The sequence below is a fragment of the Solanum dulcamara genome, chromosome 12 (assembly GCF_947179165.1).
Source record: "Solanum dulcamara chromosome 12, daSolDulc1.2, whole genome shotgun sequence".
Taxonomy (NCBI): Eukaryota; Viridiplantae; Streptophyta; class Magnoliopsida; order Solanales; family Solanaceae; genus Solanum; species Solanum dulcamara.
Genome location: NC_077248.1, coordinates 3,977,357 through 4,048,102, shown reverse-complemented (window position 1 = coordinate 4,048,102; position 70,746 = coordinate 3,977,357). Strand labels below are relative to the sequence as shown.

The following is a 70,746-nucleotide window of genomic DNA, read 5'->3' as shown; positions in this document are numbered from 1 at the left end:
ATCTCAAAGAAAAAGTCTAATAGGAAAGTAAGATTTATTCTAATGGCGGAACATCATTATTAATATCAATAGGTAGATGAAAGATTTAAGTCTCGTAAAAAGTAAGTAAAAAAAAAGCTTTGAATATTTATTTCACATAGTACAATCATAAATTTAAATCGTACTCATACTTTTCATTTATCTTCCCCATAAAAACCTCTAAGGAAAAGTGAAGAAGTGTAAGCTTCGATGCATGATTGTATAATCTACCTAGAGCCCGTTTGGATGGGCTTATAAGTTGGTCAAACCAACTTATAAACCTTTTTTAGCTCATTGTGGTGTTTGTCTAATGCTAACTTTAAGCCATAAAATTCTTAAAGTCAGCCAAAAATGAAAAGTTAGGATTCCTAACTTTTTTTTTCTAAGCACTTAAAGCCATTTTCTTTGACCATGAGAATTACTTTTATATCCCTTATATTTTAACTAAATTCTCAAACTACCCTTTTTATTCTTTTAACCCTAAAATTCACATTATTTTCCTCATTTCTTCGACATAAGCACTTTTATCCAAACACTCAACTGTTTATTTATAAAAATAACTTTCAGCACTTCAAATTTCTAAAAGCATTTCATACATAAAAATTGCTTTTTTAAGCTCATCCAAACGGGCTCCTAATCAAATCAAAATATTAAAGAAAAAACAAATGAAAAAAAGTTTAAATTTATGAGTTTGTAAATTAGGATTTGGGCTTTTAGAATTGGGCTTCCAACCATATGGGTTTACCTATGATTATCAAAGCCCATTTCTTCAAAATCAATTTATTTTGATTATTTACAAAGGTAATTGTTTGATTATAAAAAATAACGTATAGCTTTTAAAATATATTCTCATAATCAATATTAGAGCTGAGGAATCAACGATGAAAATTTTGAATTTGAAGTTTGAAACTTTATAAAAAATAATTGGGACTTGGGACTGACAAACATTACTCAAACATCTGAGTTTGAAATTAGATTTGACAATAAAACTTGTATATGTTATGAACCAAGTCCAACCCAATGTGGATATCAAGGTCACACAAGTAGTAATTGAGCGTAGAACAAGCAACAAGGTCAAGTTAATTTGAGATCCGAGTTGAGTAGTGAGTATGGGAACGGTTCTATCAAAAGGGGTAGTTCTATGTGATTTGGGGATTATGTCTATTGTCAAGTAAAGAATTTGATTCCTCTCATCTCTTTCTTAGAGTTTAAGCTTTTCATCCTCATTCCTATCTCTATCTTTTTAGTTGTAATTTCAATAATTCCATTGTAATTCAACAATTTAAGTATTGTATTCACCATTCTAAAGTTAAAATTATGTTTTCGTTCTTAATAATATAGTGAGGAATTGAGATCTAATACGTTATATATCTACGTATTATTAATGTATGATCTATTTGGTGCGTATATCGAATGTACCCTCATATAGTTTATGTTTTCCCTGAATACATGTGGGGGGGGGGGGGGGGGGGGGGGGAGTAAAGAAGTTAGTATTAAGGGGTTGAATTCAACATTGCCAAAAGTGACCAAGCAAAATGAGTTGAAAGAAAGAAAAATATGAAACTTACTTTTAAAAATTAAATTAGTATCAAAATGGGCCACATTTAATTGATACTAGGAAATATATCTATGAAAAAGTTAAAAACATGAGCTTCTAGTTCACCAGAATTCCAATTCCCTCCACCCCCTCCCCAACCTCCTTACTCCCACCCCCCAAACAAAATATTTTTTTTTTTTAAATAAAAATAATTTGATCAAATGGAACCAAAGGAAACTCAAATAATTAATTTGAATATTGTAATCAAAGTTGCTAGTTTGAATCGCACAAATAAAATCGTCTTTGGTATGTAACACTTAACCTCTCTACATAAATTCAGATTAATTAGGCCCTAAATGAATATTAGATATCGGTTGAAAAATCAAAAAAAAATTATTAACCTAAATATTTGATGATAACTATATACAAAGAAATGAAGGATGAATAATTGAATACCAACACCACAGACATGGTGAGAGTCACATTAAAAATGCTCAAAAATACCAACACCATGCCTATAACTTCAGCACATTCTCAAGTGATCCAACCCCTAGTCCTAGTCCCAACCAAGTGCAAGGACCTGCACCTGTAATTGGCCATATTTCCACTCAGGAAATAGGCAGTTCCTCAGGCCATTCTCAGCCTCATAATCAGCAGATCTTGAGCCAGATTGTACCTTCAGATTTGCAAGAAATATGGCATGATTTGGGAGTTTCTGAAGTTGTCATCTCCAATGAAACTAGGCAGGCTGTAGGTGCTAATTCTGCTGTTCCTTGGAAGGAGAATATGCAGCAAAATATGGCCAATCAGGTTTTAGAAGGTGGTCCAGCTCCTAGATTGAAAGAACAAAATTTTCAGCCTATGGCCCTTACACTTACAACTTTTCAGCACCAAAAACAAAGGGTTGGTCACATTGAGAGGGCTGAAAATGACCCAATTAATGGCTACAGTTTCAGCACAACCTCAAGTGACCATGTGCCTAGTCCTTGTTCCCACCAAGTGCAAGTTTCTATCACCAAACAACAAGACATTTCCAACACTAATGATATAGAATTCTCAACTAGTCCTAGTAACTTTAAAAATCTAAGGAGAAAGAGAGCTAGAAAGAAGAAATTAGAAAAGCAAAACGAAGTTTCAACCTCTACCACTACAAACACTGCTGCTGATAGAGTTGAAAACGATACCATTGGTAAGGTGGTTTCAAACTTTTGCTCTAAGTATGTCCTCCTAGATCAGAACACCCCAATTAGAAGCCCAGATTTTGGTGGTGAAGATCCTCTTAACCTTACCCCTTTGAATATTCAAGCAGCTCCTCTTATGCAACCTGAAAATGCCATCAACATCCTATGCACTTTTAAGGAGGCTCAGATCTCAGCTCCTGATAGTGATGATGAATATGGTGTTATACACTCGGAGGATGAATACGACAAAGACTTTCAAAGTGAGGTTGGGTTAGAGGATGAAGAAGAGACTGTTGAACTATCAAATAGTACAGCTGCACCTTCTAGGATCACGACTAAAATCACGAACGATGAAATGAACCAACTAGCTAGTGAGCAAGGATTATCACCTACAGGGGTTCACCACAATCCTAAAATTACTACTATTCATGCTCCTAGTAACAAACCAAACACTAGGCTCCGTAACCTTAGATCCCATCAATGATTAGCACAATTATATGGAATGCTAGGGGAATCAATACCAAAGGCGTCATAGATAGACTTAAGTCGCTCACACATATCCACCAAACGTCCATAATCTCCATCCTAGAACCTTTCTCTAACAATGTTCATCTCCAAAGCTTTGGAATCAACCTTGGTATGGATAGGTCCGTGTGCAATCCTAATGGTAAGATTTGGATCTTCTGGACACAGGATGTTGATTGTAAAGTTATCGACGTTGACGACCAACAGATAACTTGCGAGATGAAACATGTAGAGCATCAAAGTGCATTTCTCATGACATTTGTTTATGGAAAATGCAAAGATACTCTTAGAAGACCGCTTTGGGATAGGCTTATGCATCACGCTTCCACTAACCTTCCATGGTGCACAGTTGGGGACTTCAATGTCATCACCTCCACGAATGAGAAACTAGGTGGAATCCCTTACAACATGAACAAAAGCTTTGAATTCATTAGCGTTATTGAAGCATGTGGCCTAACAGATTTGGGGTATCATGGCTCAGACTACACTTGGTGTAATCAACGAGATATGCATAAAAGAATATGGAAGCGACTCGATAGAGCTATGGTGTCCGATAACTGGTTAGCCGCTATGCCTCACACTTCAGTCACCCATCTCCCCTCTACTGGTTCTGACCATAACCCTCTACTTATAGAAATGAATGAAAGACAGGATTCCACTATTAAATATTTTAAATTCTTGAACTATTGGGTGGATAACCCTACTTTTCTCAAAACTGTAGAGTCCTGTTGGGACAGACCCATGACAGGGAACCCAATGTGGTCCTTTCACCAAAAAATGAAAAGGCTTTCCTCCACACTTAGCAAATGGTCGCGAGTGGAATTCGGCGACATTTTTGCCAAGGTTAGGGAATATGAAGAACTAGTGAAAATCGCCGAAGAAAATCTGATAGTATCCAATAATGAAGAGAATAGGATGCAATTGCATGCTCTCAACTCCGAATACATCAGATTTCTTAAAATTGAAGAAAACATTCTCAAACAAAAAACTCAGCTACATTGGTTCAAGGATGGAGATGCTAACACTAAGTATTTCCATGCTTTAATCCGTGGTAGGAGAAGGCGACTATTCATTCACAAGGTTACTAACGAAGAAGGGGATTGGATTCAGGGCGACGAGCACATTGCTAGAGCAGCTTGCGATCATTTTCAGCAAATATTCACAGGTGATCAATCTCCGATTCCGGAGAACATCTTGAATTACATTCCTAAAATAATCACAGATGCTCAAAATGAAATCCTTCAAGCCACGCCTACCATTGAAGAATTGAAACATGTGGTCTTCTCCATGAATCCTAACTCTGCAGCTGGTCCAGATGGTATGAATGGAAAATTCTTCCAAACTTGCTGGGAGATTATTTCGGAGGACCTACTAGCAGTCATTACTTCTTTCTTCGGAGGGTATGCTATGCCTAAATTCTTTTCTCATGCTTGTTTGGTCTTGCTCCCTAAGGTAGATCACCCCAACACACTCTCTGACTATAGACCCATTAGTCTCAGTAACTTCACCAATAAGATCATATCAAAACTCATTAGCCTCAGGCTTGCACCGATTCTCCCCGTTCTTATTTCTCCCAATCAATCTGGATTTGTAAAAGGAAGAAGCATCTCCGAAAATATCATGCTAGCACAGGAGATTATCCACGATATCAGAAAGCCCGTTATTGGTGACAACGTGGTTATCAAGTTAGACATGGCCAAAGCATATGATAGAGTCTCCTGGTCTTATACTTGTCTGGTACTGAGAAGGATGGGCTTCGGTGAGACCTTTATTGATATGATTTGGCGAATCATGTCTAACAATTGGTACTCTGTTATTATTAATGGATCTAGACATGGTTTTTTCCATTCCACCAGAGGGCTCAAACAGGGTGATCCTCTTGCTCCCGCTCTATTCATTTTGGGAGCAGAGGTGCTTTCCAGAATGCTGAATAGTCTTCATAATTACCACTTCTATCATGGTTTTTATATGAAGAAAAGAGGCCCACAAATTAACCATTTGAGTTTTGCGGATGATGTTATCATCTTTTCCTCCGGAAGGAGGGAAATTCTTCAAATTATCATGAAGACCTTGACTCTGTATGAAAAGACATCGGGGCAGCTTATAAACAAAAATAAGAGCCACTTCATGATGCATCCCAATGCACTCCAAGACAATGTGGAAACGGTGAAACAGGTTATGGGTTTCACTCAGAAGCATAGTCCCATCACCTACTTAGGTTGTCCTCTGTACATTGGCAGGCAAAGAGTCATGTACTACACGAACATGGTCTCTAAGGTTGTCAACAGAATTAGAGGGTGGCACTCCAAAATCCTCAGCTACGGTGGTAGAGCTACACTCGTGAAATACGTACTTCAGTCGCTCCCCATTCACCTTCTTTCGGCCATTACTCCCCCCCGTACTACTCTCAAACAGATTGAGAGAGTCACCGCTGATTTTTTCTGGGGGTGGAAGGATAACAAGAAAAATTACCATTGGGCTTCATGGAAAAAACTTTGTTATCTATATGACGAAGGAGGTATTGGGTTGAGGAGAACTACAGATGTGTGTAAATCTCTCCAGCTCAAGCAATGGTGGATCTTTAGAGCTAAACCAACGTTGTGGGGTGAGTTCCTTAGAGCCAAATACTGTCAGAGAGCCAACCCCATCAGAAAAAAATTCCATTCTGGCCAGTCGCTTGTATGGAAACACATGATGCACAACAAACACATTGCTGAACCTCACATTCAATGGAGGCTTCACTCGGGTTCGTGTTATTTTTGGTGGGACGATTGACTAGGTATTGGCCCCTTAACCAACTATAGGCAGGAATTGGGAAACGCAAGCAACGCGAGGGTGGCTGATTTTCTTATAAATGGGCAATGGAACATCGATATGCTAAATCAGTTGGCACCAGTGCAACTCGTCCCTCTCATTACTTCTTCCACATTTCAGATGCAAGGAAACACACCCGATCAGGCCATTTGGAAGCCTAACACCAATGGGAACTTCACATGTTCCTCGGCATGGCAGGTTGTCAGGGAACACCGGACCAAGACATTTTCCGACTATTACACTTGGCACAAAAACATCCCCTTTAAATGCTCTTTTTTGTTGTGGAGGGCTTTTAGAGGCAAGCTGCCAACGGAGGAAAAGCTAACTGCATTCGGCTATGATTCCACTCCATGTTGTTGCTGCCATATTCCAGGTCCGGATACCATAGAGCACATTTTCAGCACTGGCCAATTCGCTAGGAATATTTGGCGCTATTTCTCAGATTCCCTAGGCATAAGGCATGAAGCCACACCCCTCAAACCTCTTGTTATGAGTTGGTGGCTTCGCAATTACCGCACAGAAGCCCACAAACTTATCCTTCACTCCACCCCAATATTTATATGTTGGAATTTGTGGAAGAATAGGTGCGCGAGCAAATACGGGGGGAAGAGTTCTAGTTTGGCGAGAGTGAAATTTGCAATTTTCAAGGACATCTCAAATCTCCTTAGAGTCGCGTACCCCTATATCCATTGGCCCTCGAACTGGATCCACACCATCTCCTGTATAGATAAGTGTACTCATGAGATTAAGATCACCCAAGTCTCGTGGATTAAGCCACAACTAGGTTTCGTCAAGCTGAACACTGACGGCAGTGCGTTGGGTAATCCGGGGCCAACTGGGGGGGGGGGGTGGAATCTTAAGAGATCACATGGGTAAATTCATCTTCGCCTATGCCATACCGTTAGGGGAGGGAACCAACAATCAAGCCGAACTAGAGGCGGCAGTTTATGGGCTTAAATGGTGCATTCAAAAAGGCTTTCAGCACGTTATCCTAGAAGTTGACTCGGAGTTGCTCACTAAATGGATCAATCATCAAACGAAACCTCCGTGGAGCCTTCACCAGGTAACTCATGACCTTGTTGTTATTTCCAAATTATTTGCTTTCTTTTCTTGCAGGCATGTATACAGGGAGGCAAACTTCACTGCGGATGCTCTTTCCAAGCACAGTCACATTCTTACCACTCCAGGCCACTACACCACCCTCCAGCAGCTACCTCCTGGTACTCGAGGATACTACATGCTAGATAGAGTCGGCCTGCCCAGCTTCAGACGGAGGAAGACCAAACGGATTAAAAAGCCTCCATGATTTACTATTTCATTTTGCACTCTTGAATTGAGCACCCAATTACAGTGTTCCCCCCTTATTTATGCTTTCCTAGTTTCTTTGTGTCGAGAGGAGTCCTCTCCTTTAGGTGCATAGTTTCTAGGTTTTCTTTTCATGTGCATGTATCGGGAATGAGTTGGCTGACCTTAGTAGGATGGCCGGCTTATGAACCACCATAGGATTGGAGGTTAGGTTTATGCCCCCTCTTTGTATTTTTTCTGTTTTATGTATAATACAGCTTGGGGGTGAGCGGCTTAACCCCTGGCCGCGCACGAGAGGTGGGAGCCTCGTGTAGGGTCTATTCCCCCCCAAAAAAAAAAAATAAAAAAAATAATTGAATACTTTTAAAATTTTCTCAAAAAATTAAAATGAAACAGTATAGTGAAGTCATAGTCAAATAGGAATAGTGTTAAAATAAAATGAATTTGTTGCCTTATTGGTCCATCAATAATTATAGAATATAGTTGTTGAAGAAAAAGAATATCTGACAAAGATATTCAACAAGAAAATCCACATTCCTTTGAAAAAATCTACCCAGTAAGATAATGGATCAGTTTCAACTTTCATGATGTATACTTTTTTTTTGAAAGAAAAGGAAAACGCAGAAAAGATTACTAGATGAGAAATTAAATTTCATCGATAAAATAAAAATTCAGATAGTCAACCAACATAATTACTAAGATTCCTCAATGATAATACTGTATACTTTAATTTCATTTTAATCATATTAAACTTGATATTCTATATAATCGTTTAGTATGGACATGAGATAAACAAAGTTATCATATGGATAAGAATATTTCATCATAAATGGTGGATAAATAATTCTAAACTAACTAATACAGAATAAACTAATCTTATAATTTATCCCTTAATTATATCCCTAATCCCCGTACCAACCAAATCACCCCTATAAGTCAGAAACAAGTAGTCAGAAAACTGGTCTCCACATATTTCCAGCCCTTGTCCATCGTAGTGTCATTTCCAAGTGCTTTTGTATGTACATCTATCTGATTAATGAGTTGAATGAACACTGGTTGATTAAAGATATTTGAAAACAGATTAACAGATCAATTAGAGTCATTAATGGATGTGTTCAATGGTGGAATTAGAATTCTGAGATTCATCATTTACTATATATTAAATATAAAAAACAATAATTTAGTGTATATAGTTAAAGACTAATCTAAGATTTAAAATATATAAATTTTCTATAATTACTAATATATGATTAATAATAATTAATAGATTATTTTAATACATATATGAAGTTTTAAAAAAATTTACGAGGTTCACATGAACGGCAGGGCGATACTCTAGATTCATCCCAATGTGATTTTTCATCAACGGAAATTCATTCGAACTCCATTACGCCCCTTTAGCTCTGTCCCGTGGTAAGATGGTCGAAATTTTTGCATTTTTAATTAAAAGTACATATTAAGTTCGAAATTTCTTGACAAAAAACACGTCTATTTCTTGGTGAATTTAAATTCAACGTGAATTTAAATTAATCGAATCAATATATTTCACAATCGGAGAAAAAGAAATTTTGTTGTGTAGTATAGGGGTAGAGTTTTATTTTTTGAATTCCCATCCGGTAGTCTATATCCACATCAAAATCCGACTAAATTCATATTCGCATCAAAAAATTTCACATTAAAAAATAAAACGCTTCCTAATGCTCAAGAAAACTCAAATTCAAACCCTCTTAATTAAGAATAAATAAGTACTTATTCCTCGATTGCAATCCTCCTTGCTTATGGGGTAGAGTTGGTGATGTCCAATCTCAACCTTTTTTTTTTAAAGTTGGAATGGGGTGGTGGGAGGTAAAAAGACAAGGGACCACATATATATGGATTCAAAAATCTCAGTAAAAGTTAAATAGATTCTGAAACTCACCTGGAGTATCAACATGTGCAAGTATTGATAGAGACTGATGAATACCAAATAATTTACACCAATAACAAACAGCAGGCTTGGACCCTCAAATACAATTATTGTACTTTTTTTTAGTGGAAAAGAACAGTATCTTTACCATCATAGGTTTACTAGATTTAATTATATTTTATCATTTCTCATTTTTCTAATGAAAAGGATAGGTTTAAAGCAGCAGAGTTCTTTTGGAGTTTTCTTTAATTGGGGGGACATGGACCATTTAGTATAAGACATGTAGAAGCATGACTCTCATCAAAAGCATTTTGCCATAGGATTTAGGATTGCAATTTTAAATTTTAAATCAATATTTATTTATTTTATTTGTACAAAATTTTAACATGCTCAACATGAATATATTATTTGTATCATGTTTTAAGATTATATTAAACAATGACTAATTGCTACTAGTATGTGGTAGTGGTGGTGAATGTCGATTGGGGATGATATTTGGCTAAGGATGGGCATGAATAGTAATTAGTGGTGATGATGATTGGCAGTTGAGATTGATGATAGTTAATGGTGGATGATATTAATAGTTAATGATAGTGGTGAATAAAAAAAGTGATTGACGATATATAATATAGTGATTGGTGGTGGTGATTTATGATTACTGTGTTAATGATTATTGGTGGTGATAATTGTAAATAATGGCTAGTGATAGTGACCGATGATTATATCAAGAGATTGACAATGATGATGGTTTGTGGCTGAAGATGACAATTGTTGTTGGCACGTATAATGGTGGACGACAATTACAGTAGTTGATAGTAGTGAACGAAGCAGATAACGATAAATGAATGAAATTGATAAACTATCATTTTTATAGAAACTTTTAAACAAATATTTTAATGATATTAAAACTTTGTTGCATATCTTAATCATTCAATTCAAAGTTATTAAGTGGCTAAAACATTAAAAAAAATTAAGATTTTAATGTGATTAAAATTCAGACCTAAAAACAAACAAACTTACTGATTGAGATTTAGATGATTAAGATTAAAAACTTCATTAAATAAAACCTTAACTCTATTATTATAGACATCCACAAAACTTATGATGAAATTTTGAATTTTAAATCATAAAATATGCCAGTGTTTCTAATCTTTAATCTTTTTCTCATACATAAACGGAAAATGTAGGACAATTTTGTTTATTTCTTTTTTATGATTCAGATGTATAAAGAATTTTTTTAAATCAAATTTAAGGAGCAAGTTATATATTTATACATCTTAACTTTAAAACTTTATGGTGAGTAAGAAATTACCAGTAAAATTAAGGTTGTAAAATAAAAAAGTGGACAAATTTAGGAGGCAACTTATGTATTTTATTCATCTTTTATGTTAGTAGCAAAGTGTTGCTTTTGTACTCAGAGTCATGATTACACATTTACTACCACACCAAACATGTATATTTTTTTAAAAAGAAAAAACTACAAAAGGAGTGTGATGGAATGATTTAACTCTCTTCAGTCTTAATTAGGTCCTGTTTAACCATAAATATAATTTATGTACTTTAAAATTATTATTTTTTATTTAAAAATTAATGCTTTTTTGTCTTGAAAATTTCAAATTTAATTTAAAGGAAATAAAATATTTCAAAAAGGAGTATTTTTTTAAGTCGAGGTTTTTCATAAATAGTTTCGTTATTTCACGTAAAGTAAGAGTAAGGTCAGTGTACAACCACCCTTCTCAAACTCTACTTATGAAATAAGGAACATTTTTTTTTAAAGAATTTAAGTCGAATCAGAAATTTTAAATACTATATAATTTAACAAAAAAAAAAATGTTTTTCTCCTTTAATCCAAAGTGTAATTGTAAGTGGAATCATTCCACTTCAAATTGTCTTAAATTTATGAGATATTTTTCAAGAAAATTTGAGTTCAAAAGAAACAAATCCTCAAACAGAAATGATGTTTATTAAAACAATATCATTGGTTATAATTAAAACATCTTAATCAGACTTGATCAGCATCTAAAATCTCTGACAACAAGAACCTGTTCCCCTAGAATCATTTTATCCTTTCACTGTATTTCAATAGTAATAATTCTATTGAGATTTAAATTTTATGAATTCAGGAGTTAGTTTGATTTGAATAAAAGTTATGATGAAATTAATTATGACGGTATAAGTTATAATGAGATTAGTTATGATGGAATAAATTGTGATGATTTTTTTTTGAGTGTTTAGTTTGTTGCATTCAAAATAATATGCATTATATAAATTTTAAAAATAAATTATTTGTTTACAAAAATATTATATAAAAAAGGTTTAAAGGGATATTTTTATCATTTACCTATTTTATTTCGAAATTACTATACCCCTCAATAGAAAAAATAAATTATCCCAATCATAATTATTAATCTAAACATATGGGGTATTGATGACACAAGTTGACGTCATTTTCATCTTCTTCAGTTTATCGATCACCAATCATTTGTTTAGGATTTCAAACTTAATGAAAGCAAACTAAACACAAGGATTATGTTTATACTTTACATATAACACGTGCTTGTGTTTTCGAATGCACTTCTCTTCTTCAAGAGGATTCACAACTACTCGAGAGTACAAATCCGTCTGGCCATGAGAATTATTTGAAAATCATCTTTTGATCGTAAAAAATCCATATACAATTTGAAGTTGTATTCGAAATTTGAAAAATATCCAAAAATTTATTTTCACTTTTATAAATTTTTCTTTTCCAAATTGACCCTAAATATTTTATTTTTAATAAAATAACCCCATATAAATTATATTTTATGTTAAAATCATATGTTATATTATTTTTCTTAATAAAAAATCTTTGAAATTCTAAATACTGTCACAAAAAAAATATGACCAAACACAACTCTAATTTTTATATTTTCACATAAAGTGGTTTTTTTCTTTATTTACATAGCCAAACATCCCATGAAGAACAAAATATCAAAAATCAAAACAAAATTGAAATTGAACAATACACTTGATTTTGATTCTTGAAATGAAAATATGACAAAGAAATAAAATATATTACAAAGATTCCTTGGTGGATACAAAGAGTGAAATAGTCTTTAATTACAAAGAGAGTGAAAGAGAAAAAAGAAAGTAGAACAATTCCCCCCTCTTCTTCATTCTACCACCTCTGCACACTGATTCATCCCACACCTGAAAATTGCAACAACATAACACAATTGATTATAATCGTGGTGATCACATATCGTGCCATCTTGATTAATTTTACGAGATACTTATTATTTTTTTGTCAGCACAAATAAGAATAACTTTATCAGCAAAAGCTAGAATCAATAAAAAATAATTTACCTAAGATTTCATGACAAATATGACTCCCTTTCTTTAGAAATACCAATATTATTGAATTTATGAAATTAAATCATTTCATGAGCTTGGTTAAATGAAGAGGAATTTACACGAATTTACGAAAGGCTTTTTTGTATGGGGCAAAGAATGCTACATTTTGACTTTGTCTTTCAGGATCCACCATAGGTTGGGTTTGAAAGCCGTGTGCGGTTCGAAGAACACGTTTAGTCACGTCACAGGTAGGGTTTGAAAGCCGTGTGCGGTTCGAAAAACACGTTTAGTGTTCAGTCGCGCGCGCCCCGTGTGCGGTTCGAAGAACACGTTTAGTCGCGCCAGTGAATATAAGCCCCCTTCTATTAAGCAAGAAGAAAGTGGGTTCTTCCTACGGCGAAGTCAATGTTGACTCTATTTATTATTATGATAAATTAATGTATTAAGATATCAATCGAGATCTTATTTCTGTTGGATGAATATCTTTGTAACTTTGATAGATAAAGTTAACGTACTTTATAAAAATTAGTCGAGATGTGTACAAATTAATTCTATGAAAAAGTGTTTTTTGTATTTACCGTTACATTTCACTTCGTTGAGATGGGCTTCTCCAGAACCCAGCACCATAAAACTTATCCCACATTTCCTTCTCCAGCTCCAGAGCATCCTTATCGGTTTCTAGGTTTCCGGCGCCGGCGCGGACCACTGCAATAGGGCTAGAAATCTGGTAAGCATGAAGTTCCATCTCATCACAGCTGCAATGTCCACTCTCTGTCGACGGTAAAAGCCCCTTTTTCATCAGCCGATTCCGTCGATTCTTCCTCAGAGCCTTTCTACAGAGTCCAGCAGGTACCTTATAAACCGCTAGAACCAATAAATTCGCAATCCCGCAAGGACAACAACAAGCCACAGCCGCACATTCCGCTGTCGTACCTCCGGCTACCTCCGCCAATCGCGCTCTCCGAACAACGCTTCCGCCGCCGCGCGACGACGGAGATGAATCCTGGCTCGATAAAAGCGGTTGCCGTTTGTCAAGCGACAATAATGGAGGCGAAGGTATGATTATTGGTCTCGTCATGCCCAATTTCAATTTTTTTTAATTTTAATTTTCAAAAAAAATTGATTTCATAAGGATGAAGCTTCGGAGTGGGTGATGAAGATTTTTTGGATCTTCTAAATTGGAAAAATTACCCCTCTCCGAAAATGGCTGGAGAAATTTATGTGAATATAATTTTTTTTTGATGAGTTTGTTGGTTTGATGTACTATTTTAGTTTATAAAAATAATAAATTATCTGTTTGTAAAATGTTTTGATCCAAGAAAATATATCAATGGTGGTTTTGAAGGGGTGAAAATATAGCAGAAGAGAGAAAAATAAGGTTTTGTCCTATAAGGATGCGGGGTAGTAGGGGAACAAAAGGGAATAGAAATTGGGCCCTTTGTATGACGGTGATGTTCGAATCAATTTATATGTATTTTAATTAATTTTATAAAATATTAATTATCGTCGTTAGGTAGATATTGAACCATCAAAATTTAGAAGGAAAAAGTTTTTGGACATGTGATTTGAAGTTAGAAATTTTGTGTGAATATATAATTTAAATTTTTTAAGTTGTATTTTTTTTATAAATATAAAAATCCCTCCACGTTTTAGAATATCCTAAAATGTTGAATTAATAAATTACATATTTTTATGTTTCTTTTTATAAATAAAATAATTTTAATTATATGCTATTACAAAATTTTAGAATACAACAATAGTGATAATTAGCTAATCTTTAATTTAATTTTTCTTGTGGTACAAAAAAATCTCTTTACGTTATGTATGACTCTTTTCTTATAAAATTTAGATCAATGATTTTATTTTAATAAAATATAAATTTATGAGTCAAATTTGTTTTGTATTATGCGGTATGATACATATACTCATAATAAATAATTATAACTTTGACTTTTTGAAAAATGTCTCAATTGTATCAAATTAACACTTTACACATATAAAAATTATTTTTTTTTTTTAAAAAACTACAAACAATTTCCTTCGTAAATCAATTACCCAAAAAAAATAAATCAATCAAGCTAGGATAGTCAACGTTTCAAAGTCTTAATTAGCATTTGATCATAGAGTTTGGATGAAATTTTGAAGATTTATCTTCAAAAATTTGTTTGGCCATATAATTTTCATCAAATATTTTACAAGTTTCCAAAAACTAGCTCATATCCTGTTTTTGAGTTTTTGGGATTTTCATTCACAAAATTTAATTTTTAAAAAATAAAATATCCAGACACAATTTTAAACTTCAAAACTCAATTTTTTAATTTTCAAGTCTGAACTTCAAAATATATGGCCACAAAACTAACATTAGCGAATCCTTTGTTAGATACAAAATGACATTAAATAAAATGCAATATTAATACTATTTTAAATATCTATTAGTAATGATATAATAATATAGCAAGTCTAGAAAACCTCACTATTATCACTATTAATGATATTGTTGATGTAAATACTCCTGCTATATATTACGATGCATGTAATGTCTTAATATTCTAATAGAATAATGTTTCCGTTTAACCAAAAGTGTAGTTTTATTTATATATCAAAATTTACAATATCAAACTCTAATTATCAAAATTTTTAATTTTAATATGATAATTTGATATCTTCCATACACGTAAGCTCCTGATTTTTCGAGGTAAGCTTTCTTTTGTTTTTAATCGAAAATGGTGGTTGGGTTAGGGGACAAGGATACGTGCTAGGGAGTCAATAGAGGAAGTACAAAAACAAATGTATATTTGGAGATTACACAATACCTAATAGTCAATATAACTTATAGGAGACGTAACATCGTGAACTGACAATTTGAATTTTGGTTAACAAAAGTTTGAGGTTAGATATAGGAACGTGCATAATTTGGTATAACAAACAACAGTCAAATACCACAAAGTGGAGTTTGGTGAGGGTAGAGCGTATGTAGATTTTATCTGGAGGTAAAGAGAATGTTTTCGAAATACTCTCGGATCAAGTATATCAAATCAAGTAAAAGAAAAAACAATAGAGAAAACATATCGATTAAAAAGAAAAATAATATAAAGTCTAAAAGAAACAATAACAAAAATAAAATAATGTGATAATCGAAAAACAATAACAATACAATTATAGTGGTCAGAATAGTCCTATGATAGGCCCTAGATTGTTACAAGGCAAGACAACATTCTACCAACACTTATGTGATAATATTCCTAACAAAGATTCCGTTTGACATGACCGTAGGACATCACCTTCCTCAATGCAATGGAAAACTAGGAGCACGGAAGCGATGAAAGCATGCCCACTCTACTAACCTTCTATCTTAATACGCGACCTCAACTCCTTCCTATATAAAGTCATGTCCTCGATAATATAAAGTTGCGTTATATCCCATGTAGTCACCTGTATAACATCAAATCAATAATTCAAATTAAAATTTGGCACAACATCGAATCAATGTAATTAAAAGAGAATTCATCTTAACTATAATAATGTATTAAAGATAAAAAAAGAAGAAGATAGTTATTGATATAATTTTCAAAATAACATAGTATTGCTATGCATGACCTTTCTAGAGGACACATAGTCCTTATTTTGTCATTTATAAAATAAAAAATAAAAAGATACTACATAAGTTGGTGAATGTTTACCACACAAATTAAAACATTGTCAAAATATTCCATTGTTGATCTTCCATACTAGCTAAGTATAATACTAGATTATTAATTTCATATCATTTCTCAAATGACAAATCAATGTAAAAATGGGTACCCAAAAAGATGAACAGTTTAAGAAAAAAGTCATTTCAAGAAATTCACACAGACTAACTGGAAAAACAAAAGAGAACTAATAATTAATTTCAATAATACAAAGTAATCTACTACTAGTTTTAGGTATATTTTTAGGAAAAGTTCCACATTTAGTCGGGGGCAATCTCAAGAACTCAAACTCGAGAATATTAAGAACGGCGAGATTTCAATCATTCCACCACGATATCGCGTTAGTTGTTGTATCCATCTTTATAATAATGAACAATGATTAATTTCTGTTAATTGAGGTCAATGGGAGACTAATAATATGGATAGGTTAAGAAAGAAAAATAAGTTGCTTCCATCGTTTCCCTAAAATAAGACTAAAAACAACAACAAATAGGACCACGAGCAAAGTTTTTTTCCCCTTTTTGATAAGAAGAATTTAGTTACCCTTTTGCTTTTCTTTAATATTATCCTTTAGAAAAAATAACACAAAGGTCTTCACTACTATAAATAAAATATAAATTGTTTGCCCGTGGAAATAAAAGGAAAAGGTAAAGCTTAGTCTTAATAATGATGATGATAATACTATTTTATTACTTATATGAAAGTATCCTTGTTGGGTATGTTAAAAAAAGATAATTAATTATAGGAAATAAATGTTTGTAAAGACGTAATTATATTTTATTTCTATTCTTTTTTAAATTACAATTTTTTTTTTAAATTTGGTAGAATTCGGATACATCTCAAAACATTCTGATACATTGCGTAAAGTGATGTATCCGACCGATACATCGCGCAAAGTTATGTATCCGACCGATACATCGCGTAAAGTTATGTATCCGACCGATACATCACGTAAAGTGATGTATCTGAGAATAAGAGAGCGTAGAAATTTTTGTAATTTTTTTAAATGGTAGAGAATTTTAGAGAATATGATAAAATAAGTTGTATATTTAGGTAATTTTTTTAAATTATATTATGAGTTTGGATTGTAATAAATAGGATATCAGTCAGACGCTAGGTGATGGGTAAACCTCAGTTAATGTGAATAGTGAGGGATCGTTTGATAGAGTGTATTAGAAGAAATAGTGCATGCATTAGCATTGTGTATTAATTAGTAATACCTTGTTTGATATACTTTTTCAGTCTATATATAACTAATGCATTATTTATACACTCTGTTGTGTATTGAGGTGTGTATTACTAATACATGAAAATTTATGGTATTAATAATGCTAAACTTTTAATGCATGCATTAGTATGGCTAAAGACCCAATTGCCCCTCGAACCCTTTTTTTTTTACATTTTTTTCATCATATTTGTGGAAGGTGTTTTTGTAGATAAATCTTTTCTAAAATAATTATACTATGCATGCTATTTTTAATATACCAAATCAAACTGTAACGATCCGAACCGCCGTTATTTAGATTATTATTCGTTGCGCATTTGCCATGCTTAAGGTATCGACGTGCAACCATATATTATTCGAACATATGAAATATAGATAATAATTACCCAGTAATATGGATTAACTTTTAAATAACGGATTCCATTCTCCAAACAAGTGTACTTAATATTCCCATAATTATTTGCCTCACCAACCACATGCAATTATCAGTAGCTCACTCCTTTTGTCTCTTCTACTTTTACCTAACAATTCTTAATTAATTTTTCTAATTTTTAGATAATTTTACCCTCTGGGAAAAGAATTTCAGATTGGTATATAATTTTTTTGAAAAATAAGTTCCTGAATGATATTTTTAGTGAAAGTAGGAAGATAAATTTTATAATTTTGAAATTTCACATAGGACCTATGTCCTCCCATCTTTCAACACGCTGTATCTTCACCCCACCTCACAGGACCTATGTCCACCATCCCATACCCATGGGTGGATCGGAGTCATCTTATATGCGAACGGTGGTTCGGTGCACACCAACCAAAAGATTATTTATATTGTGGTGTGCACTTTTAACATATGCAACTGCGAAGAAAATTTGCATACCATTTGCTAAATTTCTGACTTCGCCATTACCTTCATTCCTATTCCTACCTCCCCCTCCCCCACAGAGCCCAATCCCTCCACGCCCATGGGAAGTAGGGGTGTGTATCGGTCGGTTCGATTTGGTTTTAAGTATTATCGGTTCGATTTATCGATTTTCGGTTTCTAAATACGCTAAATCGATAACCAAACTAATAAGATATTTGTTATCGATTTTCGATTTATCTGTTTTTGGTCTTTAATGATTTGATTTCCGGTTTAACCAATAAAAAAATACTGTTAAAATAAATATATGATTCTTGGAGCCGCCGTCGTAGCAACTTGCAAGCCCTTGTCATTGAACCTAAAGCGGCAAATCCTAAAGGGTAAATACTAAATACTAAATAGTAAATACTAAATACTTAATAGTATGATATAGTGATTAGCTTATTATATATTTGTATTAATATTTTTTGTTTGATATTTGTGTATGAGTAAAAAACTAAAAATTAAATTAGCAAACTATTATTGTTTTAATGGGTTATCGGTTTACCCAATAACTCAATATTATAAAACTAATATCGAACCGGTAACCCAATAATTATTTTTTATAAAATCATTAAATAATCGTTAATTCAATAACCCAATAGCAATAAACCAATTTGACTTTTTTTGGTTCGATTTATCGGTCGGTTCGATTTTTGTACACTCCTAATGAGAAGTCACCTTAAGTAAAGGGTGGTCCGGTGTACACCCTTAGCCAAAAAAATTATATAGTGTGCACCTTTAACACAAATTAAGAAGAAAATTTGCACACTCTTCGCCAAATTTCTGACTCCGCCGCTGCCTCCATCCCTACTCCTACCTCTACCCCCACACGAACACAAAGCTCAATCCTCCCCCCCCCCCCACCCAACCTCCATCTTTCATAGTATTTGTCTAGATTATATTAATATAAATGATTTTAGGATAATATTTTTTGTATACATACCAAACACCAAAAAAACGAGTAAAAAATACACTTATTTTCTAAAAAAACAATTTTCTTCGTACCAACACGCCCTTAATCTAAAATACTAGATGAAAATGTTCAACATTGCAATACAATGAATAAAAGGAAATGAAGAAGTTAACAAGACAGGATATTCATAATCACTTGAGAAATTAGTTCTTGATCTTTTCATAAGAATTGATTTCTGCTTTATTAATTCTAACATGAATTTTAATTCTAGTAACCATTAATATTTATTTTGGTATTTTAATTTCTATAATACAATTTAACACAACTAATTGGAGCAACAAAGACGATTTTTTTTATAAAAAAAGAAGTAAAGATGACTATGACTTCTCCTTTCTTTTTTTTTTTTTTAAAAAAAGCATTACATAATTTAATTTTAAAACATCTTTGGATGTACTATATTTTCGTTTAGAACACAAGATTTTTCTAAGATAAAACTAAATTTTAGGGGATAAAAGTAGATTCAGAATCCATAAAATGGCTATTTATTGTTTGGTGTTACAAAAATAAAAGTCAAATGCCACAGATATATATGCTGATGGCATTTGACAGAAACTGCAGAACAAATTTAAAAAACTATATATAAATAAATTTTAAAAAATAAAAACAGTTGACAATTCATTTTCCCATTTCCAAATAAATTTCCCTTTAAATGCAACAATTAGTTAACTGTTTCATTGTTCTATCTTTTTATAATTCCATGAACTTCTCACATATCCTTATTAATAAAATGTTTTTATTTGTAGTTTTCCAAGAAAATTTCCTTTGATTTTTTCCCTTAAAATATCCACACACAAAAAAAGATTTTAAAAAAAGTTGCATAATTTGTTCCTGTTTTTGCAAGAAGAAGAAAAAATGGAGAATTCATTGGGATCTGCATTTGTGGCTGTTTTTGCAGTTTCTGGAAGTGTTGCTCTCCTTGCTATGAAAGTGCATAAACATCTTCTTTCTGATTTTATGAACAAATTGGAACTTCAAATTGGTAACTTTTTCTCTCATATATAAACAATCTTTTGAAGTTTTTGATATTTTTCTTTCGGAAATTGTTCAATTTTATCGTCTGTTATATTTTGGATCAATTTATAATTTTACTATTCGCAAAAAAGTCTCATATATGCTCTTGCAATAAAGTTTAAAGGCGAAATTAGAGAAGCAGAAGGGGTTTGCTGAAAAATCCACCATGTCAAAAATTATTTCTTATGTATTATTTATGATAAATGTTGAATTCTCTCGATAAAAATTCTAAATTTTTTTTATACTTAAGGATGTTTAGCATAAAATAAGGAGATTTCGGTAATTATTCAACAATTTCCCCTTTATTGAAAGTTAACTTTTTTTTTTCTTATTTGGTTTTTTAATTCAGGAAAACGAAGAAAATATTTATTATCTCTCCCTCTTTTATATAACGGCCCTTAACTGCTAGTAGAGAGGACAACGTGTAAGGTTGCCTTACCCCTATTTTGAGAAAGCAGAGAGTCTAATTCCTCGACTTAAAAAAAATGTATAACATATTTAGTATAATTTCTTAAGTGATATTTAGGGAGAATGGCGTATATAGTGCCTTATTTTTATTTAGAGAAAGTAGAGAGACGAATTCTACTAGACCATGACCTCCTTTTTTGTTACCTACACGTTCCAAGTGTTCATGTGAAAAATATTACTCAATTCATGTTTGTTTAAAGCGAGATTCTCAATGAAAATAATAATAATATAATAATAGGGACGTTACATAGTAGGTGACTCTCCGAAAAATATTTACAACATCGAGCTGATATATAAGATATACATATATTACATATTTTTGTCTATTTTTTGGGGGGATGAACGTCTATTTATGTTAATTCTTTATCTAATAATTTTTTTGGTGATATTTGTTTTTGTATGACTAGATAAAGATCAAGCAAAGAAGAAGGTTATGTTCTCCAATAAAGTTGTGGAATTGGGGTCTCAAAACAAAGATAAATTTGATGATGAGAGTTTGGAATCTATGCCTTTGAATTGGCAAGTTCTTTACAAAGGAATCCTCAATAATAAGAACCTTAGAGGTTATAATTAACAACTACAAAAATTTATTTATAAGATTATATATATTTGTTGATTGTAATGGGGACTTTTGTATTTACATTTGCAAAAGGAAATGACATGTTGTGATTTTAGTAAATCTTTATTTTTATTTGTGTAACATATTTGGTTGAATATATATAGATTGGGGGAATGAAAGGAGATCCTTTTTTTTTGTTTATTACTTCCTTGTCTGTTCTCAATTTATTACTTTCTACGTTTCAATTTGTTTGTCCTACTTTTTTTAGTCTGTTTTTAAAAAATGTCTCTTTTCTTTTGTGATAACTCATTAGTTATAATTTTTTCATGTTGCATGATTAAGATCATAAAAGTAAAAAACATTTTGTTACATTCTATATATTTTTTGTTTAAAATCATAAATTTTTTTTAAAAATTCTACTTTCTTAAACTTTGTCGAATCAAAATAAGATAAAAAAATTTAACCGGAGAAAAAATTGTTTCACATTAGGATAGCCCTTTGGAGTACTATTAGTGAAATTTAGTTGAAGCTCATAAAAACTTCCTAGTAAATATTACTTAAGATATATGAGAATTCAGGATCTTTAATTTATGGGTTTTAAATTATGGAAAAGGTTCAAAAATGCTCTTTAACGTATTAGAAATAGTTTTAAAATACCTTTTTTTTTTATCTATTAGATCAAAAATATTATTAACGTATAAAAACGGTTCAAAAATGACTTTCTTCCACCTATTGGATCAAAACTGCCCTTAACCTAATAGAAATGATTCAAATTTGCCTTCTTTCTATCTAAAAAGTATGTTTATCAACTATTAAATATTATTTAATATGCATGCATTTTGTGCGATCTTAATATATTTTATCAAATAATATTTTTATAACATCAAAATATTTCTAAATATTCTTTTAGCCTTCAAATTTGAATAAATTAAAACTCAACTTTTTAATTCATTTTTCTTTTATTAGCATCTTAGTTACATTTTTTTTCATTGTCTAACAATTTTAGTCTTTTAAAACTACTGAAATTTTTGTATAAATTATGTTAACTGATACTGTATTTACGCTCTAAAAAAATTCAACAAAAATTATCTTTTTATGGGCATAGATAATGAAATTTCTCTTCTCTTTGACTAAAATAATGTTTTTATACAACATACATTCGAGTTAATTCACACATTAGTTCATATATTTTATTTAAAACAAATACTTCTATTAGATAAGACAAACAAACAAGAATTTTTCAAAAAAAAACTAAATAATTGTTAAAATACTGTTAAAAAAATTATAGACATATATAATTAGAATTAGTAAATTTTTGAGTCATTTCTAATATATTAAGAGAATTTTTTATCTTATAAGTAGAGGGAAGGACAAATTTAAATTATTTCTAATAGGTTAAGACTATTTTTGATCCAATAGGTGGAAGGAGGATATTTTTGAACTATTTCTATTAAATTAAGGGTATTTTTGAATCTGAAAGAAAGGAAAAATTTGATCCAATAACTGAAAGGATATTTCTAAACCATTTCTAAACATTAAGGACATTTTTGAATCTTTTTCCTTTAAATTATAATTGTTTTCTTATTGAATTTTTAAATAAATTATTTATATAAATTAAATTAATTTAAAATATAAATATATAATTTAAATTTTATCAAATTTGTAACTACACGTGTGACTCCACCCCTCAATTGGTATCCATTGGTTTTTGTCTTTCATTTTCTTCATTGATTTTACCAATGAAAGTATCATATTTTTTCGGATAAAGGATGATGTAAATCTCATATGATGTAATAATATTCGATAAGTCTTATTATGACGTAACGTATCATCTGCAAAAGTTTGACAATATAGAGCCCGTTTGAACGGGCTTTAAATTGGTCAAATCAACTTATAAATCCATTTTTAGCTTTTAGACGTGTTTGCCTAATGCTAACTTTAAGTCATAAAGTTTTTAAAGCCAGTCAAAAGTGAAATTTTTTTATTTATAAAAATAATTTTCAGCACTTTAAAGTTCTAAAAACATTCATACATAAAAAATATTTTTTTATGCTCATCCAAACGGACTCATAGTATTGTCCGTTTCTACATGATTTATTTTCCTTTTTTCCTTTTTATAAAATAACATTTGGTTAAAAAACGATAACTAATTTTCAAGTTTTTAACAAAACTATAACTTGTTTTTTTCAATCAAAGATAAATGAATGTCCAAATTAGAAGTGCATTCATGATTTAAGTTTTGGTAAATTTAATATTAACGTTTTTAATATTGAACTCACGATATTTACAGTTATAGATTTATGTCTATTGTTTGTATATAAATAATATAGAGAATACATCCATGCTCTAGGTCGAAAAATATCGAATTAAGATAAATTTGGAAGGAATATGCTGCCTCCGCCTCTGAGTTATGGGCTAAAAAAGTATATCCATTTTGTAAATCATGATGTTTAAAACGTCTCGTGATACTTTAACTATAGTTTAGCTAATCAATAAAATATTTCAGTTATAATTGATGTAAATTCAATTTTTACCGTTCTCCTCCTTGATCCATGTAATTGTGCTTGAAACTAGTCGAGCAATTTGGAAGCTGTGTTAGGAGATCGATTTTACAACTTATTACAGCATTCACGAAAATATTGTTCTGATTTTTATGAACAACGTGATTCATAATTTTATGAATTCAAATTGTTCGAGAAATTCAATTTTGCAAATTATATATCTAAACTAGTGAGATTGATGGCAACAAAAGCTATGAGATGAGAGGATAATCTATGATTCATAACACAAACAAACGAGATCACAAATATCAAATTCAGATCCGTCAAAACAAAAACCAAATATCACTGTAATTTTATCTGTTCAAAGCTTTAAAAAAAGTATACATTCAACATACTTGTATTCCTTGATGAGCCGACCTGCGGAATTGCGCGTTTCCGCCGTCGAAGGACCTTGAAACAGAGTGACGATGGATGTAAAAAAATTGTTCCGGTTCGTCGACTTATATGCTACCGGTCCAGATCGGTCGGTTCATAGTGGCGCCGCCGCCGCCGCCATGTTAGGCGGTGAAATAGAAGATTGGTTGAAGAGCAAGGTATAGGAAGATGAAGAAACAGCTGGATGCTGCTAAGAAGACCAATCCGTAGAGAGTTCGAGCCGGCATGGCAGAAGATTGTGGAATTGATGTGAGAGATATTGAGATTTGGATCTGGAGAGTAGTTGTGGAGGAAGTTCCAATTTTAAATAGAGCTTTAAAAAGATTGAAATTTGAATGCAAAAAGCACTTAAAAAAGGGAAAAAGAAAACAATTGTTATTTGGTATCAGATACTCACATTGAGTACGACTAATTCAATTACGCGACTCATTTTGTTAGGATGATGCTTTTAATAAAAAAAAAATTCATATTCAAAGTTTAAAATCAAAATCTCTAATTAAAGGTAAAAGAATTTATTCAAACCATTCTTTATATGATATTTAAGAATTAAAATGTTTTTTCTTGATTATAATGTTTCCAAATTATTAATTTTATCATAAGAATGTGATTTATAGCTAGTACTGCTTGACTAGATTATTAATGTTTCCAAACCATTCTTAATTTTCTCCGGACCCTGCGCATAGCAGGAGATTAAGTGCACCTGGCTGTCCACTGCTTGATTTATAAATATGTGATTTTATATGACGTTTCCAAACTATTACGTATTTCTATCATAACAATTTTTCTTATGCGTGCGTTTATACCACTTACCAGTATAGATGATGCATGATATTAATATTCTTGGAGGAGTGGAAAATTGGTGGGGCGGCAAATGAATTTAATTGTCCCATAAATTAGCACAAGTTTTCATGAGGAATATTTTTATTGCATATATTGAGAAGTGGTTGGGAATTCTTAGAGCGATGGACTTTAAGTTGGTCAAAATCAACTTAAAACCTCTTTTAGTTTTTGGACGTATTTGACTAATGTTAACTTTAAGTCATAAAGTTTTTAAAGTCAGTTAAAAATAAAAAGTTAGGATTTCTAACTTTTTTATTTCTAAGTGCTTAAAGTCATTTTCTTTGACCATGGAAATTATTTTTATATCCCTTATATTTTAACTAAATTCTCAAACTACCCTTTTTATTCTTTTAACCCTAAAATTCAAACACTTATTTTCAACATAAGCCCTTTTATCCAAACACTCAACTGTTTATTTATAAAAATAACTTTCAGCACTTCAAAGTTCTAAAAGCACTTCATACATAAAAGTTATTTTTTTAAGCACATCCAAACGGACTCTAAATGTCATTTCGTGCCTTCATATGACTAAGCTAGAATTTTGGGTTTACACGTTTTAGTTTTTAATAAATTACTATGAGTTTACGAGTTAGTTAGGAATTAGGAGTAACTTAGTACCCGTTTGACTTAATTTATTTTAAACAGTTTATAAATTGAAAATAATTAATAAGCTAAAAAAAAATAAGTTGGGCAATCCTAATTTATTTATTTTGGTTTATAAGTTGTTTTCAACTTATAAGTTGCTTTAGATAAGCTAAATCAAACAGACCAAATTATTTTTTTGGCTTATTTTAAGCATAAAATGGTTTTAAATTGGCCAGTCAAATACTCAAAAAAATTGAAAATAACTTATAAGTCAATCAAACGGGATCTTATTGGATTTTGAATATATAAATTATATATATATTAAATAATTTTTTAAAAATAAATATAAAATTTAACATCATAACCAAAGTTAAAGCTATGCTGAAATTCATTAGATATTTATGTTTTGAATAGGAGGGGAGAAAGAATGTTATAATTAAAACCTAATCTAGTCTAAACATTTACCTAACAAGCAATTTTAAAAGTTGGCAGAGAAAAACACTAATAAGCAGTTTTATATAGTATTAGGTCTAATTTGGTACGAGGGATTAAAGATAATTAATTTCAGGATGAGTTTATTTCATATTTTATTGGGATAAAATTATAAAATAACTTATTTCATAATTGTAGTGTTATTTTTATTTCATGATCAGCATTTTGGGGGGTTTTCATTTTTCCGTTGGAATTCAACAATAGTGGGATAATTAATCATAGGATAACTTATTCCACATCAAGGGGTCCATAGCTCAGTGGTAGAGCATTTGACTGCAGATCAAGAGGTCACCGGTTCGAACCCGGTTGGGCCCTTTTAATTTTTATTTTTCTTACCTTTTTCTTTCTTTTATTTTATATTACTAGGAGAAGAAATTGACACAAAAGTTTACTTGATCTTAAGAAATAGTAAATGCTAAACTAATTGGTGCCATACCTATTTTATCTATACATTTTATCGAAAATGTTTTAAAATTTTCTTATCTTAATTTATGACTTAATTATAATAAATTAATATGTTTTAAACTTTAGCGTAAATATTAAGTACGAATAAATTAACCGTCAACAAATTTTTTGACACATATATTAAATTATAGTAAAATAACACCAAGTTAAAAATTCTAACAAACAACTTGACCGATAACATACACTTGCCTTGTAATAAGGCCAAAATATTCACCTTTAGACAATCTATTTTCTTGGATCTCCATGTAAACTTCATATTGCTCCTACATATAAATACAACCCTAGTTAAAGCATTTCATCTTTCCCTCATAATAGTAACAATTATCATTTTTCCCCTTTTCTTTCTTGTGAATCAATAAAAGAAGAAAAAGGGAAAAAAAAATCATATTAAAAAAATGTCTCTCCACAACCAAATCTTGCTTTTCATTTCCCTTTCTTTTCTTGTTTTTCAATTCAACATTGCTACCCCAACCCCCTCCCCAATAGGTATTTCCTATATATCGGCATCGCCAAATGGCTCACCGTCATCATCACCATCACCATCACCATCACCATCATCATCATCTTCCGCGCAAAATCTTGAAATGCCAAATGGCAATGTTCAATTAGGTAACAAAGAGTCCGTCCACAATTACGTTGACTCGCTTATGGAAACCTCTGTTACAAGAACAGAGCAATTTCTCGATAACGTGATCGAGAAACGTTTGGCCGATCCAGCAGCTGACGCATTCGTTAAAGATTGTCTTTTGGTATGCAAAGAGGTGTACGAAAACGCAGTGGATGCGATGAAAAAAACAATGGAAGATATGGATAGTGGTGCTTATTATAGTGCAAATGTGGACCTTAGTGCTTTGTCTACCGACTTAGATACTTGCATGGATTGTGTTAAAGAAATTTATGGTGATGATCAAGATTTTATCAAGTTTGATGATTGGGCAGAAAAAGTTACTACTGATGCCATGGAAAAAATTGTCGGCTTTAGCAGTTAAAAAACAAACAAACAGATTTTAACTTATGTGCGCTGATAGTAATTATAAAATTAAAAAAAAGAAGGATTGTTTCTACACTATTATTAGTATGTTTTGGTTTGTTGTAACATTCACGTGGTTTTAAATAATTATCTGTAATTATATTTTGAGTGACCTGATAATGTAGAAAATTATGTCGTAAATGCATAAAAATTTAACTTTTCAATTTATTAAGGTGGTTTGGGTGGAATTTATAACTATGATAACCAGGCTAATGTAATTTTTTAATTAATACTCTCTTTTTGATAACGTGTTGGGTTTTGTAATTAAGGGGAAAAAATTGTTCAATAAAACAGTTCTATTGGTAACAATTTTGCTGCAATATTTCCCACACCCCCCAAATATATGTTTCTAGCAATTTTAATTTTAAAACTGCTGTTAGGTGCATAATTTACATATCAAACATGCAATATTTTGGAACGATTTAACTTATATACGCCAATATATAGTTTGTTGAGTTTTGCACCTCTATCGTTATCTATGTCCTCTTTTGTCATCCAATCTTATTCTGTTTTTTTTTAATGATTCACACTCTAATCTTTGAAACAACCTCTCTATACCTCTAAGGTAGTGATAAGATCATTGTACATTCTACCCTCTTCAGATGCTACTCTGTGAGATTATACTGGATTTGTTGTTTTTGTTACTCTAACCTTTGAAATCAAATTGTTGTTACGTTTTAAAATATAACAAAATCTCACTAAATTTTACAAAAATGGACGCTACTAGCGCTGTTTATGAAATTTTCTTTTTTATGGTCTGCTCAAGGAGAACTAAGTTTTAATAAATGTTATGTAATTTAATCTTATGTGAATTTTCCATCTGGATGAAAAAGTTTAATGAATATATTAATATCGTGTGGTTTTAAAATGCCTTGACATCTATCTTTAGGTCCAAAAATGATATTTTCTTTAACGAAAAAGGGCATTGTAGGCCCAATATAGGATGAAAGACATTTTTGTATCATTTCCAATAGTTAAAGGACATTTTAGGCCATTTTTTTTATTTCTTAGTACTTTTAGTTTTCGTCAAATATTTGAACAAACTCAGTATATGAGGGAAACTATGGAGGTTAAGATTTATCAGAAACGTCACTAGACACAAAATGACTTCCTACTAAATCTTTCTATTAATATAATATTTTTCATCAAATTTAACAAACAAAATTTTATTAAATATTTGACGAAGAACAAAAATGTTCATGACCAAAAATGTTCATGACTTTTAATAAACTTAAAAGGACTAAAACAACTCAGGTACATATTTTAGAGACTATTTAATTAAAAACCTACCCCAAACTTAAAGGATCATTTTTTGTTATTTTCTTGAAGTAATTAACACTTAACACTTCATGAGGTGTTTGTTTTAATGATTTATAGCTTATATCCATTTGTATATATAATGAACATCATTAATTAATTTGATTCAATATTTTGTGAGTGGTTGAGATTGTGTGGCCAAAAAACATCGATCATCCTATATATATATATAATAAACAAGCTTTTGTCAAATGAAGGTTAATATTAATCACTTGAAATTCTATATTTAAGCATAGCCAATAAAGCCTTTAACTCATTTTTTTTAGTTATAAATACACTTCCAATGAATCTTCATATTTGAAATCTTTCTTTTCCCCATTGTCTTTATTTTTAATCTATTCTTTCTCTTAAGATAATGGCATTTTATAACCAATTTTTTATTGTATTTACCATTTCTTTATTCCTCACAACACTGCCTTCTAAGGCATATAATAATCAACCTAAATTCCTTGCACCTTCCTATGCTCCAATTAAATCGTCCTCTTCCTCTTCCTCATCCTCTCAGGTAGCCTCTAAGACAACTATTGAAATTCCAAAAAATATTCCTAATGTCCCAAATACTAGGGATGTTTCCGTATTTATCAACTCGATGATGGAAGCAACGATGGCCAAGACAGAAGAATTCATCTCGAATGTCATTGAACAACGTCTAGAGGAACCAGATACTGACTTTTACGCGACGGATTGTCTAGAGACATGCAAATCAGTGTATCAAGATGCTGTGGATGCAATGGAGAAGGCTGAAGAAGATGTGAAAGCAAAAAATTATTATAAAGCCAATTTGGATATTAGTGCAATGTCAACAGATATTGATACTTGCAATGAATGTGCTATTTCAATATATGGAGATGACACTGAATTTAGGCAATTTGATAATTGGATTCAAGGGGTTGCTAGTGAGTGCCTTGAAAAGATCACTGCCTTAACCATATAATTGTTTGGTAAATGTTGATACAAATATGGAAAGATTTGGTGATGAAATCTTGTAACCTACACATTTGGAACAATGAAAAAGGAAAAACACTATATCATAGTGGTTGATCTTTTAATGTGCTATTTCCATTTTATTTATCCGCGAATTTACACGTGTTATATCGATCGCGATTAGGTAAAATTCTGACGTACGGTGGAGTTAACGATAGACTAGATGTTTAGAGACAGACCCTAGAATTTAAAGGTTTCAGGTTAAGCATGATTAAAACAGAATATCTTGAGTTAGGAGTGAATATAGTTCGGATTGGTTCAGATTTTTTAAATATCAAAATAAACCACTTGTGCAGGGGTTTTAAATTTAAATTCCAAACCAAGTTGATAAAAGTCGATTTTTTCAACCTCTGGGATAGTTCCTGATTTTTTTTTCATGGTTCTCGAGTTTTTTCTGGATAAAATCTTCAAACAAAACATACAACTTGTACTTGAAATACTTCTTTAATCCTAGTAAAATACAACTATCAAAGATGTTTCTTAATTAAGAAATAACACAAAATAAGAGATGAGTGATGACATTGTACTAAAATGTTCGCCCAAAAAATAAAGATCGCATAAAACGAATATTGCTAATTAATAAGCCATAATGAAAATGATCATAATTTAAACGTACTAAGTCATGCCAAAATACCTACAGTTAATAAGTATTAGATGGGACATGTCACATCTTCAGCTTACTGATGACATGACCCTAAATAGGAATTGTGTGAAGGTCGAAAATTAGGTAGTAGGTAGTCGAGTGTTGTCACACTTTTATATGAGAAATATAGTTTGTTCTTGATTTTGTGACTTGAATGCTGTAATTTGTAAAATCTCGTCTTGAATTCTGAAGCAATACAGGAACAACTATTGCTACTAATATAATTCTTTATACTACACAAAAGATAAAGCCATCTACTGGTTTAGATGGTAATACATTGATTATCAACTATAGTTTGTATATTTTGCTTATTCTGGGTGAACTGGTAAAAGGAGTACTGACTTTTCAGAGTTGATAAACTGAGACGACAATCTAAAAGAACCATGTTGCGGAGTCAGTTGATGCATCACCGTGCAGCCATGTCTGATGTACGTGAGTCCAAGTGAGTCCATCTGCAACAGTCTTGTTCTGCGAGCAAAGAGGAGATTACAAACAGGTTTCAGTTGTATGATTTTTACGTGGAAAAATTCCTTTCAGTCAGTAATGTTGAAATTTTACCTTTGAACTTAATAGGACTGTAGTTATGCAACATCGCCTGTCTTCACCTGCACAAATTAGCAATTTGTTAGAAAGCAATGCAAAAATGATATGAGAACGAAAATGCAAGTGTGCATAAGCATTGATTTGTCCTGCTTGCATAAAATTGGTGGTTACTTATGACATCCCCATTTTTCCTTCAGAGACTAACATTTAAGTCCATTTGTTGCAGGTAAAGGCAAGTAGCTAATAAATGGGGCTGTTTGGCTACTGTGCTGATCCAATACTGACCATTAACGACCTAATGAAAGAGTATAATGACATGAAATCTGAAGCAACATTCATGAACTCGTCTCATTTCCCCTCAGACGCAGGAAGACACATGATAGTTTACCTAAATTTGACTACCTACAGTGAAATCAGATAGGAAAATAGGGAGCCTCTTCGGTGGTAAGACTAGCAGACCAAAGCTGTGTAGGAACTGTAATCCAATGATTAGGGGATCAAATATTACAATTTTAGCACCAAAACCTCACACAAGCTCAACTGCAAAAGCTAGATACTTGACTCATAACTATGCTTGACTCTCTTTGCTCCAACTACCAATATCTACAAGTGAAGCTTGAAGTGGTCTTGTAGGATCTTAACAGTGGATTTGGTGTATGCTCTAGAAGTCTCGTAGGACAAGGTACATATGCTGGTTCCGTGTATGGTTGGTAGATTATGATGGTGATTGCAGGAATGTGCAAGTAATTCTACTGTATGATTGAGCTATAGCTAGAAAAAGCAATCCACAGAATGAGCCAAAATGATTATCTTATTAAGGCATATTTAAGAATGGTTTCGGGCATCAGCTGTTTCCTAATAGTCGTCTCTGTTGCTGGAATACAGCTTCAACATCAACATGCACAGATCCTGATGTCAAATGAAGTTTACATGCTTGAAATAAACAAAAGATTTCTATTTCGAAAATAACAACTAGGCCTCAGTCCCAAAAGATTTCTATTTCAACAACGCAAGTAATATCTCTTTACCCCATCTCCATTTAAGATTGAATATGAAATGTAAGTGGATCTAATACCAAGTTACGATAATGAACTACAGATTCTTGGTACCTCCTTAAACCTCTTCAGAAAATTACTTCCCTACCATGGAAGGAAGAAAAGCATATCTTCATCAAGATGGAGAGCAGATCCAATGGAAGGGTGTTTGAGTCACACAGGGAGGGACATAATTTAGTAAATGATGCTGGAAGTATTATGTCGAAGGCACAGTGTGGGAAAAGCATGTGATAGATTGTTAAAAAAAAAAGTGAAGAGAAATACAGTGACATTTAGGAGCATGTACAAAGTTTGAGCAAAATGAAAGACCGGCTCATGAGGTAACATATACTTACCAGAGAGCTCCCACTTCTTGAAACTCACTAACCATGAGTCTGAACCAACCTGTGAAGGTAAAACTTGATCGACCCAAATACGATATTGTTTCTCCTGTTTGTCAGAATGACATGTTCCGAATGAAGTTACACATTCCTGAAGGGATTTCTCAACACCAGATGGGTGAACAAAAGTACCAGATGGCCTCTGCAGCAACAGAAGAGTTAAAAAATAAGGATCTCCAACCACAATGAGAAACAATGGCCTCAATTAAACCCAGCTCTCGCCTTCAGCCTCCCACTCAACCAAAAAACAAAAACCAGGAGGATCAAGGGTGGGTGGGGGGAGAGAGATAGAGTACATAGAGCATATAGGATATCACTTCTTTTTAATTGATCATATAACACTACTTTAGTTTATTACTTTAAAATTCATATATGTAGATACCACAAATAAAACTATACAGGCCTCTCTTTTTGGTGGTGGAGAGAGTTCAGCAACACAAGGAGGTTAGCTCAATTGAAGCTATACCTAAGAAACACGAAATAGTGCTTATGTTCTCTCCAGACTTGGGAGAAAGATCTTTCTTATTTCTTTTTACTTAGGGAGGAAAAATTCTTTAGAATCCACGGTTAAATTCATAAACGAAATACACATCATTACACATAAGACAAGAAACTACAGTAGGTATAGGGTAATAAACATACACACACTGCTTTCAGGTTTGACAGGTAATGCTCAGAATGCTCAATTTCTCCACGCCTCCATTTCTCAAAAAACAGGTAAAATTTGACAACTTCATAGGCGGGAACAAAGTTGTCCATCTTGCAATCTGACAAATCTGTAACGTCTCTTGGGGAGGTACTTGGACCTAGGTTGAAATGACCAATGGCTTGTATGATACCGGCGGCACACCTCTCTGATGCATGGATTACTTTGGGATTATTTTTTGCATTTGCAGCATGCCACTGCAGTAATTCCTCCTGCGCATTAGCTACCTGTAAAGTGACTGTACATTTTCAGAGTACTTCTGACCACAAACATGAGAATATATTACCCGATTATAAAGATATGTTGGAGAATAGCTGAACCACCAACCATTACACCATACACATCTGGGATACTGAATAGCTCAGCATCATTCCCAGAGTCACCACAGGCAAGGGTGTTGTTTGGTAATTTTCCCTCGCTCTTCAGTTTCTTAAGCAGATATGCAAGTGCTTGTCCTTTGCCAGCACCTTGTGGTAATATATCAAGATCCATCCCTCCACTGTAAATTATTTTGACATCCAGCTGATGATCACAACAGATGGAAAAAATGAGATAAAAAAGAAATGAAGCTCAATATGAATCTAAAATAAAAATGTTCACTGGGAGCACAGCAAGAACGACATGATTTCATCTTCATACATGAACCTAGTCATATTGATGCCAAATCTGAAGTGCAAAATTTGTATCATACCCCGCGTTCTTCCAAGCGCTTGGAAAGATTTTTCATTATATCTTGTGCTTTCTCTTTTTGAACATAGAAACTGACCTTGTGTGGTCGCTGCTCTGTTTCTGACTGCACGGATCAAAAGAAGTTGCTTTTATAGACATCAATTGCTCAAGTTATGCTTCAGCGTACAAACTATTTTTAAACCATACTTGATTTTCAAGTTATAGAATTCAATTTAATCTTGGTAATTGAAACTGAAGTAACATATGATCTGATGTCAACCCATATATGTACCTGTAGACTGAGTTCAGGAAACTTGCTTGTCTCCTCTGTCACTATCTTTCTATCCCACTTGTTATTTAGAAAAGTTTCCCAACCATCATCGGGCACCATAGAGTTACCATATGTTATTTCAGTTCCCACAGACATAATAGTAATATCTGGGGTTAGCATGGGCTTTTCTTTCCTCAGTTCCTTGTAAAGTGTAGGTGATCTCCCAGTAGAGAACACTAACAAAGAGTTATCACGATAATTGGCCTCCCATAAAGCATTGAACCTAAGCAGAGAAAGGTTCTCGGGATCATGATGATCTACCTGTGAAGCAAGGTCTTATGTAAGTGACAGCAGCATATAGAGGAGAAATGACAACTATGACAAACCCACCATTGTATGGTCAAGATCTGAGACTATCATGAGACGTGCAGCGCTGGTTAGCCGATCCATGATTGATGTAAATTGGCTTCAACCTGGAACAAGAAGGAATAAAAAAGGTGAAAAAGTTCAGAATTATTGCTAAACTTGGCTATCCTCTGGAACATGCAACAATATGCAAAACATAGAACAATAAAAATGGAAGCAATATAAGATAACATAATATTCGAGGATAATAGAGACACTTTTTCCTAATGGATTCTAGTTTTATCATCTTTCTGATAGCACTGATGATAGCAACATCAAAAGCTTGTCAATTAGAGATAAGCTCACAACAGAAATCCACTAGTACATAAAAGCCAGCTTTTTCTCTATATAGTGCAGTCAATGATTGTGGCCCAATCATATGTCCATAATTACTTATAGAACCCATAAGAATTGTTTGGTTCATGAGCGAGCTTTGGCAAGACTATATAACTAGAGATGCGTTACTGGATAGAATTTTATCTTTATCAAGTGTCTCGTTCCAAGGAAAATTCCATCTTAAACAAAATTACCCATGAGGGACACAACGGGCTTTTAGGGTAGAGCATGCTGAGTTGGTGAATTGGGGCCAGCTAATCCATAATGGTCGGATTCCATCCCACTTTCCCAATATAAGTTAGTTCAATCATATGGGAACCGATAGGGTAAATGAGTCTTGATGATATTATCTATAAAACAAAAGAACCTAGAGAATGAAAAGTTTCCTGGAGCTAGTAATAGTCCCTAGTATATCAAGCAAAAGTATGAACTCTATCCATCAAATTTTAACTGAACATACTCCACAAACAAAGATGGACACCAATAAGAAACGAGAGACAAGTAGAGAGAAATATCCTGCTGAATATGAAATATTTTTTAGACCAGCTTCATGAAAACTCATATAACAGCAAAAAATCGCTTCTTTTATCTCTTCGTGTGTACCTGTCTTGTTCACTTATCACTAGTTTGAACAAAGCCAATTTCCAAAGATGGGGATTCAACCGAACCCCAGTCACTCTTACTAGTTTCGCCCCTGAATTATACAAGTGTATGGGCAAATGAACTACCTATTTCCAACCATAAAAACCTTAAAAATTAGGGGGTCAATTCCACCTCAACATCATAACTCAAATTAGTTAAAGATAAATATTACTTGAACAAGCTTGAATTTGGCAAATATAAAACAGATTCACAAACTAAGCATGTTAAAGTACCAAATCCTCTACAGAGGAGACCTGTTATCGAATCAGCTGTGCCCAGTTAAATAAATACAAAACATGCGAAAAATTTAAGACGAGTTTGGTTATACCCCAAATACAGGATCATGAAAAAGTGGACTATAAAATGGGATGTCCAGAACTTCCATTTTTCATTCCAAAGCCCTTTCTTGGATTATTACTCCTAAAGTCAATAACAACTCATCAAGTCTTCATGAATCAAAGAAACCCCACGAAAATGGATCTGGGTCTAGAGTCATGAATCAATCAAATTACGAATTTTTACCCAAAGACACCAAAGAAAATCCAAATCAACTCAACCCAACACCAAAATTCAATCAAGTTTTTCATTATCACATCTTCCTCAGTATACACAGAACCGAATTTTTACTACAAATCCCAATAAAGATTGAACAGATATAGTAAATCCTTAATGCTCAGCAGCAAATCTAGTACAAACACACATGGCCCATCACACCTGAGATTTCAACCTATAATCTAAAATAATCTTGAACACCCTTTTGACACTTTAAGGAATTCAACACTTCATAGTTCATATATATAAAAAACATTAATCTTTTCTCGAATCGCACAATATAAGTTTTCAAAGGGATTCCTTTAAGGAACCACAATTGCACACAAATTGATAACAAAAAAAAGAATGTACAAAAATGTAGAGAGGGAGAGAAAGGGTTACCTGAAATGGGATTTGGGGAGATTGAATTGAAGAGTGAGAGCAAACAAAAAACAAAAAAACACGAAAAAAAAAAATCTTTTAGGCGTAAAGAGATGGCAAATAAGCAAAAGACAGTTAATTGCGAATAGCCATGTGGATCCAAATTGTTTGGCGCTTCTTTTGTAAGCACAAATCTAACCCAATATGGGATAATATTATTTTTATTCCTGTCCAAACAAAAAAAATAAAAAAACTTTTAAAATTTTGATATCAGATAAAAAATTTAAAAAGAAAGGGAATATGCTTTTACTAGCTTAATAATTATTATTATAGGCAAACGAAATTAGTTTTTATGAATTACAAATAATAATGACAGCCATGCATCGAATGAGGGGCTGAGTTTTTTATTTTTCTATCGAAAAATTATTTATGTAGAGTGTATATTTCAAATTCAGGAACCATCTCGGAATTTAACTAAACATATTAATGGAACTTTTGACATTACTCCGCGTCTACGAAAGGATGTCGAACATAGATCTAACTAATATAAATTCACATCGTGTAAGATTTATTAAAGAAGGAAACATAGAATCAAAAAGGTAACTTCTTTTTTACATAAATTTCAAAAGGGCGATTGATTTCAAGATGAAATCAAAAGGGCAAAAACACATCTTGCCATACGACTTGTCCTTTGTCAGTTTACGAACGTTAGTCAATTATTTCGTATTAAAATCAATCTCTTTTTTGCAAAAAAAATATTATTTTTTTGACTTCGGACTCTATAATATATTATGTAAAAGTTAAACTATGTCACATCAAATAGGATGGAAGAAATATATTAGTAGATAAATTTTATACATTTCCATCATACTGATAAATAAGTTTGGGCAAATTGTGTATATCAATAAGTTTGCCTTTTAATAATAAAGTCCAAACCTTTTTGCATATTCACCGTATATAGTCTCCCCACCTATAGCAGAAACCTAATAAATAACTAACCATTTACCAAAGCCAGTAAGCACCAAAAAAATTGGCAAGCAAAAAAATACCATATTGTCTCATCTCCACTGGGAATCACAAAAGTGGAATCATGCCAATCCACTTCTCTTTCCTTTTCAAGCACTACAAACAAGGGAAGAATTCTTCACTTTGTTCATACCCTCCTCATCAAAATCCACCTAAATACTTCTCTGACTTTGCTCATATACTTTATACAGCTAACCAGTCTGGTAGGCTGAGCCCTAAGAGTTGTCAAGATTCCATTTTTATAGTTGTTGGGGCCTGTAATCTTGGAATTTGAACAATTTAAAGTGACAAGATTCAAGATTTTACAATTCTGTCTGCTTTTGCAGTTGCAGAAGGAAAGAATTGTCAAGATTCCATTTTTGTAGTTTATGGTATCTGTAATCTTGGATTTTCAACAATTTAAAGAAAAAAAGATTCAAGCTTTTTGAATTTCTCAGTACGAAATGGGCACCTTGAATTTTATGTTTCCTAATTCACTTCTTGATGGTACCTGCAAGATTGTAGCTTTGGGTGATAGCAAACCCAGATACAATAAACAAAGAAGTTCTTGTTTTAACCCATTGAGAATTGGAAATTGTACTGATCACCAACAGCTTTATGGCCTGAGTTGGGGGGTGGACAAGGCTAAGGGAAGAAGAGGGGGTACTGTTTCCAATTTGAAAGCAGTTGTAGATGTAGACAAAAGGGTGGAGACCTATGGAAGTAGTGATGTAGAAGGAAATGAGAGTGGCAGTTATGATGCCATTGTTATAGGGTCAGGAATAGGTGGATTGGTGACAGCGACACAGCTGGCGGTTAAGGGAGCTAAGGTTTTAGTCTTGGAGAAGTATGTTATTCCTGGTGGAAGCTCCGGCTTTTACGAGAGGGATGGTTATACGTTTGATGTTGGTTCATCAGTGATGTTTGGGTTCAGTGATAAGGTTTGTTGTCTGAATACTTGCTTTCTGTTAAGTAGATATTCAAAAAGTAAGATTTTTGAAGAATTTGAAAGCAATAGTAACACTTGATATAAGGTCAATGCATTGAAGTAGAAAAATTAGAAAGAGTAGTTGATAGGTATATAAGATGATTTAGTATAGCTGAAGTTTCATTGATTTTACAGATTTTGTGCCACTATATAGTCCTTTATACTGAATATTACGTTTAATAACCTTCAAATGTTGTCTGTTATTGTTTGATTTCCGAAATCAAATTGTTTCATTGTCTTAGCTATCTATGCAAGTACTCTTTTAAGTAATCTTCCTTTGGAGGAAATAAGATTACATTGAAAATGTATCTGCTGGTTTATAAGAAAATATTGCAAACTTTCCGAAGTAGTTGTTTAAGTAATGCACTAAACTAGGAGAAACATGGGAGATACATCTGATGTTTATGGACAGATCAGTTATAATTCCCGTACATTTTACCCCCAAATATAAATATTTCTAGATATTTGTTTGATAGAAACTATGAAACAATGATAAAGACCATCCCATATGCTTTCCTGCCCGGAACCTTCTTTTATGATAACATTGTGAAAAGAAGAGAATAGATTTGGACAATTTGCAGATATAGTATCTAAAGCCTCGGCTTTTATATATGCTGTTGCAATAGAGTAAAACAAATGTCCTTATTCTGACTTATCTCTTCAAACTTCAGTTTCAAGAACAGCTGTTTCATTGCATTAGTTCACATGTTTTTTCTGTCATTGCTATCTTACCATACCCTTATCTGCAATTATATTTCACTTCTTACTTTTCACGATACCATCAACAAGTACACAACACCTACCGGTGGAATGTCTATCAAAAGGTGCACCTACCTAATCTGCACTGGTATAACTAACAACTACCTAATCTGCACTGGTATAACTATCAATGTGTTAAATCTTTTATATGATCATAGACTAGTTCATTTCTTGGAACATTTGATATGTACAAGAATGAAAGCCGTCGCATCCTACTGAGTGTCGGATGGGGATTCACTATTCATAAACAAACTCACTATGCTCACAACAAAGCATTATTAGGTTGGGGGGAGTGAGGTAATTCCACCTTGCCAACCATCTTTCTACATTAACCTGGAAGCGAGTGGCCTTTCTAACCCTCATGCTCTCTAATGTTAGATTTCACAGAGGCAAGTGGGTCAAATATCCTCATGCCAGTTTCCTCGAGTATGTCTGATGCATGTACCGTGCTCTAGATTGGGCCACTTTGATGCCTAGGAAGTATCTCAATTTTCCAAGCTCCATAGTTTGAAAGTGCGGAAGTGATTATGTTTCAATCGAGAATGCATCCAAATATTACCTATAATAACTATGTCATTAACATTTAGTTTTTTTTATCAAGTAAGGTTTTCATTGATAATAACAAGGCCAACTTGGCCGTAGAGATATACCAAAAAGGTCAGTAACATAATTTATACTGACCATGGTGTATGCTTTGTTCTATCATATATGGTATGCAGTGCTTCCATGTGATTGGACTATTGTCGTTCCTGGTTAATTTTAAACTGATGCCTCGCATCTTTTGACAGGGAAACCTCAATTTAATTACTCAAGCATTGGCAGCAGTAGGACGTAAACTAGAAGTTATACCTGACCCAACAACTGTACATTTCCACCTGCCAAATGACCTTTCTGTTCGGATACACAGAGAATATGATGACTTCATTGAAGAGCTTGTGAGTAAATTTCCACATGAAAAGGAAGGAATTATCAAATTCTACGGTGAATGCTGGAAGGTTTGTCTTCATTAAGGTGTCTGCAGCTTTGCTTTAAATTTTAAACTTCTTTATTTAGACTAAAATCATTTGTTGAATATGGACGCACAGATCTTTGATTCTCTGAATTCATTGGAACTGAAGTCTTTGGAGGAACCCATCTACCTTTTTGGCCAGTTTTTTAAGAAGCCCCTTGAATGCTTGACTCTTGGTAAGTTTTTCTTTTTCTTTGACTTCAAATATGATATTCCTGGAATTTGCACATATCCATTGGTGGGACTAATAATTTAAGAATAAGTCCCCAACAACGGAGTCATTTTTTAATTGTTGGCCCCAAAAGGATTCCTCTGTCATCAAAAAAAATTAAGGAGTCAGTTTTAACGCTGATCGTGCAGCGCACAACATGCTTGAATATCTTTCTGTTGAATCTTAATTTATACCATCATTATTCATTACAGCCTACTATTTGCCCCAGAATGCTGGTAGCATTGCTCGGAAGTATATAAGAGATCCTGGGTTGCTTTCCTTTATAGATGCAGAGGTGAGGCGAATGATCTGTTTAACTTATTATCAGTTCTGATGATTTCTTTACCTTTTGAAGAATTCAACTCTATTTTCTCTTTTGCAGTGCTTTATTGTGAGTACAGTTAATGCATTACAAACACCAATGATCAATGCAAGCATGGTAATTCTGCGTATTAACCTTAGGCCGTGTTGTGTTTCTTGGTATCCAGTTCCACTTCCTCATGAGTTTTCTTTCTGCAGGTTCTATGTGACAGACATTTTGGCGGAATCAACTACCCTGTTGGTGGAGTTGGCGAGATTGCCAAATCCTTAGCAAAAGGCTTGGATGATCACGGAAGTCGGATACTTTATAGGGCAAATGTCACAAGTATCATTTTGGACAATGGCAAAGCTGTGAGTCTTCTGTCATAAGACTATTTTAAAATTTTCGTTATGAGTGATTATTCCCATTATGAAATGCAAAAACTGTAGTCCGGTGTTCGCGTTGGAATGTTGTAGCCGACACTCTTTAGACATTCGATGACTCATGCTTCACACTCTTAACTGTGGTCAATTCCCGTGTGATATGTCTTTGGTGTCCCTAAATGCATGCCATTTTAAAATTTAAGGTAACATTAGCATGTTAGAGTATTAAAACATTTTTCAAAAAAATTGGATAGTAAGTAAATAGAAAGAGAAGAAAATAATGACAACGAAGAAGGAAGATCAAACGTCTCCTGTTAAAATGTTATGCATTTGCTATAGTTGATTGTAATTGATATACAGTGAAATATTTTGCTAATCACAACATTGTGTAGGTCTACATCCCCTTTAATTGTATTATTCTACTGATGTATCTGTACTCTTACTGTTTTACATACATGACTAAATTGTATCTAACAATATAATGACATTGTATGTTGCCATGCCTTAAGTGTTGTCTTTTGTTGCATCTTTTATGCTGTTTTTTGCCAGTATGTGTGCAAGGCCATTTTTTCTAATTCTTCTTTTTCTTTAGGTGGGAGTGAAGCTTTCTGACGAGAGGAAGTTTTATGCTAAAACCATAGTATCGAATGCCACCCGATGGGATACCTTTGGTTAGTTTTCACGGAATCCAGCATAATTCATATGTTTTCTTAAGATTCTCTTGTCTTAGGGTCTGTACTGCGGTTTTTCTTGCACATATTTGATTCTCTTCAAATCTCGTCATCTCATGTCCAGTGTCGTACATTGTAGGAAAACTTTTAAAAGCTGAGAATCTGCCAAAAGAAGAAGAAAATTTCCAGAAAGCTTATGTAAAAGCACCTTCTTTTCTTTCTATTCATATGGGGGTTAAAGCAGATGTTCTCCCACCAGACACTGATTGCCACCATTTTGTCCTTGAGGTACTATGTCACTTCAATTTATTTACTACTCGCTCTGTTCCATTTTATATGACAAACTTTCCTTTTTAGTCGGTCCCAAAGAATGACACATTTCTATATTTAGTAAACAATTTAACTTTAAAATGCCCATTTTATCCTTAATGAGATGATTCATAGCCACACAAACATCTATGACTTATTTCAGACCACAAGTTTCAAAAGTCTTTCTTTCTTTCTTAAACTCCATGCCCTGTCAAACTTGTCAAAATATATCATATTAATTGGGACGGAGGGAGTATTTATTTTTCATACTTGAGTTTCATATTCATGACTCCTTGATTTTACAGGATAATTGGACAAATTTGGAGAAACCATATGGAAGTATATTCTTGAGCATTCCAACAGTTCTTGATTCCTCATTGGCCCCAGAAGGGCACCATATTCTTCACATTTTTACAACATCGAGCATTGAAGATTGGGAGGTAAAATCAGTACATTCCCTGAGTGTTGGTAGTAAAGTTGGCCTGAACCTCTTCCACATCTATGTCCCTTTGTCTTTTTTATGGAAATTAAAGTAGGCCCTTTATCCTTACTAGGGACTCTCTCGGAAAGACTATGAAGCGAAGAAAGAGCTTGTTGCTGAAAGGATTATAAGCAGACTTGAAAAAACACTCTTCCCCGGGCTCAAGTCATCAATTCTCTTTAAGGAGGTAAATTCATGATTTTATGAACATAATAGTTGATCATAATGAGCAATTTTATCTTTCTTCAGTAGCAAATCCACATGCTTTATGCTCGTTGAAATAGTTCTGACCGGGGTGTTTCGCCATCTATGTTTAAATTCTTGTAGGTGGGAACACCAAAGACCCACAGGCGATACCTCGCTCGTGATAGTGGTACCTATGGACCAATGCCACGGGGAACACCGAAGGGATTACTGGGAATGCCTTTCAATACCACTGTAAGTTTATCGTTCTTTCAGTGTATAGTTGCTTTGCTGTTCTACTGTTAAACAAAAGCACACAGAATAAACTGTTCCATATTGTTTATAAACTTGCAGGCTATAGATGGTCTATACTGTGTTGGCGATAGTTGCTTTCCAGGACAAGGCGTTATAGCTGTAGCCTTTTCAGGAGTTATGTGCGCTCATCGTGTTGCAGCTGACTTAGGTAAACATGGCAGTCCAAATATTTCATTTTCAGAGCTTGAAAGTCCTAATAACGTTAGCTCGACCAAATATTTATGATGTGGCCTTCAAAAGTGAAAATGAGTTATCAACTTCACTATACTTGAGCGGGATCCACTTTTTGGGGAATGTGAGTCGAAGCACTAACAAGAATATTTCTAGTAGAACATCTTTCACAATCCCAGGAGAGATGGTTCACTAATAGTCTCAGGGATAAGTCATTCGACTCCTTCACATCCAGATCATGAATGCATCAATCAGTGACAAGTGATCTTTATTACTTTGATCATTCACTGAAAATTTCTGTTTGATCTCCTTTACTCTTATCTAATATGCCCAACAAATTTGATTTATGTATTATAAATGGTCATTTCAAGGCGGAATACATCGATAGCCCCTTAAATTTGTTAGGAGATTTTATTTAGACACTCGAACTATGGCATGTTCTAATTGAGCACCTGAACACATGATAAAGTGTTCCTATTTACTTCCGGCTCAAATTTTGGAAAATATTTTGTGCTTATTACGTAGATAAGTTAAAACACATAAAATATGTCACCTCCTTACGACTTATTAAAGGGTTGTCAATGTATTCTGCCTTATTTTAAAGTCCATATAAGTAACTGTGTGTTTGATTTGAGATCTTCTCTTTTTTTTCTGTCACAGGGTTTGAAAAAAAATCAGATGTGCTGGACAGTGCTCTTCTTAGGCTACTTGGTTGGTTAAGGACACTAGCATGATATCTACTTGTTAAGCTTAAAAGAAACATTTGACACCCAAAAAAAGGTCATTTATCTCTTTTCTTTTATTTACTTTTATATCAATAAACTGGAAATGAGGTCCCATTGTGGTCCTCCAGTATAGGAATCTCAGAATTTTGCAAATCTGCTAATTGTCTTCTTTTTTCTGCAACTTTCTGTCAAAGGAAGTCAATCTGTTATGCTCAAGGATTTATCATGAATTTGATCTCCACCTTTACATTTAGCGATTATTTTTTTACATATAATTCATTCCTTTATGCTCATTAAACAAAAATAATACACACGTACTTTAACGTAGATAATATTTACATATTTTTAAGGGGAGAAACAATAGATAATGCATTTACTTATATTCTTAGTGCAAATATCATACATATGTATACAAATTTAGGTGTTCTATAATCAAAAGGAAGATATTGAAATTTAACTACCATAACTAATTGTTTTACATATAAGTTACAAATATATTAAGAATGTATTTTTTTTATAAAAAAAAACAGACTGAAATATAGATTGTTTTGTGCAGTGCTTAAAATTCAATGCTAAGCTGAAAAAGAAACAATTTTTAGCTTCTTCTGTTCATAAGTTTTCTTGGTGGTAGAAAATTTTACCAAACAGAGGTGATTTCAAAGACATGTATATTGTACAAGTTTGCAAACATCAGTCTCAACCTTCTCAAGAGTAGCATCAGACGGTGTAAACAATAAAAACACAGGAATTTATCATTTTGATTCCTGTCCGAACGAGTCGTGGTGAAATCAGGATTTCATTAATGGGATTTAAAATATAAAGAAGTAAACACACCAAGAAGCTAAGGGACTCAACATCAACAGTCAGATCTATAGTTATGGAACAAAAGAAAATTCCAAGTGTATGGTGTATATCACATTGATGCAGAAAATCACTCTCTAGTCCCCTACTGAGGCACAAAGATGTAATAACAATGCACCCTTCAGCCACAGTTGCAACTATTATGGTCCATTAATATCAAAAAGCTATCTTCCCAAAGGAGAACTAAATCAACATGTCAGCAAGTTACCTTAGCAATCAAGTCTAAAAATCTCATAAAGATCCCTAAAAATGAAGTACTCACAAGAAATGGTGAGACAATTAACTACTAATAAACACTGGATTATCTTGCAGAAGCAACTTCAATACAAACCATTCAGGCTACAGGTTCAATGGAACACATCCTAGAATTACAAACATCGGTTTCCTCAACAGAAAGAAATAGGCAAATAAATAGAAGATACAAAATTGCCTTTCCTCTCCGATGCCGGACTAATCTTTACAGCATAATGCAATCTGATTTTTTGTTCAAATACTTGTTTAGATGTAATAACAATACCTGACTAATCTTTACAGTATACTTGAGAAATTCCTAAACGAGAAAGTGGTATGTATGGTTGGTGTATGCCTGAAAACTAATGTAGAATCATATCATCAACTGCACGATTGACCATGAATAAGCATTTTTTGCCGCAAGAGAAGAGTCCTCCTCCTTTAGGTGCGGGTGCAATAATACCAAGGTTTCTAAACTTGTAATGGATGGTGGAGCGTAGGTGGCAAGCATTTACATGGATACGGCGCTTTACCCGTAGATGTTTCTCCATCTCTCACATGAATTGGATCAGAGTCGTTCTCGGGGGGTTTTCCCGAATGACCACACCAAGGAATTCTATCGTACTCCTTGCAGCTATGGTTGTTGATCCTGCAAAGTAAATGCAATCCAAGTTTCTGTTTCATGTACTTAGGTGGATGATAATACACAAGTAGTATATGTTTTATCTCTAGCATCAAGTTTACCAAGCTTTAAAGCCTATTGAATGCCAATGTTTACAACACACTTTTGCTTCCCTTGTCACCAAAGCCAGTGTCTTGCATCATCGCTACAAACTCACTATAATCTATGCGTCCATCCTGAAAAAGAAAAATAAGAACAAATTGGTATGAGCCTTCTTCTTACCTAATTCATGAACGTTATGATCTTATCATGTTCCTATGTTTAACCATGCACATTATACATCTGCAGGAAATGAGAAATAGAACTCTGAAGATGAGAATAATAGGGATTACATTATCTTGATCAACTTCGCGCATAAGCTCTTCGATGGGGATATTGCTTAAACCAAACTTATCACAAGCCTTTTGGAGCTCATCCTGCGTGATATATCCACTGCCATCTTCATCAAAATATGAAAAAGCGGCATACAAGTGATCTTCCTTCTGAATTTTGTTTAGATGCAGCATAGCAGCTATAAACTCGCCATAATCAATGGTACCACTATTATCAACATCTGCCTGAATTTTCCACACAGAAAGGTTATTTCATGTAAGGATCATTTTGGACAAATTTATTGTTAAGAAGATATGAATGGAAACAAAATCAAGCAGAAGCAGAAGTATTCAACAGTTTAATAACATTGAAGAACATTTTCACATTCAGAGGAAAATGATCATGTGCTCTTCAGTAGATTGTCAATGCAAACCTCAGCTATGCAACATTACTATTTTTTAGGTTCAAATAACTTATGTCCTATAATTACATTCTTGCCTAAAAGCTGCATTTATGAGAAGTGAACTCATTTTATTACAGTTTTTATTACAAAAGAGTAAGTGCTATAGATTCCTTCACAAGGTAGGGGTAAGGCTGCGTACACACTACCCTTTCCAGACCTCACTTGTGGGACTACACGGGGTATGTTGTTGTTGTTGTAGTAAGTGCTATAGACTCAGAGTTGATAGGTATGATTTTGACAATTCATAAAGGAATGTAAGTCGAGAGATGTCTGGAGCTGTAGTCTCAATTCCCTTTTAAATCTACGTATAACTGATCTAGGTCAAATCCAAAGTATATCAACCTTGAATCAAAGAAGAAGCAGTCCTGCTCCTCCCTTGACCCTTTTGGACAAACCATTTCCAGCATCCAAGTGTATACAGCCCAACTATTCCACTCTTTTGGGTGTTGAGTTGAATTTAGAAGTAAATGATTTCGACTTCACCTAAATACCTTTAGTCAATAATACTTCTAAAGGATACAGGTGATACAATTTACTATGTGTCCAATAAGAGAAGACTAGTGTGACATATAAAGCCAATCATAGTTCTTAATGCAATTTAAAGCTGTTTATAATGCGTGTAAAAATGCTCTTGAACATAACATACAGATACTTACCGCTTGCATTAAACTCACTATTTCTGAATCATTCAGATTGGCACCCACTTTTTCCAAACCCGATTTCAGTTCTTCCAGTGTAATGTGTCCACTATTATCTGCGTCTATCATTTTGAACATTTCCTTCAGTCCTGCAATTTCCTCTCCAGACAGACTTTCAGCAATTACCTAAAAGGCAAACAGGGATTGCTCAGGCATAACGATTAAAACCAGTATTACTTGATACTGCAATATGTTTGATATCCCTCTCCTGTTCCTGATTTAAAAATTAGGGAGAAATGTAATAAACCTGGCACAGCTGTGTATATATAGGAAATAACCACATATATGCCACTTACGAAATAAAGTGGAAAAATTATTAGAAGATAGCCATGGTCTTTTCTTTGTTGAAACGATTCTCATACGTTCTCTTATGCAGAAATTTAGTGAATGCCATTACTCGAGTAAACTCAGTGATCACAGATCTGAAAAGTTAGAATAGCCTTACTCTGACTGCTATCTTCTTTAATTTATTCATTGCAGAAAACTGATTGAGACGACTTAGAACAGCACAATCAAGAGGCTTATCTGGAGCAACCCCACCAACACGGACCCATGGATGACCTGAAATAGACAATAAACATACTTGTCATTCAAGTAAAAAGTATTTTAATGTACTTTCTTAAGCAAATATACAGACAGACATGATAGTGTCCTTCCTACCAAATATAAAGCCAAGAACTTCAGGTTTATACCAATTTACGACTGCTTCTTCCATTACCTCTCCCGTACACATTCTCTCTGTTAATCTACCACTAAAAGAAGCTCAAATAGAAGATTTGAAATCATCCACATTTTGTACCCTTTTTAACATATAATAGTATCCAAAAAAGGCAAAGCAAGAAATTCTAATTAGAAGATATTCTTCTTAGGAATATAAGTCCTCCGATTACATATGTCTCAAATCTCAACCAATCAACAATTTGGCCAAACTCCAAATGAATAAACACTAAGCTGCACAAGACCTCAGTTTGAGACACCACTGGGTTAATTATTTTTTCAGAAAAAATCCTTAAAACTATCTGATTTCAAGAGGTAGAAGAAAAATCATTAATATTGATGTTTACATATTCTCTCTTACACGTAGCATGCACATGAATTGATGTATAGTCGAAAATGAAAGAACTTAAATACATCTGGTTCCTTAATACATCAGGAAAAGCAAGTAATGCCATTAACTGCAACCAAGTCCAAGATCTTAACCTTTTGGGCATCTCCAGTTACTCTCATTAAAATTAAGTGTTGTTCCATCTTTCTTCAAATGACATTGGTGATAATAGTAAAGCAGGACTTTTACGACAAGAGGAATAAGGACAATTTTTGAACGGAAGTACCAAACAACTTTAAGTAAGTTCTATAATAAGAACGACTTTAGATGCATATCAAGACAGTTGAAAATCTATTTAAAAAACAAGTGATCCATTTGGGCAAGGAGAAAGGACAAGCAGTATAATCAAATACTGAAAACATACACAACATTGAGAAGAGCATAAAAGATCAGACTGGTGAATACTGCATCTTACAAAGAACTTCATGAGCTGTCAACCGCTTTTTGGGATCTCTCACCAGCATTTTTCTGACTAAATCTTTTGCACTTTCTGATATAGTAGGCCAGGGATCTGATGCAAAGTCAAGTTCCCCTGTTAAAACCTGTTCAAATATTCCTTGCTCCGTCTCTGATTCAAAAACATCAAAATTCAATAGTCTTCATGTTTTCTTTAGGATCAAATCACAAAGAAGAAAGTAAAAAAGAACTTTACCATCCCAAAATGGGGGAACACCGCTAAGCAGTATATAAATAATGACTCCAGCACTCCAAATATCACATTCTAGACCATAATGCTTCCGCAACACTTCTGGGGCCACATAGTAAGGGCTTCCAACAACATCATTGAAGATTTCACCTGGGTGCACCAGATTTGTATTCTTGATAAGGTGAAAGAAACGGAACTAAAGCATCCATGGAGAAAAAGATGAATTGGAAATAATTATTATAGCCTATTGATATGAACTTAAATACCATTCCGTTTTTTGCTTAATGTGCACATAGGTAGGGAGTCATATTATTGGGTGACTTCTGTCTAAGAATAAGCTATGTCAGGAAGAGACCCTAAGCTATTAAGTTATGAAACAACATAGAACTGTCCATACTAACAAATCAAAGATCAAACAAGTAGATGCAATCAAAGAGAAATACCATTTTCTCTGTCTTGGACTTTATACTCCAAAGATGTCCTTGTAAATACATACATGCTCTTTGTTATTATTATATCAGGATTAGATTAGTTGAAAGTTAAAAAAAAAAATCAACAAGAATATTGTATAGAATACTTTAGTGATTATGTTATGCTTGAAAGTCAAGAAACTATTAACAACATTGTATCTTTTTAATGATTATTTTCAGAATATTTTAATGATTCTTTCATAATAACAAATAATCCCAAGAATTATAGAGTTTTCCTTGCATCATGGAACTCAAAAGTCCTATAATAGGAATCTCCTACATGTAAATGACCAATATCAAGAAGAGGTTTTTGCTCTCTTCTTTTCTCTTTTCACATGGTATATTAGAGTCTATATGATTTTGGTAGGGATTTGAACAGTTTCGGCCTACTACTTGATCAAAAAAGTAGTTTCTGCCTACTAATGGCCATAATTGTGCCAGGTATCTCGTCAAAGGTTTTCCTTCTTTTCATGATAAGGTTTTACTTATTTTCAAATTATTCTATCGTCATTTCGTTACAGCTTTCTGATGACTGTTCTGACAGTATTACTCCTCTTTCTGATAATTGTTCCTGTGGCTCTATATCTCACTTTAGCAATTATTCCAACAGCAACTCTTTCTAGAGATTAAAGCAGTAACACTTAAAGCAATCATTTAACAAGAGAGCATGTTTTGCCTTTGCTGAGTAGTGAGTATCTTTAAGCAAGAAGGTATTTGCCTTTAATGAGATAAACAGATTATAGAATCTCCAGTGAGGTCCAGAGAAATGACAGACTAGGAGTTGATGCTAATGCCAGTATTAAGGAAATTTTGTTTTCAAGAGAATACCTGGCTTGAAGAACACTGATAATCCGAAGTCAATTGCCTTCAGAGGTGATTCCTCCTCCTGATCAGCGAAAAGAAAGTTCTCGGGTTTCAGGTCCCTATGCATAACACCCAAGGAATGACATGCTTCTACAACACCTACTATTACTCTTGCAAGTTCAGCTGCCTTCTTCTCTGAATAATGCCCTCTTTGTAAAATCCTATCGAAAAGCTCCCCACCTGCACAAAGCTCCATTACAACATGAACTGCAACAGCATCCTCATACGCCCCCACAATTTGTACCACACTCGGTTGTCCTGCCAAATGATGCATTATCTGAATCTCCCTCCTTACATCCTCCACATCCTCCTCAGTTGTCAACCTCCTTTTCGCAATAGACTTACATGCATACTGCTTCCCACATGACTTTCCTAGACATAAAAACGTCGTCCCAAACTGCCCTTGTCCTAATTTCCTCCCTAAACTATAAATCTCCTTCAAATTACCTGTTTTTCGTCCTAAAACAGATTCAATCTGAACCCCAATACTCGACGTTCTCCTAACATGAGTAGGCTTATTCTGTTTCACCCCTTCCACAGGGGGCTTATCAGTAACACTTGCATCATTAGCAATTAGTATATCATTGTTCTCTTTAACACCCATTTGGGTATCAGCATTTATCATAAGATGTGGAGGAGGATTACCTTGAATACCAGATCTATCCGCGCCTTTCGATGAATCAACCAAATTCTCCTCTTTGCTTTTCTCTGAATTGGGTTCCCCTTCATTTGGGAGTGGTAAATTTTCCGACTGATTAGGTTTCCACACAGCTGCAGTAACAGATTGTAAGAACCCATTGTTAGCCAATTTGGGTCCAACACAATTATTCCCCATTAGCTCAACTCAAACTCAAAAATCAAAATCTCAACCTTTTTCGATTTTCAATACCATTATACTATAAATCCAATAGAACCCTAAATTTTTTTAACCCCAAAATGCTAAATACTCCACTAATCACTCGATTGAACCCAAAAAAAAACAAATCAAAATCTGAAATTTTCGGCGAAAATTCAAGAATCGAACAATAGATGTACCAAATTAAATGAAATATGTTAGGGATTTAGAAATTGGGGGGGGAGAAAATGAGGGGAAATTGTTGAGGAAATAGAAAAAATATGAATGGATCGGTTGGGTAAATTGGGAAATCGAAATGATATTTTGATCAGTCCGTTAATTCTGTTGATGAATTGAGAAGTTTTCTTTCATGCATGCATGTTTTATTATGGCTTACGTAAATACGCTTTGCATGTGAACAAGGGCGGAGCTAAAATATTATGAAAATATACATCCTATGTATAAAGTTAAAATTATATAGTATCTGTTGAATCATTTTGGATACTCATGATTTTGCTTAGATATTTTATTTAGATCTTTTATTTGTATTAAGAGAATCTAATAACTAAAATGAGCTATAAGTTCTTGGTAAACTGAATCGAAATTAAAAAAAAAATCCATATATGAGTTTTGAACCATAATTTTTTTTATATATATTGGCCTCTAGATAGAGATTACCGCATATTAAATATCTTTTTTGAATACAGATACAAGTTTTACCTCAAAGTTAATGAGCTTTGTCGTGATGGAAAGTTTAAAATGGTAAACTTCAAATTTTGCTTCACCTTCTGTATTTGAATGTTAATTATATTTATATGTAAAATACAAGTTTATATTAGGCCAAGTAGAATAAAAAGGAAAAAATTATCGCAAGTGGAGGGGTATTTTTGACCTTTTTCCTATCATGCACATTGAGATGTTGAAAAACAAAGTCTTAGAGACAACATCTTAATAATTCAAATTGAGATAGACTGAGACGTCTTTATCTTAATGAAAACAAATGGTATATTAAGCCTCCCCTGCCTACAAGATCAATGTTAATCTTAATGAAAACAAATGGTATATTGAGCCTCCCTGCATACAAGATCAATGAATAAAATGTCAATAACTACCTTAATAATCCCTCTTGTCAAGTGAACAAACACTAAGTTTCATTCTTGCAGCGTCATCTGTTTGTGCAGAAGATTGGTAAGAGTCCATCGCCTCGGGACTGACTGGTGAAGATTTCATCACTGGCCTTTCATCAAAAAGAAAATCTGAAAGCGCCTGCGTTAGAATCAGTGACTGACTCCCAGAAGGAAGGTTTCTTCTCCTGGGCTGCTTTCTCCTCGGCTTTCAGAGTCAACTCATCAATAGCACCAGGAAGATATGCGTCAATGGCATTCTTAAATTTGTCATGCAAATTGACTCTATCGCTTGTTCCAGACACAAGAGTGCAAGCATTTGGCCTTTTCAGAAATTCCAAAACGTTCACTAAATTCCTCCTGCAAGACGAAATGACAGTTGAAAAATACCCCAAAAAATAGATATTGAACAGAGCAAGGGAATCCAGGTGAAATCTGAAAGAGTTTTCCTCTCCAAACTCACTGGAGATCCTAAATGGACACACCAGGAAGGAGAGAGTTGTCATGAAAATTTCAACGGAGATCCTAAACAGACACAAAAAGGGATGAAGAGAGTTGTCTCAGAAAATATCGGTGGTGATCCTAAACAGACACAAATGCAGGGCTCAGAGTGTTGCCCTGAAAAATTCTCATGCCAAGTTTGAACCAAGTGCACTCAACAAATAACTACTTCTACATGTCTAGGAAAGAATTTTTTTTAAGATGAAGTAGTTGTAATAAAAAAGGCACCAACTAGATGCAAATGAAAGTAATAGCTACAAAAGAGATCATGTTACATGTCTAGGGCACAACAAAAACTGCAAAATTAAGGCTGCAAAACCGATGATACAACTCTCTCTCCCAGATAGGCATCAACATCAGAACTCGTTCACCATGAAGTAAAGCAAAACTCAGTAAAGCATGATTATGCATATGTGTGTTTGAGAACAAAGCTTCAACTAATAAGGTTGTCGTGGTTTAACTGAATTAATCCTGACTTGTAAGGATTAGAAGAAAGGGGAGAAAGAATAGAACATTGAAGATGTATCTTCTCTTAAAAAGAAGACCACAAAAAACGTTCAATCCAATACTACAAAAATGTGTCACCATAGTTCATTAACTCACTAAAGTTTGCTTGTTTAGGTCTTTTATCAGTAAAAAAATGTCAAGCTTTAAGGTGGTTTATCCAAAACTATCATATGAGTGGAAAGGCTTACAGTGATAAAAGATCTAAACAAGCAAACGTTCGTGAGTTAATGAGCTTAACCTGGAGTATATGTGATACTGAGTTACAGCTACTAAATCAATAGTGAGCTTTCACATTTATCTACCTTTGGTGTCCACCTCCTTATAAAACAGAACCATTACATGCTATGAAGGAAACTAGTGTTGGGTTTAATTGATAGGTTGAATGGGAAATTGAGGGAAAAAGAAGTGGAGAGGAAATGATATGTTCTCTTTTGCTTTATTAAATAAGCTTTGGTCCCACATAGGTGGTGGAAATGAAAGGTCTCCTACTTAAAAGTAGAAGCACTCCTTCATGTTGCTAAAGGGTCAAGAAGAGGGTCTCCCCTCGCGCCGTCGTCGTCGTCGCTCGCTCGGCTCGGCTCGGCTTTTGAAAGGTTGCAACCTGTCCGAAAAGTTGCAAACCTTTTCTCAACATGCAAACCTTTTCCCAACAGGTGCCTTTTCTTAAAAGGTGTAAACAGTCTATATATATCTGTTAATCCTCAGAATGTTCCATACGAAAATTCTGAAATAACATCTTCTTCTTCTTCTTTCTGCACTTCCTAAAATCGTGTGATATACATCCTTCAAGTGGTTCGCAGTCATCAAAGATTTGCAGTACCTCTACTTTGGTGAGTAAATCGTTCTATCCTGGGAGGAAAGATTCCAAAACCTCGGGTACTTTGAGGGGAATAATTTCCCTAAGGACACACTGTGCATTCAGTGGGCTCGATTTTGTTTCTGCATTAATTTTTCAGATTCTGTGTTTTATGACCTTTAGTTGTCCTTACTGTTTTTACTATTTTCTAATACAGTTTACTAACAACTAGTACATATAATTTGTCAGCAAGAATGAAAACAATATCAAATTTTATCAAGTGACAGAAATATAGGAGACAAAAGTAGCATACCTGCTAACAAAGTTCTGGGTAATGGCAATTGAATCCTCTAAATTGATGACCAAATGCCACCATCCATTAGGTACAAAGATAACTTCACCCGCCTTGCAGACACACTCAATAGGTCTCTTTTTCCAATTCTTGGTTGCATTATAAAAGTTCATGAACCATTCTATAATTGAAACAGGACTTGCTACTTCTGCACCATCAGGGCTTGGATGAACCCCTGGTGGCACCACATCAGGGGGGAATAATATCCATTTCTTGGATCCTTTGATTACCGCATTCCAAGCAGAGGTAGAATTTGGATCAATGTGGAATGACGAGCCGGACCCTGCAGGTCCAATTATAATCCACCTATAATCTGGCCTCTCACTACCCAAAACACTAAACAAATCCTCATTGAAGTAAATCGGGACATCATAATCCTTTCCTAATTGAGGAATTTTCGTCGCAAACTTTGGGTCAAACAGATACAAGGGCCTTTCTTCCCTCACTTGATCAGAGTACTTAAAGTAGTCTTCAAGCTTCATCTCCACTGGCCCTACTGAAAATTTCACATCCCCACATTTCTCAATCAGATAATCCCTATTCCATTTCTCCAATCCAGGCCAATTCTCCAAGCACCCTTCTAACAAAACCGGCTTATTTGGTTCCTCAAAATTCATCACAAACTCATCAAGAGAAATCCCTTTCCTCCTTGCTATATTATCCCTTTCTAGCCATTCAGGTTTCATTTCAAGATTAGCACAAAGCCAACTCTGAAACAAGTAATCAGAATAAAAGTCTCTAACTTTCAAACCAAAACTCAAAACTGGAAATGAAGGCCTATATGCACTAACAAAAGTAGACTTCCAAGACCCTTTAAACAAGAACCCACCTTTACAAGTCTCCAATACAAGATTCCTCCAAAGAGGTTCATGATTACAGAAAATATAGAAACCTTTGCTTACAGTTGACAAAATACCTAATTGGGTACCTTCCAAAAGACCTAAAATATCAAGAACAAGCTCATCAGTCAAAGTCTGAAGATTACCTAGACCAGTGTTTCTTGAATTATGAGATGATGGGTTGAAATAAAGATTCCCAAGTGGCTGAACTCCGTGGGAATCTGATTGTGCTGAGGCTTTCAAGCTGAAACCTTCGTCTTCTTCTTCTGGTACTATTTGGTAAGGTTCGGCCACCGTTTGTTCTTTTGCTGAAACAGAAATTCTCTTTGATTTCTTAATCTTGCCATTTTTTGTCTTTCTTTTTTGCTTCTTGAATATCAAGCTCTTGGAACCCAGCATTGTTTCGGCGGCACCAAGGCCAGGTTGTGCACTGGAAGTATAATTTGTAGTTTCTGTAAGAAAGAGGAGAAACGTACAATACTTTTTTTCTTCACCAGAACGTACAACCCTTCAATGCAGCCAAACGTGGTCTTTTTAGTACTTTTTTTCCCTTTCTCTTGCGTTTATTTTTTGGCATAATACTTGAACAACACTCAAATTTAGCCTCAATTGTCAAGTAAGTACTTCAATTTGAGAGACATGTCACATAAATTTTGTTCATAATACGAATATAATATATAAATTTTAGAGGTGTCTAAATGATTATTTCAATAGAGACGACTTGAAGTGACATGTAAAATCAAATTTCGATATCTATTTATATATTATGTCATAGTAATTTTTACATGCTTATTAACGCCAAAGTTCATTAACACGCCTTAGTCTTATTCATCACGCTTTATTCAGTCTTGGACTAAAAGTCTAGATGAATAAAAGAAGGAAGTTCTTAGAGAACGAATACAAAAGTGCAATACGCACAAACATCTGATTAACCCAAAAAAAAAAGTAACAAGAGAAAAAAACCATTCACAAATTGTAATATACAGGAAAAAAGAAAAAGAAAACCTTGAGCAGAATCCAACCAAGCCATATATAATCACAATTATTCACAAGTTCCAAACTGGCAGTGGAACATCTATATCTTCGATGACACTGGTTCAGCCAAATGTTACAATTCAAAGAATCAAGCGGAAGAACACAGTGCAGAGTGAACCCACGATTTGCAGCAGCAAGGAATACAAGGGGGAGAAAGAGAAAGTAATATGAAAAAGCAATCAATCTGACTACAATCCATTTCGTACTGAAATTTATGATACAGTCTTCAGTGATCGATGTGGACTGATAGGAGCTGGTTTTACACCTGCGTGCTCATCAGACATCTCCACTGCCCCACGCGAGATCCCTTGTCTAAAAGCATTAGCAAACCTGAATTGTTGGTCGACGATCCAAATGTGTACCTAAACAAGCATCAAGATTTAATAGAATGTTAGAAATTGCTCAAACAAACAACTAAACTCGAGCAAACAGAAAGGGAAATAGGTAGTTGCTTTCTTTTCTAAGGTAAGAGAATCATAGGAAGTTGAAGCAGTATAGAAACAATTTATTGAAAAGAAACCAAATTGCAATGATCAACTCACTTGCATCTGCGTGCTTTTCTTCTCCATAAAACAAAGCATGTGATCCACTGAAGAAAAAAGAATATAAAATAAATCAGCTTAGGTATAAATCAGAAGTAGGGCTGAACACGAAAAATCAAAAAACCGAACCAAATCGATAACCAAACCAAACCGGAAAAAAAAACCGACATTTATTTGGTTTGATTTGGTTTGGTTTTTAAATTTAAAAACCGACTATATTTGGTTTGGTTTTGGTTTCAAGTCTAAAAAAAACCGAAAAAACCGAACCAAACCGACTTTATATATACATATTTTAAAAATTAAATTTGTATATATATGTGTGTGTATTTTAATTTTTTTATGAAAAAAATACAATTTATATTGATTTTTTATATTTTTGATCTTGGCCATTCTTTTGAATTATACTAAATAAAGTAAAAATAAATAAAATATAGACTTCATACACAGAAAAGCTACTCACAATTACAAATAGTAAAACTTTAGGTGAGTCATTCTCTATTATTAAACATGTATGCGTCAATCTTGGCGAGTAGCTACTGGCTACAATGAAATTTATAATAAGAAAATACTTTTGAAATTTATTTTATGTTTATTCAAATAGTGACTACAAGGTATTTTAAAAACCGATAAAAACCGAAAAAACCGAAAAAACCGATAAAAACCGACAAAAACCGAATAGTAAAAACCGATATCGTTTGGTTTGGTTTGATTTGACAATTTGAAAAACCGACTCAATTGGTTTGGTTATTTTTTAATTAAAAACCGATCCAAACCGAACCGTGAGCACCCCTAATCAGAAGACGACACAGAAACAGGAGGACCAAATAAGAAATGGTGGGAAGACGGAATAAGACGAGTAAGAAATTTGAGGTCAGAATAAAACAAATTGGTTTGCTATTAATTACCCCATGTATTATTCTAAGCTAGGTCCGCATTGATTCTAGAGATTGTAGGCCTTTTAGGACAACTTAATTACATGATTTTAGGTCTACCTTGTTCACTTTTAGCATCATCAATGTAATTGAAGAAAAATCAAATGGTACTTGTGATATTTTGACCCTAGAACCCCTTCGCCTCACAGGAAATAAAGAATTAGTCCTAGCCCATTTGTTTAGAGTCCAAGTGGCCCACCTAAATTAACTAAAGAAGGGATCTCTGTACCAACTATCCATGTCAATATGGACAAACATAGCTATACAGGAAGATGCCTGTGAAAATGCATCAAGATCCAAGTGATGTCATAATGACCTTACAAAAAACCTTTGTCTACTCGCCTTTTGAAACGTGATTCTGCTAAAACTTTGGGATTACATGGGTTAGGAACAGATCTTCCCATTTGAGAATGGACTTCTTGATTAGACATAAGCCCAAGACACTAATTCATATGATATAATCTGGTGACTTGATTGAAGATTAAGTGTACTCGGATAAAACTTATTAAAACATCTTAAACATAAATTGTTCCAAACAGCAGCTCTGAGCCACACCAAACCTCAGTCATAATTGATCCAATAAGAAAAAGACAATGACCACAAAAGCTAACTCAAGGTCTGGTAGAGGTTTAAGAAAGAGACACAACCCAATTCATTCTCAGTTTTTTTCTTTTTAGGTGACTGAAGGTTTCTCACGTTCCATGCTCAGCAGAAAATGTTCTATTCGTCATCCTAAATTCTAAATGGTTTATCTTAATACACAAAGCAGACAAAGAATGCCCCCAAAGTTTCACCAAGAAGAAAGCTAAGGGAAGACAGATTCTCACAGCACTATATTCAGAGTGTGCAGCAAATGAATCACCATCTTGCATGAAATAAAGCACTCGAAAGAACTCAAACCTTTTTTGTTTTTAGATAATTGCAACAAGAACTCAAGCACATAAAATTAAGTAGCACAATGACAAAAGAGTGTTCTATGTATTAACCTTTCTAATACATTGTATACTTACATAACTTAGGCATTAAAGATAACCCAAAAAAAATCTTAAACGTCACATGCAGAAACACTTACAATAGGGCATTTTGGTACATTACACACATTTTTAGTTTAACACCACAAGATTCAAAAGTCTTGTCTATTTTCTTAAACTTCGTGTCAAGTCAAACTAAGACAAAATTGAAATGGAGGGAGTATATGTTTACAGTAACAAAATTGCTACTAAATGTCCATGAAATGAGCCAATAACCCAGAAGACAAAGACCATAAGTATCATTGTAACTGAGAAAACGAAGTTACTGCAAACCGTAAAGTTAACACACATTAATACCATACCTTGAATACAGACATGAATGAAAAGCTCCCAATTACAGATGGCTTCTTCGCAGGTTTCCTCACGGCTGGGGTCATCTCTTTGCATAACTGCTGAGCAATCTCCTTGAGCAATATCACCTGCGCTTTATCAGTCCGCATAGCAATCATAGCCTGTCTCATTGATTCCCGGTCAGCCTCAAGTGCCTGGAGTCTAAAATACAACTTTGTGACTTCTGGATCTCCAAAATCTGTATTATTTAATGAATCCCTCGGGGTATAGTCGTCAACCATTCCGGCTGAAGCCTTGAGTTCTGACACACCATTATATCCAGCCCCCTGATGTACAGAATCAATTGTGTAAACTCGGTCACTCATGTCATCTCCAATTTCTGATGAATTATCCACCTTCCTCAAGTTTGAACGCTCTTCTGTTTGTGAATATTCTACTTTTCTAATACTTCCACCGAGCCTTGGAGAATCTGAGATGAAATCTGAGTTAATTTCTTTATTTGTAATGAAGGGAGATCCTACACTGTCAGTTGAAAATTTTCTAAGATGTCTATTCCTCCTTGGGGAATGACCAACTATCACTTTTTCAAGTATGTTGTTCTTGAAAAGATCCCCATCAGTGCTTCTTGGTGTCCTCTCCAGTTGATTGATCCTATGCTCCAAATCGCGCAATTGGTCGCATGAACGTGGGGTCTCTTCAAATGCATATTTCTCAACATCAACAACCTCATTATCAAATTCTGTGTATACTTGATTCTCATTAATAGTGCATTTCAATGGAGGGTAATCAAATGGAGGAACTTCGAATTGCCCATTGATAGTCTCAGACATACTATTGTTTCGACTAAAACGGCCCTTTTCTGTCTCACGATCACCCTCAGCCTCAGATTCTGTTAGCCCATAGCTCATCATTCTATGCTTATACATTTGCACCTCACAAGTCAATGATTGAATTGTTTGCTCCCTCTTGTATAATAAATCCTCCAACGCATTAATCTCCTGCTGATCATGTGCCGTTTTCTCCTCAGTGTACCTCTTGAATTGTTTAAATTCCATCTGAACCTCTGCCTTTTCTCCTTGCAACCTCAAAATCATGGACATGGCCTCATTCGCAGCCGAGGAAGATGCATTTCGTTCTTCCTCCAACTCAGCACTTAAATCCTGAATTGTGTGTTGTTGCTTACTTACCATTTCCCTAAGTGCTGTACATTCATTTTCAATTTCAATACGAGCATTTAGAGGTAAGATAAAGCCTGGGATAATAAACTTATCCTCATTATATTCATCAAATTTTCGCTTCACAGATCGGAGCCAAGTCCCTGAATAGGACCTGTTCATTGCAGAACAACTGCTGCATCCGCAGTCACAACAGTTGACCTGGCTGGTCGTTGGGGCCGAATTTTGAGAATCCATATTCTAATGCACATCCAATCAATCGTCGAGCATCAATTCAGAAATTAATCCCTCAAATAGAATTAGAAATGAAAGCAGGAAAAAAAAACAGAAATTTCACAAACCAAAAGACAATTAATCCTGTACAACAAGCTCTCAATCCCTCCCTCTTAGATAAAATGTTAATGTATGTATACGTATACCCCTCAGCTTCACATAGGATGAATTCCTCCTTCCCTCAGTTGCAAAACAGAATACAAATTCCTGCAAAAACACCCACATTTTTTTCAATCCCAAGCCTATGCACAATATCCTAGAGTTAGGTTCACATTGATGTACTCCAAAAAAGAAAAAGAAAAAGAAAAAGCTGGACATCAACAATAATTAATACTCCCTCCATCCCAAAATACTTGTCACAAATTGTAATTAGAAAGTAAAAACAATAGATACATATTTTCATCATCTTGATATGAAAAAAATTACAACTTATAGTATTTTTCCTATAAATTTTTAATATCTAAATTATAATTTAGAATTATTAAATTAATCTAATCTAATTTAGCTTCAAAAATTAGTCAAATTGACCATCTAGAGCAAAATGTGACAATTACGATTGCTACGTGCAACAGCAAAGCCAAATTTAGCTTTATCCTACCAATGTTGATAATACCTATATCTATTTCCGCATTTCATTCTGTACAAAACAATTCTCGTTATCGGAAAAAAAAAAACTACACATTTCACATAAATTAGGCAGTTTTATACCCGAAACAAAATGTTGTATCAGTAATATATCGCTTTATTGTCTCCTTATATGAAAAACCAAACGAGAGAAAATAAATTCCACCAAATGCAAATCGATGCACATTTGCATATATAAATTGATAAAAAAAAAATAACAAAAACACGATCATAAAATTAAAGGTACCTGAAAATCATACGGGATAGCTGTAGCTGAGAAACGGAGGTGAAATTCTACCGGAAAAAATGGAAATTATCGTTCCAGCTTCCCGGAGAATTGAAGATATCGAGGAAAGCGAGGGAAAAATGAAAAATACAGAGATAGAGAAAGAAAAGAGGGAAAAGGAAAATTAAACATGTGAGAGAGAAAAGAGGAGAAATTGAAAACCCTTTTCTGATTATTTTTTTTTTCTTCCAAAATTTGTGAATTTGTAAACTGTTTTTTCTGATTATTATTTTTTCCTTTTCTTTTCTCTCTAGTTCTTGTAACAGAGGGAAATGTGGGATGATTTAGAGAGGAAAAGAAAAAAGGTGAATTTTGGAATTTCACTACTGTTGCTAAGCAAGAGAAAGGGGTATTTTGGTTGAGAGTTTTTGTCGGGAGTAATAACAGAAACCGTGTATTAATGTTTGAATAAAATTTTATTACTATTAGATAATATTTGATTATATATTCGATAAAATTAAAATATTTTACGGATAAAAAAGCAATACATATGTCATACGTGTTGATATAATTTATCTTAATCATTTAATAAATGATTAGGCAAGAGAATGAAGATCTCTGACTACATGATTTCCATTAAAAACAAGTGATTTTTTTTTTATATGAGGCAAAATAGATCCTTTAAAGGAATTTGACTATTTCTTTAGCTAAGGAGTTCTTTCGTATCCTGTTGGAGGGGTCTTGGTCAGCAGAATCTTTGCCTAGTGACGGCCATGTTTTCTCTAAGTGATTTTTTTTTTTTATTTTGAACTATTAATTAATTAAATACTTTGATTAATTTAAGTAAAGAATATCCTACGATTTGTTTTTTTACTAGATCTTGATGATGTCTAATTGATTATATTGAAAATATAGAAGGAAAATCTATCAATATGTATGGTTCGATAAAATTTATTTATTAACATAATCAAGATATACACAATATACACTATCAATGTATATGTTGTGTGTGTAGATAGATAGATAGACACACAGAACCTACCCATTTTGTAATTAATTGATCGATATACTTTGAGTAGTAACAATTTCAACATAAAAAATTTAGAAAGTTAGATCATGTAGTACTGCAGTCGAAGATTATACGTGCTCTATTTTATTTTAGTTTTTCTATTAAGAAGATATTACAAATTTAGTACGCATCGTGCAGAAAATTATGAAGAAAATAAATTTGAAGGAAAATGATGCATTATAATTATTCGATATTTGCAAAGTAAAAATTTTGATTTCTCTTATGATTGTCATATAACTCTTTCTCCTCGAGAGGAAATACTATAAACGAACCAACTAATAAAAATAGGACCTTACAAAATATTAAAATATAAATTATTGGTTATATCGTAAGCTAAAATATAACTTTTTTTGTTAATTTAAAGATAAAAGATATTTTTATGCCACTAAAAAGTATATTCTTGTTTTTTTAGTAAATAAGATACTTATTGAACGTATATTGTTTCACGTATTTGAACTTGACTAAAACTTAGATATAATAACTCGATATCATAGTAATGAGAAAGGCAATTAAGGTTAATTTGTATACTTATTTGGCACAATTTGAACTTATAATCAAAAGTCTCGATTTTTTGCATTGTTCGTTAAAAAAATACTATTACTACTAATAATCTATAAGAAAATTAAAGTTATATATATATATAGATGACTATTAGTCTCATGTGCATTAACATTATGGAAGGAGAATTAATCGTTTTTAAAAAGGTAGGATTAACTAAATTTAGGATTGAAAATTTTTCTCTTATGGCTGATATTTGTTCTTCCCTATAATGTCTATATAACTGATTATCTCTAGAAAAACATTTAACATTGTATAATTTCTTAGTGTTTAATAATTTTAGTTGATTTTGTTGAAATATCTGTAAGTCTTTGTCTACATCTACTATTTCATTTAATTCTTGATTTTGTTCTTCACTAGGGTGTCTTCGGCGGGATAGAATTCAAGATATTAGGTTATTGTCAATTCTATTATCTAAGTAGCTTATTATATGTTTGTCTCGTTGATTGTTTTCTTCAGTTGTCCCTCTTGACTCATGTGGAAAAAGGTCCATGGCTTTGATTTTCTAATTTGTTGTTGTTTTTCTCTTTGTGGAGTTGTTTCTATTCTTTTTAATTGTCTAATTAATGAGTCTATCTCAGTGTTCTTAGGTGTCTGGATCTATGGTTGTTTTCTTTAATTATTTTATCTATTTTGATATTTATTTCTATTAACAGAGTTATTATCGTATTATTTTGTTTTAGTATAATTTTATCACTTATGCTAGTTGGAATATGTGTTGAATATCCTACTGGATCTGGGTGATATTTGGTTACTACTTCTAATGCTTTTTTATAATTTATGTTTTCTCCACTCATGAAAGATAAATCTATTCTAGTTTTTGGATTATTATTGTTAGGTTTATAATCTCTGTAGCTATGTGTTCTATTTGCTCGGTAATTTTTATCACTACTTGAGTATTTGTTACTTTCAATTCTTTAGGCTTTTCAATAATAGTTTTTACTAACTTTTTTATTTCTATTTTTGTAGGTATCTTCTTAAGGTTTAATTTCGTATTTAGAAATTGAATCTTCCAATCTACTTTTAGTTGTTGGGATTTTAGAAAATCAAAGTTCTTTTCTAATCTATTTAGTATTTTGGTTTGTTTGTTTATTACAGTTTCTATAGTTTCTAGGAGTCTTATTACTCCTTTGTCTTTTAGCTATATGTTCTCACTAAGGTTTATAATTAAGTCTACCAATGTATTATGATTTTTATCTTCTGAATGTAATATATGATCTCCTTGTGCAAAATTACACCTGATATACTAGTTTTGTATAAAATTCTGTATTTTCTTTCAGGATGTATTCGTAGATCTAAGTATTCAAGGTGTTTTAATGAATCTATTTTATTTATCTTAGCGAGTTAACTTTCCAAAGTACTTCGTACAATTATACTCTACAGGTACTAAATCTAATATCTGCTTGTATTTCAATAATTTCTTTAAGTAGATCTGCTCTCAAGTCAGTTTGTTCTTTGTATATAGCTTATGTTGTATACGTTTGTATTTGAAATACTGATTTATCTAACTGTTCTTGTAACCAGGCAAGATTCTTTTTAAGCTTTGCTCTAAATTTTCTTTCTTGGTGTATCTAATTTTGTCTTAATTTAATCCATTTTACGTATTATAATTGCATGAATATTTATCCTAACGGAATAGAGTTAAGTATTTTTTTATAAAGTCTTATCCTGATATTAGAATAGCCTATTTGTGTTTCTAAGGCTTCTAATTGTCTTTGTAAATATACAGTATGTCTATCTGGATGGTATAATTTGTATTGGTTTATAATTCTCTTTAACTCAGTTTCTGACTTTGTTACTTCTGAATTATGACGTAGTTCATCTATAAATCACTTATGTACTTGTTTATATCTTTGAAATATCGATTGATTTTGCATGAACAGGTTTGTCCAAGTTGGTAGGCCTTGTCACTTATGTACATATTACACCATCTAATTCTATTATTGTTATATTTTATATCACTTTCTTGACTTCGAATCTCCCACTTTAAGGCACCTATAAGGTCTCCTCTAACTAATCTTTCTTTTTTAAACCAATAATATGTATTATCCATGTTATTTATAGTTTCTACTATTTTTAGATAATATTTTAAAGCCTTTTTTAATTGTTCGGCCTTCTGTTCTATCTTGTATTCACGATATAATAATCAATATCTAGATCTTATGTCTATGTATGCAGGATGTCTTTTCATATATGATATTTTACTCTAGCTTTGAGTTGTGTCACGAATTTGTATTCTAGTGTAGATATTATGTCTATTAATTCGTCTAATCTAAAGTTATCTTCTTTGATCCGATTCAAACGTTTGTATTTCTAGTATAAGTTTTTTAACGTTCTTTTAGTTTCTTTGAAAGCCTGAATATTCTTTAAAGGTTTTCGCATTTAAAGTCCACAAAAACTTGTGGCTCTGATACCAAAATGAAAATTGATTTAAATTGAATTGTTATAACCCGTATTTTTTTTAAATTAGGACATTTTGGGGATAATGTTGACAAGTGAAGGGCAGGGCTATGTTTGATATTGTTGGATACAAAATTCTTATGACTAAATTGGGATGTGGAAATATTAAAAAAAATTAAAGGGTAAAATTGGAATTTCTCATGTGGAAATACTATAAAAGGTTAAGGGCAAAATTAGAATTTTTCATATGGAAATACTATAAAAGGTTAAGGGCAAAATTAAAATTTCATATGGGGTTTTTATATCAACCAATTCCTAGAAGATTCAAGAGAATTGGAGAAGATAAAAGTTAGCAAAACTTAAGAAAAAGAGAGTAGAAAAATCGGCCAAGGAAAAAAATAGGAATTTTTTTTTGAAATCTTGCTCCAAAAATTATTTTCTTTTAGTATTTTCCACTAAATTAAGGGTCCTCTATAACATGGTGGAGTTATTTTGAAAGATTGGAGGCTTATTTCATTGATTTGGGAGTGAAGAAGTTAGAAGGAAAAATGTAAGAATTAATTCCTTTTTATTATGTTATGAAGGTTGTTTATGTTGTAGTATGTAGAGATGTGTAGAATTTATGGAAATATGGAAGTTTGCATGGTGGATTTTACATATGTATAAATCCATGTATATGAAGATTGCGGTGGCAAGATGAATTAAATTTTTGTGTAGTATTTTAGTAGTAGTTATGGTAAAAAATTTATGTGGAATTGGAAGTTGAATGAATTTATTTGAAGTTGGAAATATGGGTTAGGTAATGAAATGAAAAAAAAATTAAGTTTGTATAGTTTGTTAATTGTTGTTGTGATTCTTGAAATATAAATAAAGCTTGAATGATTTAAGTTGGTATTGAAATGGATTGTAGGAAATTATGTCCTTATAGTATGCTTTGATTACTTTCTATGCTTTGATTACTCAATTTTACCTGTGACGCTTTTATTTATTTATTTAATCGTTATTTGTTATTTGTATTTATTTATTTGTATTTATTTGTTATCTATTCGTTATTTGTTTGTTATTTTTTCTCATAAAGCTTTTAATTTTCTATTCTTATCTAACATTTTTATGCATTTATGCTTTTACTGAGCCGAGGGTCTCCAGGAAACAGTCGTCCTACCTTGGTAGAAGTAAGGTCTGCGTACATTCTACCCTCCCCAGACCCCATGTTGTGGGATTTCACTGGGTTGTTGTTGTTGTTGTTGTTGTTGTATAGTATGATTTCATAATATTATGGAAATAAAGTTGTTAAAGTGTGGATTGTTGTTGTTGATTATGAAGTTGAAAGAAGAAAATAAATTATAATAGCTTTGTTGCATTTATGGAGCTTTTGGGTGAAATAGAAAATTTATGAATATTGGGTAGCTTGCTTGGAAAATTTTTCACCTATGTTTGAATGAGTTTAAAGTAATTTATAAACATGAAATATTCATATTTATTTGAAAGTGCAAAATTAGATTGGAAATTATTGCATTATTTCAAAAAGAAATTAGTTTATGTGGTGATGTGTTTTAAATTGGTTATTGATGGTATTGATGTTGTTGTTGGCATGGTTGTTGATATTGTGGCCGAGTTGAAATTTCAGGGTTGTTGTATATATAGGGAAGATGCTGCCGAAATTTTTGTAGACAAGTATTTGTTAGAATGGAATTCTTAAAGTTTTATGAAATTGGTAAATATGACCAATTGTAGATTTTGGAGAAAACGAGAATTGAATTTGGACAACCGTAAAAGGCCAATAAGGTATGTAAAGCTTTACCTTTTCTTCTCTTGGCATATCTTAGGTGTAATAGGTTTGGATACGAGCCTCGGAGATGACTCTACTCTTCGGAATCGATGCCTAAATTTGCCCCTTTTCTATTCAGTAGAATTGAATTAAGTACTTATGAATATTTTTGAAAAATTGTCTAAAATTCTAGAATTAGCACAAATAGAACCCGACTACCTTGAAACTCTTATAAATAACGTTATAAAATTTAACGCGCATAATTTAAATACGCCACCTCATTTGACCGAGGTGGGCCACATTATTCTGAATTTTTCTTTGTTATTTTGTTTGGCTTATGTTAGGTAGAATTTGAAAGAAACTATTTGCTACTCTTCCGAATATTGTACGACTGATTATTTCGTTAAGTTCCACAACATATTGTGAAATATGGAAACAATTTTCAAAAAATTATTTTGACATAGACTATCGTGACATTGGAAAAACTTGCACTATTATTATTATTCAAGTCCTTTTATATATGATTTGTTATCAAAATTATGATATTGAGTCCGTATAAATATTTTATATTTTAAATTGCATTTGGTTTCACACTACTCTACTCGTGCACACTGTAACTAGGGCGGAACACGAAAAATCGAAAAACCGAACCAAACCGATAATCAAACCAAACCGGAAAAAAAACCGACATTTATTTGGTTTGATTTGATTTGGTTTTTAAATTTAAAAACCGATTATATTTGGTTTGGTTTTGGTTTCAAGTCTAAAAAAACCGAACCAAACCGACTTTATATATACATACTTTAAAAATTAAATTTGTATATATATGTGTGTGTATTTTAATTTTTTTATGAAAAAAATACAATTTATATTGAATTTTTATATTCTTGATCTTGGCCATGCTTTTGAATTATACTAGATTGGGTCAAAATATTTTGATGGACTTCTAATGAAATGAGTCCATCTTGCATGATTGGATCCAAAGTAAAAGTAAACAAAATATGAACTTCATATCATCATTGCTAAGAATAATTATGCTCCTGAGTTTAGTTTTAGGAGTGACTATTCTTGGCAATACTATTTCAAATAAGTTTAAATTCAAATAATGACTAGTGTCTACAAGGTGATTTAAAAACCGACAAAAACCGAAAAAACCGATAAAAACCGACAAAAACCGAATAGTAAAAACCGATATAGTTTGGTTTGGTTTGGTTTGACAATTTGAATAACCGACTCAATTGGTTTGGTTATTTTTTAAATAAAAATCGATCCAAACCGAATCGTGAGCACCCCTAACTGTAACCACTCTTTCACTGAGCTTGGGTCAGGATATGTTATCAAGCGTACTTCACTTCATTGTTCGCCGTGCCCCGACGTGAGGGGTAGGTACACTTTGTACATGGGTTTGTGGAGTTATGTTGTGTTATGTACACATATGCTGATGTCTGATGATATGATATGATATGATTTGACATGACCATCTGATATGACATGATCTGTTACGGAGATATTTTCTACTCTGGAGTTATACTATGCTATGGCCCTAGTGACGGGGTGGCGATCACGTTTTGTTCACCAAGTTCCATAAAATGGGGTCAGATATGACATATGTCTTTGCATATATAATTTGTGATTATGATAAGCATTTTGAAATTCTGAACATTTGTTTCATTTTTTGTACATACTATTCAGATTATGGTTTTATTTATTAGAGTTCATGCTTTACATATTCGGTATATTTTTTGTGCTGACCCTCTTTCGACATCCGCTACGTCGTTGACAGTGCTCCTTTGTTCGGAGCTTATATTTTGGTACTGACTTTTCTTCAGTACATTTGTATATGTTGGTCAGGGGTACGACGGGGCCCTGTCCCGTCTTATGACTAAATTATCGTTCTGTAGAGCTCTATAGATGTTTGTTCTGGGTTATGTATATGGTTTGGGATTTTTTACTCCGTGACGATCATAGTGGCGCCCCCATACTACTTATATTTTATGTGATCTAGTGAACTCGTTTGATATTAATATTTGTTTATTCCATTAATATGCTAATTTGGGATAAGGGTACATTTGGATGCCCAACTCGGGCATTAGTCACGACCTACGAGGTTGGATCATGACAAAAGTGGTATCAGAGCGGTTTGGTCCTCGGAATGTCTACAGATCGTGTCTAGTAGAGTCCTATCTATCGGTGTGTTGTGCACCACATCTATAAATAGGAGGCTACAAGACATTTAGGATGTTACTTTTCCTTCTTGTCTTAGATCGTGCGATAAGAGTTGTATTATTAGGATGATTCCTCCCTAACAACACGAATTATTATGTTTTTAGTGATGCCTCCGAAGAAAGCGACGGCTGCCCAGAAGAGCAAATAAACAGCGCCAGGTAAGGCTAGTCAAGCCCACAAAGTTACCAAGGCCCAATCTCACCCTGAGTTGGGGACTGTGCCCTCGACAGCCAACTCCGCGATGCTGCCAATATCAGAGGGGATTAGGGCAACCTCAGCTGCAGATCAGAGGACAGCTTTACCGCTAGTTTTTAGAGCTCAGCACCCGAGCCTCTAGCTCCACAGCCAGGAGCCGAGGGCAGGGCTATGCAGGATGCGGTCCAGCTGTTGATCAGATTGGTGGTAGGCCAGGAGCACAGACGCGGGTTAGGCGGAGATCAGGTACACAAGATAGATAGTTCAAGGACTTGTGAGTTTCTGACTTGTAACCCTCTAGAGTTCTTTAGGACAAAGCCCGAGGAGGACCCTCACGAGTTCATTAGGGAGATGCAGCGCATATTACGTCTGATTAAGACTTCTTCGATGGAGTCGATTGAGTTGGCTTCGTATAGACTACATGAGGTAGCTGCTAATTGGTATGAGTACTAGAGTTGTCCAGGGGTAGAGTAGCTCCTCCAATTGTATGGGACAAGTTTACGGAGGCGTTTCTCAGTCATTTTCTGCCTCCTGAGATGCGGAGAGACAGAGTAGACAAATTTTTATTGTTGAGGCAGCGAGGTCGTAGTGTTCGCGAGTATAGTTTGGAGTTCGACTCATTTGTCTGTGTCTTTTTGGATGTTGTATTGAGGCGTTTGGGTTTGGTTTTGTCTGAGGGCTGGTGAGATGTAATAGTTTGGCCAAAGTATTCCTTTGGCATAGTCTAAAACTTCTGTAAAATTATTAAAACCTTTGAAAAGAAGGTTTTTACTCTCATTTATTGAGTCTATGACTTCTAACCAAGTCTGAAAGACACCATTAGTCCTACCATGTATAACAACATAATATTTAAATTTGTTCTCTCTATTTTTGTCTGAAAAATATTGACATAGAGCATTATTTGCAGCAATAAAATGTTTAGTGACTTGTTTATTATATGCCATCCATAGA

At 33.3% G+C, this 70,746-nt stretch overlaps 9 protein-coding genes and 1 non-coding gene across 12 annotated transcripts; 5 read left to right on the top strand and 5 right to left on the bottom strand.

The window, feature by feature from the left end:
• Positions 1–12,280: 12,280 nt before the first annotated feature.
• LOC129877782 (uncharacterized) lies at positions 12,281–13,971 on the bottom strand. Its single transcript, XM_055953316.1, has 2 exons — positions 13,198–13,971; positions 12,281–12,475 (listed from the first exon to the last, which is right to left on the bottom strand). Exon 1 carries the CDS (start codon positions 13,695–13,697, stop codon positions 13,200–13,202), a length of 498 nt encoding a protein of 165 aa, XP_055809291.1. The 5' UTR covers positions 13,698–13,971; the 3' UTR covers positions 12,281–12,475; positions 13,198–13,199.
• Positions 13,972–20,112: 6,141 nt separating this feature from the next.
• Positions 20,113–21,512, top strand: LOC129877843 (uncharacterized). The gene is made up of 2 exons (XM_055953379.1): positions 20,113–20,383; positions 21,291–21,512. The coding sequence occupies exons 1-2, from the start codon at positions 20,257–20,259 to the stop codon at positions 21,455–21,457; spliced, it is 294 nt and encodes a 97-aa protein (XP_055809354.1). The 5' UTR covers positions 20,113–20,256; the 3' UTR covers positions 21,458–21,512.
• Positions 21,513–26,538: 5,026 nt separating this feature from the next.
• On the top strand, positions 26,539–26,610 carry TRNAC-GCA (transfer RNA cysteine (anticodon GCA)). The gene has a single exon. It is a non-coding gene; the product is annotated as a tRNA-Cys (tRNA).
• A 359-nt stretch (positions 26,611–26,969) lies between these two features.
• LOC129877682 (uncharacterized) lies at positions 26,970–27,790 on the top strand. The gene has a single exon (XM_055953208.1). The coding sequence runs from the start codon at positions 27,156–27,158 to the stop codon at positions 27,747–27,749; it is 594 nt and encodes a 197-aa protein (XP_055809183.1). The 5' UTR covers positions 26,970–27,155; the 3' UTR covers positions 27,750–27,790.
• A 1,667-nt stretch (positions 27,791–29,457) lies between these two features.
• LOC129877576 (uncharacterized) lies at positions 29,458–30,133 on the top strand. The gene has a single exon (XM_055953097.1). It carries the CDS (start codon positions 29,463–29,465, stop codon positions 30,039–30,041), a length of 579 nt encoding a protein of 192 aa, XP_055809072.1. The 5' UTR covers positions 29,458–29,462; the 3' UTR covers positions 30,042–30,133.
• A 756-nt stretch (positions 30,134–30,889) lies between these two features.
• LOC129876379 (sucrose-phosphatase 2) lies at positions 30,890–36,838 on the bottom strand. Its single transcript, XM_055951799.1, has 9 exons — positions 36,675–36,838; positions 34,749–34,831; positions 34,380–34,679; positions 34,110–34,211; positions 33,746–33,940; positions 33,355–33,645; positions 32,668–32,854; positions 31,293–31,339; positions 30,890–31,202 (listed from the first exon to the last, which is right to left on the bottom strand). The coding sequence occupies exons 2-9, from the start codon at positions 34,806–34,808 to the stop codon at positions 31,107–31,109; spliced, it is 1,278 nt and encodes a 425-aa protein (XP_055807774.1). The 5' UTR covers positions 34,809–34,831; positions 36,675–36,838; the 3' UTR covers positions 30,890–31,106.
• Positions 36,839–37,630: 792 nt separating this feature from the next.
• LOC129876041 (prolycopene isomerase, chloroplastic) lies at positions 37,631–46,358 on the top strand. Of its 2 annotated transcripts, XM_055951329.1 has the most exons (14): positions 37,631–38,599; positions 40,194–40,400; positions 40,491–40,590; positions 40,838–40,920; positions 41,008–41,064; positions 41,145–41,297; positions 41,902–41,980; positions 42,120–42,268; positions 42,595–42,729; positions 42,844–42,957; positions 43,098–43,208; positions 43,308–43,416; positions 44,100–44,219; positions 46,227–46,358. In XM_055951329.1, the coding sequence occupies exons 1-13, from the start codon at positions 38,123–38,125 to the stop codon at positions 44,171–44,173; spliced, it is 1,848 nt and encodes a 615-aa protein (XP_055807304.1). In that variant the 5' UTR covers positions 37,631–38,122; the 3' UTR covers positions 44,174–44,219; positions 46,227–46,358. The 2 variants fall into 2 exon arrangements, with proteins under 2 accessions (XP_055807304.1, XP_055807303.1); XM_055951328.1 differs by lacking the exon at positions 46,227–46,358 and having other exon boundaries at positions 44,100–44,317.
• Positions 45,305–51,509, bottom strand: LOC129876042 (calcium-dependent protein kinase 20-like). 2 transcript variants are annotated; one of them, XM_055951331.1, is made up of 9 exons: positions 51,142–51,509; positions 50,461–50,676; positions 49,169–49,312; positions 48,932–49,084; positions 47,857–47,972; positions 47,370–47,537; positions 46,271–46,495; positions 46,001–46,114; positions 45,305–45,905 (listed from the first exon to the last, which is right to left on the bottom strand). In XM_055951331.1, the coding sequence occupies exons 1-8, from the start codon at positions 51,329–51,331 to the stop codon at positions 46,031–46,033; spliced, it is 1,296 nt and encodes a 431-aa protein (XP_055807306.1). In that variant the 5' UTR covers positions 51,332–51,509; the 3' UTR covers positions 45,305–45,905; positions 46,001–46,030. The 2 variants fall into 2 exon arrangements, with proteins under 2 accessions (XP_055807306.1, XP_055807305.1); XM_055951330.1 differs by having other exon boundaries at positions 50,461–51,508.
• An 803-nt stretch (positions 51,510–52,312) lies between these two features.
• On the bottom strand, positions 52,313–56,097 carry LOC129876045 (arginine-specific demethylase JMJ22). The gene is made up of 2 exons (XM_055951333.1): positions 54,573–56,097; positions 52,313–52,815 (listed from the first exon to the last, which is right to left on the bottom strand). The coding sequence occupies exons 1-2, from the start codon at positions 55,847–55,849 to the stop codon at positions 52,575–52,577; spliced, it is 1,518 nt and encodes a 505-aa protein (XP_055807308.1). The 5' UTR covers positions 55,850–56,097; the 3' UTR covers positions 52,313–52,574.
• A 388-nt stretch (positions 56,098–56,485) lies between these two features.
• On the bottom strand, positions 56,486–61,984 carry LOC129876044 (myosin-binding protein 7-like). The gene is made up of 4 exons (XM_055951332.1): positions 61,601–61,984; positions 59,293–60,936; positions 57,028–57,074; positions 56,486–56,847 (listed from the first exon to the last, which is right to left on the bottom strand). The coding sequence occupies exons 2-4, from the start codon at positions 60,691–60,693 to the stop codon at positions 56,745–56,747; spliced, it is 1,551 nt and encodes a 516-aa protein (XP_055807307.1). The 5' UTR covers positions 60,694–60,936; positions 61,601–61,984; the 3' UTR covers positions 56,486–56,744.
• Positions 61,985–70,746: the final 8,762 nt, after the last annotated feature.

Bases quoted from the DNA above. Each gene is read 5' to 3' on its own strand.
- LOC129876044 (XM_055951332.1), bottom strand. From the start codon at position 60,693: ATGGATTCTCAAAATTCGGCCCCAACGACCAGCCAGGTCAACTGTTGT. The intron at 57,075-59,292 runs GTATGGTATTAA...TTTTTTCTTCAG, and splicing joins CATTCATGTCTGTATTCAAG to TGGATCACATGCTTTGTTTT. The intron at 56,848-57,027 runs GTGAGTTGATCA...ATGCTTGTTTAG, and splicing joins AGAAAAGCACGCAGATGCAA to GTACACATTTGGATCGTCGA.
- LOC129877782 (XM_055953316.1), bottom strand. From the start codon at position 13,697: ATGACGAGACCAATAATCATACCTTCGCCTCCATTATTGTCGCTTGAC.
- LOC129877576 (XM_055953097.1), top strand. From the start codon at position 29,463: ATGGCATTTTATAACCAATTTTTTATTGTATTTACCATTTCTTTATTC.
- LOC129876042 (XM_055951330.1), bottom strand. From the start codon at position 51,331: ATGGGGAATAATTGTGTTGGACCCAAATTGGCTAACAATGGGTTCTTA. The intron at 47,973-48,931 runs GTAAGATGCAGT...TGTCTATTTCAG, and splicing joins GACAGCTCATGAAGTTCTTT to GTCATCCATGGGTCCGTGTT. The intron at 46,496-47,369 runs GTAAGTATCTGT...TGGAAAATTCAG, and splicing joins TAGTGAGTTTAATGCAAGCG to GCAGATGTTGATAATAGTGG.
- LOC129876045 (XM_055951333.1), bottom strand. From the start codon at position 55,849: ATGCTGGGTTCCAAGAGCTTGATATTCAAGAAGCAAAAAAGAAAGACA. The intron at 52,816-54,572 runs GTATGCTACTTT...TTCGTCTTGCAG, and splicing joins ACCCAGAACTTTGTTAGCAG to GAGGAATTTAGTGAACGTTT.
- LOC129877843 (XM_055953379.1), top strand. From the start codon at position 20,257: ATGGAGAATTCATTGGGATCTGCATTTGTGGCTGTTTTTGCAGTTTCT. The intron at 20,384-21,290 runs GTAACTTTTTCT...TTGTATGACTAG, and splicing joins CAAATTGGAACTTCAAATTG to ATAAAGATCAAGCAAAGAAG.
- LOC129876041 (XM_055951329.1), top strand. From the start codon at position 38,123: ATGGGCACCTTGAATTTTATGTTTCCTAATTCACTTCTTGATGGTACC. The intron at 42,958-43,097 runs GTAAATTCATGA...AAATTCTTGTAG, and splicing joins CATCAATTCTCTTTAAGGAG to GTGGGAACACCAAAGACCCA. The intron at 43,417-44,099 runs GTAAACATGGCA...TTTCTGTCACAG, and splicing joins TCGTGTTGCAGCTGACTTAG to GGTTTGAAAAAAAATCAGAT.
- LOC129876379 (XM_055951799.1), bottom strand. From the start codon at position 34,808: ATGGATCGGCTAACCAGCGCTGCACGTCTCATGATAGTCTCAGATCTT. The intron at 33,646-33,745 runs GTTGGTGGTTCA...GTCACTTTACAG, and splicing joins CAGATGTGTATGGTGTAATG to GTAGCTAATGCGCAGGAGGA. The intron at 31,203-31,292 runs GTAAAATTTCAA...CTTTGCTCGCAG, and splicing joins CAGTCCTATTAAGTTCAAAG to AACAAGACTGTTGCAGATGG.
- LOC129877682 (XM_055953208.1), top strand. From the start codon at position 27,156: ATGTCTCTCCACAACCAAATCTTGCTTTTCATTTCCCTTTCTTTTCTT.